The sequence below is a fragment of the Rutidosis leptorrhynchoides genome, chromosome 1 (genome assembly GCF_046630445.1).
Source record: "Rutidosis leptorrhynchoides isolate AG116_Rl617_1_P2 chromosome 1, CSIRO_AGI_Rlap_v1, whole genome shotgun sequence".
Taxonomy (NCBI): Eukaryota; Viridiplantae; Streptophyta; class Magnoliopsida; order Asterales; family Asteraceae; genus Rutidosis; species Rutidosis leptorrhynchoides.
The window spans coordinates 85,052,565-85,110,187 of NC_092333.1; the positions used below are offsets into that span (position 1 = coordinate 85,052,565).

The 57,623-nt window shown below is 33.7% G+C and overlaps 1 long non-coding RNA gene and 1 pseudogene across 1 annotated transcript; both read right to left on the bottom strand.

Annotated features, from left to right (window-relative positions):
* Positions 1-3,394: 3,394 nt before the first annotated feature.
* LOC139886313 (uncharacterized) lies at positions 3,395-45,529 on the bottom strand (annotated as a pseudogene).
* Positions 45,530-52,052: 6,523 nt separating this feature from the next.
* LOC139862336 (uncharacterized) lies at positions 52,053-52,779 on the bottom strand. Its single transcript, XR_011764136.1, has 2 exons — positions 52,612-52,779; positions 52,053-52,454 (listed from the first exon to the last, which is right to left on the bottom strand). It is a non-coding gene; the product is annotated as an uncharacterized lncRNA (long non-coding RNA).
* Between the last annotated feature and the right edge of the window lie 4,844 nt (positions 52,780-57,623).

The window sequence follows — 57,623 nt, forward strand, 5'->3', positions numbered from 1 at the left end:
TTTGTGCCTCGCCCATCGGACACGAACGTAGTTCGCTCCATGTGGTTATTTAAGCATAAGTTTAATGCAGATGGTAACTTAAGCAGGTATAAGGCGCGGTTTGTTGCTAATGGTCGTAGCGAGCATATTGGTGTTGATTGTGATGAGACATTCAGTCTGGTGGTCAAATCGGAAACTATACGCACAGAGTTCAGCTTAGCGATTGCTCGACACTGGCATGTTCATCAGCTAGATGTAAAGAACGCATTTTTTCATGGTCATCTGTCTGAGATGGTCTACATTCATCAGCCTCCGGGCTTTCGTGATCCTAGATATCCCGACCATGTCTGGTTACTGTAGAAATCTTTATATGGCCTCAAACAGGCCCTACGCGCATGGTTTCAGTGCTTTGCAGGATATGCTCAGCGCCTTGGATTCCACCACAATCGATGTAACACCTCTTTATTTATTTATTTATCAACAAAGATCCGATATTTCTTACCTCCTCTTGTATGTGGATGACATTGTGTTGACAACATCTTCCACTAGCTTGCTTCAGCGGATTATTTAAGCTTTACATAAGGAATTTGTCATGACTTACTTGGGACCCTTGAATTATTTTCTTGGCATCTCAGCATCGCGTAATGCCACTAGTATGTTCTTGTCTCAGAAGTAGTATGCCATAGAGATTTTTGAGCGAGCCGGTATGACTTCTTGTCAACCATGCAGGACCCCTGTTGAGCCAGGCACCAAGCTCACTGCCCACGGTCCTTATGTGCAGGACCCGACTTTATATCGTAGCCTTGCAGGTGCATTATAGTATCTCACCTTCACTCGTCCAGACATCTGATATTGCTCCAATTATACACGTTTTATCTCCAAATATCTCCCTCATTTCATTCATTTTTGAGGATCGTTGGGCCCGAAAGTTGTTTTTCTGCACTAAAGTGTCGATTCAAGGCTAAAAGCCTGATTTGGTGTAAAATTGACCAAATCCTAATCAAAAGTTGCAAAGAAAATTACAAGTGCAGGAAACTGCTCCAAAAGCGCCGCTCCTAGTAAAGGAGCGCCGCTCCTGATGATCCAAAGCGCCACTACTCAGTGAAAAGCGGCCCTATCATGCCCGTTTTGGCTCCAATTTCCACCAGTGGCCAGAAGCGTCGTTCTTAATTTCCAAAAGCGCCGCTCTTGCCAAGAAAAGCGTCGCACCAGAATACAAAAGCGCCGCTCCTCATTTTTAGCCAAAAGCGCCTCTCCTGAGTCAAAAGCGACGCTCCTGATGCAGATTCAGCCCAAAAATTTAGCACTATAAAAGAAAAGAGAAGAGGTCACATCAAAGGAGAACTGCAGTTTTTAGTCCGAACTTCACACACAAAACCCTAATTTCATCATCCATTAGAGTTTTAAGGTGGTTTGAAGGAAGCAAGCTCAAGTTTCATCATTATTAGCTCTAGATCTTCTTCTCTTTATCATTTTGGGTTGTAATATTCACTTTGCTTTATCTATTTTGCACTAATTAGTTGTAATCTTTACTTTACTTCATGTAGCTTTGAACTAATTACTTGTAATCACTCAAGATGGTGTTTATTTGTGTTTATATGCTTATTATTAGTGTAATCTTAGCCATGCTTGACTAATTTGTTTGTGTTTGCTTATCTATGAATCTCTAATACATAGGATTAACCCTTAATCAATTGAATAAAGTTGTTTTGAATGAAAATACATGAGCAAGTGTTATTGTGTTAGCTATGAGGTCCATTGCTATGATTTGATATAGGTTTTACTTTGATTACATAGATTGAGTAGCTCTCTTAGTGATTTGAGAAGTGAATTAATTTATGCTTCAACACCTTAGGTGATCTAGACAACTAGAATAGGGATTTCAAGTGATTGTGTTTCTAATCTAAGTTGGTTTTCAATTGACCTTTGTTCAACATAGTGGTGTTTGACTAACTTAAGTGATTTTGATAGTTGAAGGGTTTTAGGTGATTTCAACCCAAGCATAATCTCAATAACCAACTCATACTTAACTTGTTCTTAGGATACCTTGCTTATGTGAATTTGCTAAAGTATAATTTGATTAAGGTTTAGTAGTAATACTAAACAATCACTAGTTCAAGCAACTAGTGCGATATCAAATTGGGTAAAATAAGGCAATCCAAGCATAGAGAGGATTAGGTAAGTGTGTTTATTGAATTAAATCGCAATTCTTAGTTACTTGTTGCTAGTTTTAATTGTTAAGTTTAACTTTGTTTATTTGAGAAAGTTTAGTTGATAGTTAAAATGAATCACAAAACCCCCAATCAAACAAACTCTAGGATAACTAATAGTTTCAATTATTCAACTTATACCGCTCTCTTGGGACGAACTTGATAAGAATACTTACATTAAGTGCTATAATAACCGGGTTCTAAGTGCTCGATATTTTTGCGTGCTTATTTGTAATATTTGAATCTTGTATAAATTGTGAGGTTAAATGATGTGTTGTTCCATACGCATCAACATCTCCTATGCAGTTCAGCATATTTGTCTTTTCATGCACGACCCTCGGGAGCGACACTTACATGCTCTCAAGTGGATTATTCGTTATGTTCAGGGGACTCTTGACATGGGATTACAGTTATATGCATCATCCCCTACCACTTTGGTTGCTTACTCTGACACTGACTAGGCCAGTTGTCCTACCACCAGACACACCACTTCTGGGTATTGTGTCTTCCTTGACAACAATCTACTCTCTTGGTCTTTGAAGCGACAACTTACTCCTTCTCGCTCCAGTGCTGAGGCAGAATATCGAGGAGTTGCCAATGCTGTTGCTGAGACATGTTGGATACGTAATATTCTTCATGAGCTTCACTGCCCTCTCACATCTGCTACACTAGTTTATTGTGATAATGTTAGCTCCGTCTACATTTCATCTAATCCAGTCCAACATCAGCGCACCAAACATATTTATATATACATTCATTTTGTTAGAGATTTAATTGTTAAGGGACAAGTTCGGGTTCTTCATGTTCCGTCACGATATCAGTTTGCAGACATCTTCACAAAAGGCCTTCCATATGCACCATTTGATGACTTTCAATCCAGTTTGAGCATCCGCCACACTCCCGCTTAAACTGCGGGGGAATGTTAGTAGATATTATTAGCCCACATTTATGTAATCCATATATTGTGTCTATTGGGCTGAGCCCTTTTGCCTTAGCTAGAGTTTTACTTTATATATTGATGTATGTTCGTATGAGATAGGGCAAGCAATAAACAATACATTTCAATTAAGTTTAACAGTTATCTTCATCCTAAAATTAACAAGTCTTCTTCCTCCTAAAAATAAGCTGCAACTCTTCCATTAAAGTGAAAAAATAAACTGGTTGCACTTTCATATATTAAAGAAAACCTTAAAAAAATTTACACTTCATCTACTATATTGACTGGTTGCACGTGCTATCGCTGAAGATACAGTGGATCCGCCTCTGAATCTAATGTCATAAGTTTCAAACAACAATTCTTAAAAGCTAGAACCATAAGAATATAAGATACAAACTCTAGGACAAGTATATATACGCCATACAACCTGTAATTTTGACACAAATAATCGAAGTGTGCACTAACATAATGGCTCACATGACCTCTTCGATTATAACCTTCCCCTATTTTCCACCTCCTTTTCGTCTCCACAAGCATCCTTTCTATTGCCCGCATAAAACATCGCCGCATTCTTTTCGGCCATCACCAAATCCGGCAATGATGACCAAGCCTCCGGTGGTTGTTCATGCACCCAACACATAAAAAAAACTTTTCTCTCACAGAAATTAATTTCCCTTCGTTTCCATCTTTTTCACACTGCGCACTTTTTCCATCTTCACTTCTTTTAACCCCGCTTTCATCATCCTGTACAGATCACAAAGACTGCAAATCAAAGCATCCATTTCAAGAGATAACAAGCTCACAACATCATCAAGAGCTCCCAGACCGAATTGTGATCCGCCCATGTGTCGAAAATCAGGCGAACAAGTTTGTTCCAAACAGTAAGCTAGACACAGTTTCTGAAACAGTCTCGGGTTGACCACTTTGATCCAAAACGTTTGATATGCTTAAAACCATTATGGTTGAACCCATTGGGTCTGATTCCCAACCTCTATAATTGTATAGTCTAAGAGTGTAACAGTAGCTATATAAGATGTCAACTAGATGAACTGCTAAAAGTGGGGATGGTTCAGTTTCTAGGATAGTTTTTCAGATCCACCACCATGTACAACATATAAGCTCATGAGTTCCACATTACTCTTAAACTAATTGGTGATAGAGGGAGGTTCCCATAAGCTTATATATGCACATGTGTTTCTTTCACTTTTCGATGTGGCACACAATGAACCGACTAGCTCCAACAATCACCCCCTTAGTCGGTTCATTCCATGCTACTCCCACGGACGCGTTAAATACCATCTCGACTCCCCCGGATGAAATATCCCGTTCTTATTGATTAAAAACGTTCCATATTAATTGATTTCGTTGCGAGGTTTTGACCTCTATATGAGACGTTTTTTCAAAGACTGCATTCATTTTTAAAACAAACCATAACCTTTATTTCATAAATAAAGGTTTAAAAAGCTTTACGTAGATTATCAAATAATGATAATCTAAAATATCCTGTTTACACACGACCATTACATAATGGTTTACAATACAAATATGTTACATCGAAATCAGTTTCTTGAATGCAGTTTTTACACAATATCGTACAAACATGGACTCCAAATCTTGTCCTTATTTTAGTATGCAACAGCGGAAGCTCTTAGTATTCACCTGAGAATAAACATGCTTTAAACGTCAACAAAAATGTTGGTGAGTTATAGGTTTAACCTATATATATCAAATCGTAACAATAGACCACAAGATTTCATATTTCAATACACATCCCATACATAGAGATAAAAATCATTCATATGGTGAACACCTGGTAACCGACATTAACAAGATGCATATATAAGAATATCCCCATCATTCCGGGACACCCTTCGGATATGATATAAATTTCGAAGTACTAAAGCATCCGGTACTTTGGATGGGGTTTGTTAGGCCCAATAGATCTATCTTTAGGATTCGCGTCAATTAGGGTGTTTGTTCCCTAATTCTTAGATTACCAGACTTAATAAAAAGGGGCATATTCAATTTCGATAATTCAACCATAGAATGTAGTTTCACGTACTTGTGTCTATTTTGTAAATCATTTATAAAACCTGCATGTATTCTCATCCCAAAAATATTAGATTTTAAAAGTGGGACTATAAATCACTTTCACAGATTTTTACTTCGTTGGGAAGTAAGACTTGGCCACTGGTTGATTCACGAACCTATAATAATATATACATATATATCAAAGTATGTTCAAAATATATTTACAATACTTTTAATACATTTTGATGTTTTATGTTTATTAAGTCAGCTGTCCTCGTTAGTAACCTACAACTAGTTATCCACAGTTAGATGTACAGAAATAAATCGATAAATATTATCTTGAATCAATCCACGACCCAGTGTATACGTATCTCAGTATTGATCACAACTCAAACTATATATATATTTTGGAATCAACCTCAACCCTGTATAGCTAACTCCAACATTCACATATAGAGTGTCTATGGTTGTTCCGCAATATATATATATAGATGGGTCGACATGATAGGTCGAAACATTGTATACGTGTCTATGGTATCTCAAGATTACATAATATACATTATAAGTTGATTAGGTCATGGTTGGAATAGATTTATTACTAACTTTCACGTAGGTAAAATGAGTAGTTTTTATCAATCTTGTTTTACTCGCCATTTCTTCGTTTCTAATCCGTTTTGAGTGATTCCAGTGGCCACGGTTTCGTATAGAACTTAACTTTATGAATCTAAGTAGAAAAAGTATAAGTTTATAGTCGGAAATACAAGTTACAAGTTGTTTTTGAAAGAGGTAGTCATTTCCGTCGAAAGAACGACATCTTGATGACCATTTTGAAAAACATAATTTCACTTTGAGTTTAACCATGATTTTTGGATATAGTTTCATGTTCATAAGAAAAATCATTTTTCCAGAAGTATAGCTTTTAAATCAAAGTTCTTCTTAGCTTTTAATTATCCCAACCAAAACAGCCCCCGGTTTTACTACGACGGCGTATATCCAGTTTTATGGTGTTTATCATGTTTTCGGGTTTTAAATCATTTAAGTTAGCATATCATATAGATATAGAATATGTGTTTAGTTGATTTTAAAAGTCTAGTTAGAAGGATTAACTTTATTTGCGAACAAGTTTAGAATTAACTAAACTATGTTCTAGTGATTACAAGTTTATAACGTTGAATAAGACAGCTTTTTATGTATGAATCGAATGATGTTATGAACATCATTACTACCTCAAGTTCCTTGGATAAACCTACTGGAAATGAGAAAAATGGATCTAGCTTCAAAGGATCCTTGGATGGCTTGAAAGTTCTTGAAGCAGAATCATGACACGAAAACAATTTCAAGTAAGATTTCCACTCGAAATAAGATTGTTATAGTTATAGAAATTGAATTAAAGTTTAAATATGATTATTACCTTGTATTAGAAAGATAACCTACTGTAATTAACAAAGGTTTCTTGATCTTGGATGATTACTTGGAATGGATTTAGAAAACTTGGAAGTAAACTTGCAATCTTGGAAGTATTCTTGATTTTATGAAACTAGAACTTTTGGAATTTATGAAGAACACTTAGAACTTGAAGATAGAACTTGAGAGAGATCAATTAGATGAAGAAAATTGAAGAATGAAAGTGTTTGTAGGTGTTTTTGGTCGTTGGTGTATGGATTAGATATAAAGGATATGTAATTTTGTTTTCATGTAAATAAGTCATGAATGATTACTCATATTTTTGTAATTTTATGAGATATTTCATGCTAGTTGCCAAATGATGGTTCCCAAATGTGTTAGGTGACTCACATGGGCTGCTAAGAGCTGATCATTGGAGTGTATATACCAATAGTACATACATCTAAAAGCTGTGTATTGTACGAGTACGAATACGGGTGCATACGAGTAGATTTGTTGATGAAACTGAACGAGGATGTAATTGTAAGCATTTTTATTAAGTAGAAGTATTTTGATAAGTGTCTTGAATTCTTTCAAAAGTGTATGAATACATATTAAAATACTACATGTATATACATTTTAACTGAGTCGTTAAGTCATCGTTAGTCGTTACATGTAAATGTTGTTTTGAAACCTTTAGGTTAACGATCTTGTTAAATGTTGTTAACCCAATGTTTATAATATCAAATGAGATTTTAAATTATTATATTATCATGATATTATGATGTACGAATATCTCTTAATATGATCTACATACATTAAATGTCGTTACAACGATAATCGTTACATATATGTCTCGTTTCAAAATCATTAAGTTAGTAGTCTTATTTTTACATATGTAGTTCATTGTTAATACACTTAATGATATATTTACTTATCATTTAACATAATTAACCAAGTGTGTCAATATCTTAATATGATTCATATGTACCTAGTAAGACATTATAACGATAATCGTTATATATATCGTTTTCGAGTTTCTTAATTTAATAGTCTCATTTTTATGTATATAACTCATTGTTAAAATACCTAATGAGATACATACTTATAATGTTAACTATATATAACCATATATATGTCACCGTATAGTTTTTAGAAGTTTTAACGTTCGTGAATCACCGGTCAACTTGGGTGGTCATTTGTCTATATGAAACCTATTCCAATTAATCAAGACTTAATAAGTTTGCTTGCTTAACATGTTGGAAACAATTAATCATGTAAATATCAATTTCATTTAATATATATAAACATGGAAAAGTTCGGGTCACTACAGTACCTACCCGTTAAATAAATTTCATCCCGAAATTTTAAGCTGTTGAAAGTGTTGACGAATCTTCTAGAAATAGATGCGGGTATTTCTTCTTCATCTGATCTTCACGCTCCCCGGTGAACTCGGGTCCTCTACGAGCATTCCATCAAACCTTAACAATCGGTATCTTGTTTTGTTTAAGTCTCTTAACCTCACGATCCATTATTTCGACGGGTTCTTTAATGAATTGAAGTTTTTCATTGATTTGGATTTCGTCCAACGGAATAGTGAGATCTTCTTTAGCAAAACATTTCTTCAAATTTGAGACGTGGAAAGTGTTATGTACAGCCGTGAGTTGTTGAGGTAGCTCCAGTTGATAAGCTACTGGTCCGACACGATCTATAATCTTGAATGGTCCAATGTACCTTGGATTTAGTTTCCCCCGTTTACCAAATCGAACAACGCCTTTCCAAGGTGAAACCTTAAGCATGACCATTTCTCTAATTTCAAACTCTATATCTTTTCTTTTACTGTCCGCGTAGCTCTTTTGTAGACTCTGGGCGGTTTTCAATCTTTGTTGAATTTGGATGATTTTCTCGGTAGTTTCTTGTATTATCTCCGGACCCGTAATCTGTCTATCCCCTACTTCATTCCAACAAATCAGAGACCTGCACTTTCTACCATAAAGTGCCTCAAATAGCGCCATCTCAATACTAGAATGATAACTGTTGTTGTAGGAAAATTCTGCTAACGGTAGGTGTCGATCCCAACTGTTTCTGAAATCAATAACACATGCTCGTAGCATGTCTTCAAGCGTTTGTATCGTCCTTTCGCTCTGCCCATCAGTTTGTGGATGATAGGCAGTACTCATGTCTAGACGAGTTCCTAATGCTTGATGTAATGTCTGCCAGAATCTTGAAATAAATCTGCCATCCCTATCAGAGATAATAGAGATTGATATTCCATGTCTGGAGATGACTTCCTTCAAATACAGCTGTGCTAACTTATCCATCTTGTCATCTTCTCTTATTGGTAGGAAGTGTGCTGATTTGGTGAGACGATCAACTATTACCCAAATAGTATCAAAACCACTTGCAGTCCTTGGTAATTTAGTGATGAAATCCATGGTAATGTTTTCCCATTTCCATTCCGGGATTTCGGGTTGTTGAAGTAGACCTGATGGTTTCTGATGCTCAGCTTTGACCTTAGAACACGTCAAACATTCTCCTACGTATTTAGCAACATCGGTTTTCATACCCGGCCACCAAAAATGTTTCTTGAGATCCTTGTACATCTTCCCCGTTCCAGGATGTATTGAGTATCTGGTTTTACGAGCTTCTCTAAGTACCATTTCTCTCATATCTCCAAATTTTGGTACCCAAATCCTTTCAGCCCTATACCGGGTTCCGTCTTCCCGAATATTAAGATGCTTCTCCGATCCTTTGGGTATTTTATCCTTTAAGTTTCCCTCTTTTAAAACTCCTTGTTGCGCCTCCTTTATTTGAGTAGTAAGGTTATTGTGAATCATTATATTCATAGATTTTACTCGAATGGGTTCTCTGTCCTTCCTGCTCAAGGCGTCGGCTACCACATTTGCCTTCCCCGGGTGGTAACGAATCTCAAAGTCGTAATCATTCAACAATTCAATCCACCTACGCTACCTCATATTCAGTTGTTTCTGATTAAATATGTGTTGAAGACTTTTGTGGTCGGTATATATAATACTTTTGACCCCATATAAGTAGTGCCTCCAAGTCTTTAATGCAAAAACAACCGCGCCTAATTTCAAATCATGCGTCGTATAATTTTGTTCGTGAATTTTCAATTGTCTAGACGCATAAGCAATCACCTTCGTTCGTTGCATTAATACACAACCGAGACCTTGCTTTGATGCGTCACAATAAATCACAAAATCATCATTCCCTTCAGGCAATGACAATATAGGTGCCGTAGTTAGCTTTTTCTTCAATAACTGAAACGCTTTCTCTTGTTCATCATTTCATTCAAATTTCTTCCCTTTATGCGTTAATGCAGTCAAGGGTTTTGCTATTCTGGAAAAGTCTTGGATGAACCTTCTGTAGTAACCAGCTAGTCCTAAAAACTGGCGTATGTGTTTCGGAGTTTTCGGGGTTTCCCACTTTTCAACAGTTTCTATCTTTGCCGGATCCACCTTAATACCTTCTTTGTTCACTATGTGACCGAGGAATTGAACTTCTTCCAACCAAAATGCACACTTTGAAAAATTAGCGTACAATTCTTCCTCCCTCAATACTTCTAACACCTTTCTCAAATGTTCACCGTGTTCTTGGTCATTCTTTGAGTAAATAAGTATGTCATCAATGAAAACAATGACAAACTTGTCAAGGTATGGTCCACACACTCGGTTCATAAGGTCCATGAACACAGCTGGTGCATTAGTTAAACCAAACGGCATGACCATAAATTCGTAATGACCGTAACGTGTTCTGAAAGCAGTCTTTGGAATATCATCTTCTTTCACCCGCATTTGATGATACCCGGAACGTAAGTCAATCTTTGAATAAACAGACGAGCCTTGTAGTTGATCAAATAAGTCGTCGATTCTCGGTAGTGGGTAGCGGTTCTTGATGGTAAGTTTGTTCAACTCTCGTTAGTCGATACACAACCTGAATGTACCATCTTTCTTCTTGACAAACAAAACAGGAGCTCCCCACGGTGATGTGCTCGGTTGAATGAAACCACGCTCTAAAAGTTCTTGTAATTGGCTTTGCAGTTCTTTCATCTCGCTGGGTGCGAGTCTGTAAGGAGCACGAGCTATTGGTGCAGCTCCAGGTACAAGATCTATTTGAAATTCAACGGATCGATGTGGGGGTAATCCCGGTAATTCTTTCGAAAATACATCGGGAAATTCTTTTGCGACGGGAACATCATTGATGCTCTTTTCTTCAGTTTGTACTTTCTCGACGTGTGATAGAACAGCATAGCAACCTTTTCTTATTAGTTTTTGTGCCTTCAAATTACTAATAAGATGTAGCTTCGTGCTGCCCTTTTCTCCGTACACCATTAAGGGTTTTCCTTTTTCTCGTATAATGCGAATTGCATTTTTGTAACAAACGATCTCTGCTTTCACTTCTTTCAACCAGTCCATACCGATTATCACATCAAAACTCCCTAACTCTACTGGTATCAAGTCAATCTTAAATGTTTCGCTAAACAGTTTAATTTCTCGATTCCGACATATATTATCTGCTGAAATTAATTTACCATTTGCTAATTTGAGTAAAAATTTACTATCCAAAGGCGTCAATGGACAACTTAATTTAGCACAAAAATCTCTACTCATATAGCTTCTATCCGCACCCGAATCAAATAAAACGTAAGCAGATTTATTGTCAATAAGAAACGTACCCATAACAAGCTCCGGGTCTTCCTGTGCCTCTGCCGCATTAATATTGAAAACTCTTCTGCGGCCTTGTCCATTCGTGTTCTCCTGGTTCGGGCAATTTCTAATAATGTGGCCCGGTTTTCCACATTTATAACAAACTACATTGGCATAACTTGCTCCGCCATTACTCGTTCCGACACCATTTGTTCCTTTCGTTCTGTTAACCCCTGGTCCGTAGACCTCACACTTCCGCGCTATGACCATTTCTTTTACACTTGTTGCAAAATTTGGTGCAGAACCCCGAGTGATACTTTTCACACCTTTGGCATAGCTGCTTCTGATTGTTGTTGTTGTTGCGGTTATTATTGTTGTTAAGATGATTGTTGTAGTTGCTGTTGTTGTTGTTGTTGTTGTTGTTGTTGTTGTTGGGTCGTTTGTTGTAGTTGCGATTGATGTTGCGATTGTTAGGATAGTTGATGCGATTATTGTTGTAATTGCTGTTGTTGTTGTATTGGTGATTCTTATCACCGTTTTCCTCCCACTTTCTTTTGACTTGCTTCACATTGGCCTCTTCAGCAGTCTGTTCTTTAATTCTTTCTTCAATCTGGTTCACTAGTTTGTGAGCCATTCTACATGCCTGTTGTATGGAGGCGGGCTCGTGTGAAATTATATCTTCTTGGATTCTTTCCGGTAATCCTTTCACAAACGCGTCGATCTTCTCTTCCTCATCTTCGAACGCTCCAGGACACAATAGGCATAATTCTGTGAATCGTCTTTCGTACGTGGTAATATCAAATCCTTGGGTTCGTAACCCTCTAAGTTCTGTCTTGAGCTTATTGACCTCGGTTCTGGGACGGTACTTCTCGTTCATCAAGTGCTTGAATGCTGACCACGGTAGTGCGTAAGCATCATCTTGTCCCACTTGCTCTAGATAGGTATTCCACCATGTTAACGCAGAACCTGTGAAGGTATGAGTAGCGTACTTCACTTTGTCCTCTTTAGTACACTTACTTATGGCAAACACCGATTCGACCTTCTCGGTCCACCGTTTCAATCCGATCGGTCCTCCGGTTCCATCAAATTCTAAAGGTTTGCAGGCAGTGAATTCTTTGTAGGTGCATCCTACACGATTTCCTGTACTGCTAGATCCAAGGTTATTGTTGGTATGTAGCGCAGCCTGTACTGCGGCTATGTTTGAAACAAGAAAGGCACGAAATTCCTCTTCAATCATATTCAAGGTGTGTCGAGTAGTCGGTGCCATTTCCTTCAAAATAGTCAAATGAAACGAGTTAATCATATAGAATATCAAGAGTAGTCAATAGTATTTCTTAGCGTATTATGAACTTATTTATAAAAGCTCTTTCTTCATATTAGCATTTTATACTCTTTAATTTGGGTAGTACCTACCCGTTAAGTTCATACTTAGTAGCTAACATACCATTTCAACTACTACAATTCTATATGAAAAACTAATCACAAAAAAATATATATCATATTCAAACCTTTATACAATAACTTGCAAACTTACAATACCGCTATTTTACATATAGCATGAAATATAGCACATAAAAATTTGATACAAAGTAGTTGCGAAGATAATTCTAGTTAATAAATAAGGCGTTCGGCAAAGACAACAAAGACACGTAATTTATACGTCTAGAAACAAGTCATGCATTCTGGTTTTACTAATACCAATTCCCATCCTTAGTCTTGTGGAACGTAACCGTTGTGACCGATAGTATGACAACGTGTTGTAACGTCTTCAAAAGGACGAAGGTTACGTAATGACCAACAGTCTCGTAATAACCTAAAAACCTCATTTCTTACCCCAATTACCGACTCCGTCACTTGTGGGAACGTTTTGTTTAATAGTTGTAGCCCGATGTTCTTTTTCTCACTTTGGTGAGAAGGAACATTACTAACCCGTAAGCATAACATGCTTCTTTATGTTGCATGTTAGCCGCTTTTTCTAAATCATGAAGTCCTATATTCGGATACATTGAGTCAAAATAATTTCTTAACCCGTTGCGTAAAATAGCATTTGGGTTCCCCGCAATATATGCGTCAAAGTAAACACATCGTAACTTATGGGTTTCCCAATGTGATATCCCCCATCTTTCAAACGAAAGCCTTTTATAAACCAAGGCATTCTTGGAACGTTCTTCGAATGTCTTACAAACTGATTTTGCCATAAATAGTTGTGCCGAGGAATTCTGACCGACTCTAGACAAGATTTCATCAATCATGTCTCCGGGTAAGTCTTCTAAAATATTAGGTTGTCTATCCATTTTGTGTTTTTATACTGTAAAATAGACAAGAGTTAGATTCATAAAAGATACTTATTAATACAAGCAATTTTTACATATATCGTAAAGCATAAGCACACTATATTACGTATATTACACCGCACAAATACAACTATCTTATTCCGACTCACTCGTTTCTTCTTTTTCGAACTTGGTTCTTTTTGCTAAGTTTTTAGGGATATATGATGTTCCCCTAATACGAGCCGTCGTTTTCCACATTGGTCTAGAAAAACCTGGTGGTTTAGAGGTTCCCGGGTTATTGTTACAACTTAAGAAATACGGGTGTTGACGATACATATAAAGTTCATCGGGGTTGGAATCAGATTTCTCTATTTTTATGCGCTTTCCCTTATTGTTCTCTTTTGCCTTTTTAAATTCAGTTGGGGTAATTTCTATAACATCATCGGAATCCTCGTCGGGATCCGATTCATCGGAGAATTGGTAATCCTCCCAATATTTTGCTTCCTTGGCGGAAACACCGTTGACCATAATTAACCTTGGTCGGTTGGTTGAGGATTTTCTTTTACTTAACCATTTTATTATTTCCCCCACCGGTTCTATTTCTTCTTCCGGTTCCTCCTCCTCCGGTTCCGATTCTTCTTCCGGTTCCGATTCTTCTTCCGGTTCCACTTCGGGAACTTGTGAATCAGTCCACGAATCATTCCAAATTACATTTAACTCTTCATTATTATTAGGTGAGTCAATGGGACTTGTATTAGAGGTAGACATCTATCACATAATATCAAACACGTTAAGAGATTAATATATCACATAATATTCACATGTTAAAAATATATAGTTTCCAACAAAATTTGTTAAGCAATCATTTTTCAAGTAAACACGGTCGAAGTCCAGACTCACTAATGCATCCTAACAAACTCGATAAGACACATTAATGCAAAATTCTGGTTCTCTAAGACCAACGCTCTGATACCAACTGAAATGTCCCGTTCTTATTGATTAAAAACGTTCCATATTAATTGATTTCATTGCGAGGTTTTGACCTCTATATGAGACGTTTTTTCAAAGACTGCATTCATTTTTAAAACAAACCATAACCTTTATTTCATAAATAAAGGTTTAAAAAGCTTTACGTAGATTATCAAATAATGATAATCTAAAATATCCTGTTTACACACGACCATTACATAATAGTTTACAATACAAATATGTTACATCGAAATCAGTTTCTTGAATGCAGTTTTTACACAATATCATACAAACATGGACTCCAAATCTTGTCCTTATTTTAGTATGCAACAGCAGAAGCTCTTAGTATTCACCTAAGGATAAACATGCTTTAAACGTCAACAAAAATGTTGGTGAGTTATAGGTTTAACCTGTATATATCAAATCGTAACAATAGACCACAAGATTTCATATTTCAATACACATCCCATATATAGAGATAAAAATCATTCATATGGTGAACACCTGATAACCGACATTAACAAGATGCATATATAAGAATATCCCCATCATTCCGGGACACCCTTCGGATATGATATAAATTTCGAAGTACTAAAGCATCTGGTACTTTGGATGGGGTTTGTTAGGCCCAATAGATCTATCTTTAGGATTCGCGTCAATTAGGGTGTCTGTTCCCTAATTCTTAGATTACCAGACTTAATAAAAAGGGGAATATTCAATTTCGATAATTCAACCATAGAATGTAGTTTCACGTACTTGTGTCTATTTTGTAAATCATTTATAAAACCTGCATGTATTCTCATCCCAAAAATATTAGATTTTAAAAGTGGGACTATAACTCACTTTCACAGATTTTTACTTCGTCGGGAAGTAAGACTTGGCCACTGGTTGATTCACGAACCTATAACAATATATACATATATATCAAAGTATGTTCAAAATATATTTACAATACTTTTAATACATTTTGATGTTTTAAGTTTATTAAGTCAGCTGTCCTCGTTAGTAACCTACAACTAGTTGTCCACAGTTAGATGTACAGAAATAAATCGATAAATATTATCTTGAATCAATCCACGACCCAGTGTATACGTATCTCAGTATTGATCACAACTCAAACTATATATATATTTTGGAATCAACCTCAACCCTGTATAGCTAACTCCAACATTCACATATAGAGTGTCTATGGTTGTTCCGCAATATATATATATATATATATATATATATATATATGGGTCGACATGATAGGTCGAAACATTGTATACGTGTCTATGGTATCTCAAGATTACATAATATACAATATAAGTTGATTAGGTTATGGTTGGAATAGATTTATTACTAACTTTCACGTAGGTAAAATGAGTAGTTTTTATCAATCTTGTTTTACTCGCCATTTCTTCGTTTCTAATCCGTTTTGAGTGATTCCAGTGGCCACGGTTTTGTATTGAACTTAACTTTATGAATCTAAATAGAAAAAGTATAAGTTTATAGTCGGAAATACAAGTTACAAGTCGTTTTTGAAAGAGGTAGTCATTTCCGTCGAAAGAACGACATCTTGATGACCATTTTGAAAAACATACTTTCACTTTGAGTTTAACCATGATTTTTGGATATAGTTTCATGTTCATAAGAAAAATCATTTTTCCAAAAGTATAGCTTTTAAATCAAAGTTCTTCTTAGCTTTTAATTATCCCAACCAAAACAGCCCCCGGTTTTACTACGACGGCGTATATCCAGTTTTATGGTGTTTATCATGTTTCCGGGTTTTAAATCATTTAAATTTGAAATGTCCCGTTCTTATTGATTAAAAATGTTCCATATTAATTGATTTCGTTGCGAGGTTTTGACCTCTATATGAGACGTTTTTCAAAGACTGCATTCATTTTTAAACAAACCATAACCTTTATTTCATCAATAAAGGTTTAAAAAGCTTTACGTAGATTATCAAATAATGATAATCTAAAATATCCTGTTTACACACGACCATTACATAATGGTTTACAATACAAATATGTTACAACAAAATAAGTTTCTTGAATGCAGTTTTTACACAATATCATACAAGCATGGACTCCAAATCTTGTCCTTATTTAAGTATGCGACAGCGGAAGCTCTTAATAATCACCTGAGAATAAACATGCTTAAAACGTCAACAAAAATGTTGGTGAGTTATAGGTTTAACCTATATATATCAAATCGTAACAATAGACCACAAGATTTCATATTTCAATACACATCCCATACATAGAGATAAAAATCATTCATATGGTGAACACCTGGTAACCGACAATAACAAGATGCATATATAAGAATATCCCCATCATTCCGGGACACCCTTCGGATATGATATAAATTTCGAAGTACTAAAGCATCCGGTACTTTGGATGGGGTTTGTTAGGCCCAATAGATCTATCTTTAGGATTCGCGTCAATTAGGGTGTCTGTTCCCTAATTCTTAGATTACCAGACTTAATAAAAAGGGGCATATTCGATTTCGATAATTCAACCATAGAATGTAGTTTCACGTACTTGTGTCTATTTTGTAAATCATTTATAAAACCTGCATGTATTCTCATCCCAAAAATATTAGATTTTAAAAGTGGGACTATAACTCACTTTCACAGATTTTTACTTCGTCGGGAAGTAAGACTTGGCCACTGTTGATTCACGAACCTATAACAATATATACATATATATTAAAGTATGTTCAAAATATATTTACAACACTTTTAATATATTTTGATGTTTTAAGTTTATTAAGTCAGCTGTCCTCGTTAGTAACCTATAACTAGTTGTCCACAGTTAGATGTACAGAAATAAATCGATAAATATTATCTTGAATCAATCCACGACCCAGTGTATACGTATCTCAGTATTGATCACAACTCAAACTATATATATTTTGGAATCAACCTCAACCCTGTATAGCTAACTCCAACATTCACATATAGAGTGTCTATGGTTGTTCCGAAATATATATAGATGTGTCGACATGATAGGTCGAAACATTGTATACGTGTCTATGGTATCTCAAGATTACATAATATACAATACAAGTTGATTAAGTTATGGTTGGAATAGATTTGTTACCAATTTTCACGTAGCTAAAATGAGAAAAATTATCCAATCTTGTTTTACCCATAACTTCTTCATTTTAAATCCGTTTTGAGTGAATCAAATTGCTATGGTTTCATATTGAACTCTATTTTATGAATCTAAACAGAAAAAGTATAGGTTTATAGTCGGAAAAATAAGTTACAAGTCATTTTTGTAAAGGTAGTCATTTCAGTCGAAAGAACGACGTCTAGATGACCATTTTAGAAAACATACTTCCACTTTGAGTTTAACCATAATTTTTGGATATAGTTTCATGTTCATAATAAAAATCATTTTCTCAGAATAACAACTTTTAAATCAAAGTTTATCATAGTTTTTAATTAACTAACCCAAAACAGCCCGCGGTGTTACTACGACGGCGTAAATCCGGTTTTACGGTGTTTTTCGTGTTTCCAGGTTTTAAATCATTAAGTTAGCATATCATATAGATATAGAACATGTGTTTAGTTGATTTTAAAAGTCAAGTTAGAAGGATTAACTTTTGTTTGCGAACAAGTTTAGAATTAACTAAACTATGTTCTAGTGATTACAAGTTTAAACCTTCGAATAAGATAGCTTTATATGTATGAATCGAATGATGTTATGAACATCATTACTACCTTAATTTCCTTGGATAAACCTACTGGAAAAGAGAAAAATGGATCTAGCTTCAATGGATCCTTGGATGGCTCGAAGTTCTTGAAGCAGAATCATGACACGAAAACAAGTTCAAGTAAGATCATCACTTGAAATAAGATTGTTATAGTTATAGAAATTGAACCAAAGTTTGAATATGATTATTACCTTGTATTAGAATGATAACCTACTGTAAGAAATAAAGATTTCTTGAGGTTGGATGATCACCTTACAAGATTGGAAGTGAGCTAGCAAACTTGAAAGTATTCTTGATTTTATGAAACTAGAACTTTTGGAATTTATGAAGAACACTTAGAACTTGAAGATAGAACTTGAGAGAGATCAATTAGATGAAGAAAATTGAAGAATGAAAGTGTTTTTAGGTGTTTTTGGTCGTTGGTGTATGGATTAGATATAAAGGATATGTAATTTTGTTTTCATGTAAATAAGTCATGAATGATTACTCATATTTTTGTAATTTTATGAGATATTTCATGCTAGTTGCCAAATGATGGTTCCCACATGTGTTAGGTGACTCACATGGGCTACTAAGAGCTGATCATTGGAGTGTATATACCAATAGTACATACATCTAAAAGCTGTGTATTGTACGAGTACGAATACGGGTGCATACGAGTAGAATTGTTGATGAAACTGAACGAGGATGTAATTGTAAGCATTTTTGTTAAGTAGAAGTATTTTGATAAGTGTATTGAAGTCTTTCAAAAGTGTATAAATACATATTAAAACACTACATGTATATACATTTTAACTGAGTCGTTAAGTCATCGTTAGTCGTTACATGTAAGTGTTGTTTTGAAACCTTTAGGTTAACGATCTTGTTAAATGTTGTTAACCCAATGTTTATAATATCAAATGAGATTTTAAATTATTATATTATCATGATATTATCATGTATGAATATCTCTTAATATGATATATATACATTAAATGTCTTTACAACGATAATCGTTACATATATGTCTCGTTTAAAAATCATTAAGTTAGTAGTCTTGTTTTTACATATGTAGTTCATTGTTAATATACTTTATGATATGTTTTCTTATCATAGTATCATGTTAACTATATATATATATCCATATATATGTCATCATATAGTTTTTACAAGTTTTAACGTTCGTGAATCACCGATCAACTTGGGTAGTCAATTGTCTATATGAAACATATTTCAATTAATCAAGTCTTAACAAGTTTGATTGCTTAACATGTTGGAAACATTTAATCACGTAAATATCAATCTCAATTAATATATATAAACATGGAAAAGTTCGGGTCACTACAGTACCTACCCGTTAAATAAATTTCGTCCCGAAATTTTAAGCTGTTGAAGGTGTTGTCGAATCTTCTGGAAATAGATGCGGGTATTTCTTCTTCATCTGATCTTCACGCTCCCAGGTGAACTCGGGTCCTCTACGAGCATTCCATCGAACCTTAACAATTGGTATCTTGTTTTGCTTAAGTCTTTTAACCTCACGATCCATTATTTCGACGGGTTCTTCGATGAATTGAAGTTTTTCGTTGATTTGGATTTCATCTAACGGAATAGTGAGATCTTCTTTAGCAAAACATTTCTTTAAATTCGAGACGTGGAAAGTGTTATGTACAGCCGCGAGTTGTTGAGGTAACTCTAGTCGGTAAGCTACTGGTCCGACACGATCAATAATCTTGAATGGTCCAATATACCTTGGATTTAATTTCCCTCGTTTACCAAATCGAACAACGCCTTTCCAAGGTGCAACTTTAAGCATGACCATCTCTCCAATTTCAAATTCTATATCTTTTCTTTTAATGTCAGCGTAGCTCTTTTGTCGACTTTGGGCGGTTTTCAACCGTTGTTGAATTTGGATGATCTTCTCGGTAGTTTCTTGTATAATCTCCGGACCCGTAATTTGTCTATCCCCCACTTCACTCCAACAAATCGGAGACCTGCACTTTCTACCATAAAGTGCTTCAAATGGCGCCATCTCAATGCTTGAATGGTAGCTGTTGTTGTAGGAAAATTCTGCTAACGGTAGATGTCGATCCCAACTGTTTCCGAAATCAATAACACATGCTCGTAGCATGTCTTCAAGCGTTTGTATCGTCCTTTCGCTCTGCCCATCAGTTTGTGGATGATAGGCAGTACTCATGTCTAGACGAGTTCCTAATGCTTGCTGTAATGTCTGCCAGAATCTTGAAATAAATCTGCCATCCCTATCAGAGATAATAGAGATTGGTATTCCATGTCTGGAGATGACTTCCTTCAAATACAGTCGTGCTAACTTCTCCATCTTGTCATCTTCTCTTATTGGCAAGAAGTGTGCTGATTTGGTGAGACGGTCAACTATTACCCAAATAGTATCAAAACCACTTGCAGTCCTTGGCAATTTAGTGATGAAATCCATGGTAATGTTTTCCCATTTCCATTCCGGGATTTCGGGTTGTTGAAGTAGACCTGATGGTTTCTGATGCTCAGCTTTGACCTTAGAACACGTCAAACATTCTCCTACGTATTTAGCAACATCGGCTTTCATACCCGGCCACCAAAAATGTTTCTTGAGATCCTTGTACATCTTCCCCGTTCCAGGATGTATTGAGTATCTGGTTTTATGAGCTTCTCTAAGTACCATTTCTCTCATATCTCCAAATTTTGGTACCCAAATCCTTTCAGCCCTATACCGGGTTCCGTCTTCCCGAATATTAAGATGCTTCTCCGATCCTTTGGGTATTTCATCCTTTAAATTTCCCTCTTTTAAAACTCCTTGTTGCGCCTCCTTTATTTGAGTAGTAATGTTATTATGAATCATTATATTCATAGATTTTACTCGAATGGGTTCTCTGTCCTTCCTGCTCAAGGCATCGGCTACCACATTTGCCTTCCCCGGGTGGTAACGAATCTCAAAGTCGTAATCATTCAATAATTCAATCCACCTACGCTGCCTCATATTCAGTTGTTTCTGATTAAATATGTGTTGAAGACTTTTGTGGTCGGTATATATAATACTTTTGACCCCATATAAGTAGTGCCTCCAAGTCTTTAATGCAAAAACAACCGCGCCTAATTCCAAATCATGCGTTGTATAATTTTGTTCGTGAATCTTCAATTGTCTAAACGCATAAGCAATCACCTTCGTTCGTTGCATTAATACACAACCAAGACCTTGCTTTGATGCATCACAATAAATCACAAAATCATCATTCCCTTCAGGCAATGACAATATAGGTGCCGTAGTTAGCTTTTTCTTCAATAACTGAAACGCTTTCTCTTGTTCATCATTCCATTCAAATTTCTTCCCTTTATGCGTTAATGCAGTCAAGGGTTTTGCTATTCTGGAAAAGTCTTGGATGAACCTTCTGTAGTAACCAGCTAGTCCTAAAAACTGGCGTATGTGTTTCGGAGTTTTCGGGGTTTCCCACTTTTCAACAGTTTCTATCTTTGCAGGATCCACCTTAATACCTTCTTTGTTCACTATGTGACCGAGGAATTGAACTTCTTCCAACCAAAATGCACACTTTGAAAACTTAGCGTACAATTCTTCCTTCCTCAATACTTCTAACACCTTTCTCAAATGTTCACCGTGTTCTTGGTCATTCTTTGAGTAAATAAGTATGTCATCAATGAAAACAATGACAAACTTGTCAAGGTATGATCCACACACTCGGTTCATAAGGTCCATGAACATAGCTGGTGCATTAGTTAAACCAAACGGCATGACCATAAACTCGTAATGACCGTAACGTGTTCTGAAAGCAGTCTTTGGAATATCATCTTCTTTCACCCGCATTTGATGATACCCGGAACGTAAGTCAATCTTTGAATAAACAGACGAGCCTTGTAGTTGATCAAATAAGTCATCGATTCTCGGTAGTGGGTAGCGGTTCTTGATGGTAAGTTTGTTCAACTCTCGGTAGTCGATACACAACCTGAATGTACCATCTTTCTTCTTGACAAACAAAACAGGAGCTCCCCACGGTGATGTGCTTGGTCGAATGAAACCACGCTCTAAAAGTTCTTGTAATTGGCTTTGTAGTTCTTTCATCTCGCTGGGTGCGAGTCTGTAAGGAGCACGAGCTATTGGTGCAGATCCTGGTACAAGATCTATTTGAAATTCAACGGATCGATGTGGGGGTAATCCCGGTAATTCTTTCGGAAATACATCAGGAAATTCTTTTGCGACGGGAACATCATTGATGCTCTTTTCTTCAGTTTGTACTTTCTCGACGTGTGCTAGAACAGCATAGCAACCTTTTCTTATTAGTTTTTGTGCCTTCAAATTACTAATAAGATGTAGCTTCGTGTTGCCCTTTTCTCCGTACACCATTAAGGGTTTTCCTTTTTCTCGTATAATGCGAATTGCATTTTTGTAACAAACGATCTCCGCTTTCACTTCTTTCAACCAGTCCATACCGATTATCACATCAAAACTCCCTAACTCTACTGGTATCAAATCAATCTTAAATGTTTCGCTAACCAGTTTAATTTCTCGATTCCGACATATATTATCTGCTGAAATTAATTTACCATTTGCTAATTCGAGTAAAAATTTACTATCCAAAGGCGTCAATGGACAACTTAATTTAGCACAAAAATCTCTACTCATATAGCTTCTATCCGCACCCGAATCAAATAAAACGTAAGCAGATTTATTGTCAATAAGAAACGTACCCGTAACAAGCTCCGGGTCTTCCTGTGCCTCTGCCGCATTAATATTGAAAACTCTTCCACGGCCTTGTCCATTCGTGTTCTCCTGGTTCGGGCAATTTCTAATAATGTGGCCTGGTTTTCCACATTTATAACAAACTACAGTGGCATAACTTGCTCCGACACTACTTGCTCCGCCATTACTCGTTCCGACACCATTTGTTCCTTTCGTTCTATTAACCCCTGGTCCGTAGACCTCACACTTCGCCGCGCTATGACCATTTCTTTTACACTTGTTGCAAAATTTGGTGCAGAACCCCGAGTGATTCTTTTCACACCTTTGGCATAGCTGCTTCTGATTGTTGTTGTTGTTGCGGTTATTATTGTTGTTGGGATGATTGTTGTAGTTGCTGTTGTTGTTGTTGTTGTTGTTGTTGTTGGGCCGTTTGTTGTAGTTGCGATTGATGTTGCGATTGTTGGGATAATTGTTGCGATTATTGTTGTAATTGCTGTTGTTGTTGTATTGGTGATTCTTATCACCGTTTTCCTCCCACTTTCTTTTGACTTGCTTCACATTGGCCTCTTCAGCAGTCTGTTCTTTAATTCTTTCTTCAATTTGGTTCACGAGTTTGTGAGCCATTCTACATGCCTGTTGTATGGAGGCGGGCTCGTGTGAACTTATATCTTCTTGGATTCTTTCCGGTAATCCTTTCACAAACGCGTCGATCTTCTCTTCCTCATCTTCGAATGCTCCCGGACACAATAGGCACAATTCTGTGAATCGTCTTTCGTACGTGGTAATATCAAATCCTTGGGTTCGTAACCCTCTAAGTTCTGTCTTGAGCTTATTGACCTCGGTTCTGGGACGGTACTTCTCGTTCATCAAGTGCTTGAATGCTGACCACGGTAGTGCGTACGCATCGTCTTGTCCCACTTACTCTAGATAGGTATTCCACCATGTTAACGCAGAACCTGTGAAGGTATGCGTAGCGTACTTCACTTTGTCCTCTTCAGTACACTTACTTATGGCAAACACCGATTCAACCTTCTCGGTCCACCGTTTCAATCCGATCGGTCCTTCGGTTCCATCAAATTCCAAAGGTTTGCAGGCAGTGAATTCTTTGTAGGTGCATCCTACACGATTTCCTGTACTGCTAGATCCAAGGTTATTGTTGGTATGTAGCGCAGCCTGTACTGCGGCTATGTTTGAAGCTAGAAAAGTACGGAATTCCTCTTCATTCATATTCACGGTGTGTCGAGTAGTCGGTGCCATTTCCTTCAAATCAGTTAAATGGAACAAGTTAATCATACAGAATATTAAGAGTAGTTAATAGTATTTCGTAGCATAATATGAACTCATTTATAAAAGCTTTTTCTTCATATTAGCGTTTTATAAGTTTAAATTCGGGTAGTACCAACCCGTTAAGTTCATACTTAGTAGCTAATATACAATTCAACTACTACAATTCTATATGAAAAACTGATTATAATAATATTTCGCGTTCAAACTTTTATACAATATTTTACAAACTTACAATACCGCTTATTTTACATAAAGCATGAAATATAGCACACAATAACTTTGATACAAGATAGTTGTGAAGACAATTCTAGCTAGTACACAAGTCGTTCAGCAAAGGCAATAAAGACACGTAATTCATACGTCCAGAAACAAGTCATGCATTCTGGTTTTACTAGGACTACTTCCCATCCTTGGTCTTGTGCAACATAACCGTTATGGCCGTTGATAAGACAGCGTGTTGTAACGTCATCAAAGGGACGAGGGTTACGTAATGTCCAATAGTCCCTTAATAATCTAAAAACCTCATTTCTTACCCCAATTACCGACTCCGTCACTTGTGGAAACGTTTTGTTTAATAGTTGTAGCCCGATGTTCTTGTTCTCACTTTGGTGAGAAGCGAACATTACTAATCCGTAAGCATAACATGCTTCTTTATGTTGCATGTTAGCCGCTTTTTCTAAATCACGAAGTCCAATATTCGGATATATTGAGTCAAAATAATTTCTTAACCCGTTGCGTAAAATAGCATTTGGGTTCCCCGCAATATATGCGTCAAAGTAAACACATCGTAACTTATGGGTTTCCCAATGTGATATCCCCCATCTTTCAAACGAAAGTCTCTTATAAACCAAGACATTCTTGGAACGTTCTTCGAATATCTTACAAACTGATCTCGCCTTAAATAGTTGTGCCGAAGAATTCTGGCCGACTCTAGACAAGATTTCATCAATCATGTCTCCGGGTAGGTCTCTTAAAATATTGGGTTGTCTATCCATTTTGTGTTTTTAAACTGTAAAATAGACAAGAGTTAGATTCATAAAAAAATACTTATTAATACAAGCAATTTTTACATATATCATAAAGCATAAGAACACTATATTACATATATTACACCACACGAATACAACTATCTTATTCCGACTCGCTCATTTCTTCTTCTTCGGTTTTGGTTCGTTTTGCCAAGTTTCTAGGGATATATGATGTTCCCCTAATACGAGCCGTCGTTGTCCACATTGGTTTAGAAAAACTTGGTGGTTTAGAGGTTCCCGGGTCATTGTTACAACTTAAGGACTTCGGGGGTTGACGATACATATAAAGTTCATCGGGATTGGAATTAGATTTCTCTATTTTTATGCCCTTTCCCTTATTATTTTCTTTTGCCTTTTTAAATTCAGTTGGGGTAATTTCTATAACATCATCGGAATTCTCGTCGGAATCCGATTCATCGGAGAATTGGTAATCCTCCCAATATTTTGCTTCCTTAGCGGAAACACCATTGACCATAATTAACTTTGGTCGGTTGGTTGAGGATTTTCTTTTACTTAACCGTTTTATTATTTCCCCCACCGGTTCTATTTCTTCATCCGGTTCCGATTCTTCTTCCGGTTCCGATTCTTCTTCCGGTTCCGACTCTTCTTCCGGTTCCTCTTCGGGAACTTGTGAATCAGTCCACAAATCATTCCAATTTACATTTGACTCTTCATTATTATTAGGTGAGTCAATGGGACTTGTTCTAGAGGTAGACATCTATCACATAATATCAAACACGTTAAGAGATTAATATATCACATAATATTCATATGTTAAAAATATATAGTTTCCAACAAAAATGTTAAGCAATCATTTTTAAAGAAAACACGGTCGAAGTCCAGACTCACTAATGCATCCTAACAAACTCGATAAGACACACTAATGCAAATTTTCTGGTTCTCTAAGACCAACGCTCGGATACCAACTGAAATGTCCCGTTCTTATTGATTAAAAACGTTCCATATTAATTGATTTCGTTGCGAGGTTTTGACCTCTATATGAGACGTTTTTCAAAGACTGCATTCATTTTTAAACAAACCATAACCTTTATTTCATCAATAAAGGTTTAAAAAGCTTTACGTAGATTATCAAATAATAATAATCTAAAATATCCTGTTTACACACGACCATTACATAATGGTTTACAATACAAATATGTTACAACAAAATAAGTTTCTTGAATGCAGTTTTTACACAATATCATACAAGCATGGACTCCAAATCTTGTCCTTATTTAAGTATGCGACAGCGGAAGCTCTTAATAATCACCTGAGAATAAACATGCTTAAAACGTCAACAAAAATGTTGGTGAGTTATAGGTTTAACCTATATATATCAAATCGTAACAATAGACCACAAGATTTCATATTTCAATACACATCCCATACATAGAGATAAAAATCATTCATATGGTGAACACCTGGTAACCGACAATAACAAGATGCATATATAAGAATATCCCCATCATTCCGGGACACCCTTCGGATATGATATAAATTTCGAAGTACTAAAGCATCCGGTACTTTGGATGGGGTTTGTTAGGCCCAATAGATCTATCTTTAGGATTCGCGTCAATTAGGGTGTCTGTTCCCTAATTCTTAGATTACCAGACTTAATAAAAAGGGGCATATTCGATTTCGATAATTCAACCATAGAATGTAGTTTCACGTACTTGTGTCTATTTTGTAAATCATTTATAAAACCTGCATGTATTCTCATCCCAAAAATATTAGATTTTAAAAGTGGGACTATAACTCACTTTCACAGATTTTTACTTCGTCGGGAAGTAAGACTTGGCCACTGTTGATTCACGAACCTATAACAATATATACATATATATTAAAGTATGTTCAAAATATATTTACAACACTTTTAATATATTTTGATGTTTTAAGTTTATTAAGTCAGCTGTCCTCGTTAGTAACCTATAACTAGTTGTCCACAGTTAGATGTACAGAAATAAATCGATAAATATTATCTTGAATCAATCCACGACCCAGTGTATACGTATCTCAGTATTGATCACAACTCAAACTATATATATTTTGGAATCAACCTCAACCCTGTATAGCTAACTCCAACATTCACATATAGAGTGTCTATGGTTGTTCCGAAATATATATAGATGTGTCGACATGATAGGTCGAAACATTGTATACGTGTCTATGGTATCTCAAGATTACATAATATACAATACAAGTTGATTAAGTTATGGTTGGAATAGATTTGTTACCAATTTTCACGTAGCTAAAATGAGAAAAATTATCCAATCTTGTTTTACCCATAACTTCTTCATTTTAAATCCGTTTTGAGTGAATCAAATTGCTATGGTTTCATATTGAACTCTATTTTATGAATCTAAACAGAAAAAGTATAGGTTTATAGTCGGAAAAATAAGTTACAAGTCGTTTTTGTAAAGGTAGTCATTTCAGTCGAAAGAACGACGTCTAGATGACCATTTTAGAAAACATACTTCCACTTTGAGTTTAACCATAATTTTTGGATATAGTTTCATGTTCATAATAAAAATCATTTTCTCAGAATAACAACTTTTAAATCAAAGTTTATCATAGTTTTTAATTAACTAACCCAAAACAGCCCGCGGTGTTACTACGACGGCGTAAATCCGGTTTTACGGTGTTTTTCGTGTTTCCAGGTTTTAAATCATTAAGTTAGCATATCATATAGATATAGAACATGTGTTTAGTTGATTTTAAAAGTCAAGTTAGAAGGATTAACTTTTGTTTGCGAACAAGTTTAGAATTAACTAAACTATGTTCTAGTGATTACAAGTTTAAACCTTCGAATAAGATAGCTTTATATGTATGAATCGAATGATGTTATGAACATCATTACTACCTTAATTTCCTTGGATAAACCTACTGGAAAAGAGAAAAATGGATCTAGCTTCAATGGATCCTTGGATGGCTCGAAGTTCTTGAAGCAGAATCATGACACGAAAACAAGTTCAAGTAAGATCATCACTTGAAATAAGATTGTTATAGTTATAGAAATTGAACCAAAGTTTGAATATGATTATTACCTTGTATTAGAATGATAACCTACTGTAAGAAACAAAGATTTCTTGAGGTTGGATGATCACCTTACAAGATTGGAAGTGAGCTAGCAAACTTGAAAGTATTCTTGATTTTATGAAACTAGAACTTTTGGAATTTATTAAGAACACTTAGAACTTGAAGATAGAACTTGAGAGAGATCAATTAGATGAAGAAAATTGAAGAATGAAAGTGTTTGTAGGTGTTTTTGGTCGTTGGTGTATGGATTAGATATAAAGGATATGTAATTTTGTTTTCATGTAAATAAGTCATGAATGATTACTCATATTTTTGTAATTTTATGAGATATTTCATGCTAGTTGCCAAATGATGGTTCCCACATGTGTTAGGTGACTCACATGGGCTGCTAAGAGCTGATCATTGGAGTGTATATACCAATAGTACATACATCTAAAAGCTGTGTATTGTACGAGTACGAATACGGGTGCATACGAGTAGAATTGTTGATGAAACTGAACGAGGATGTAATTGTAAGCATTTTTGTTAAGTAGAAGTATTTTGATAAGTGTATTGAAGTCTTTCAAAAGTGTATAAATACATATTAAAACACTACATGTATATACATTTTAACTGAGTCGTTAAGTCATCGTTAGTCGTTACATGTAAGTGTTGTTTTGAAACCTTTAGGTTAACGATCTTGTTAAATGTTGTTAACCCAATGTTTATAATATCAAATGAGATTTTAAATTATTATATTATCATGATATTATCATGTATGAATATCTCTTAATATGATATATATACATTAAATGTCTTTACAACGATAATCGTTACATATATGTCTCGTTTAAAAATCATTAAGTTAGTAGTCTTGTTTTTACATATGTAGTTCATTGTTAATATACTTTATGATATGTTTTCTTATCATAGTATCATGTTAACTATATATATATATCCATATATATGTCATCATATAGTTTTTACAAGTTTTAACGTTCGTGAATCACCGATCAACTTGGGTGGTCAATTGTCTATATGAAACATATTTCAATTAATCAAGTCTTAACAAGTTTGATTGCTTAACATGTTGGAAACATTTAATCATGTAAATATCAATCTCAATTAATATATATAAACATGGAAAAGTTCGGGTCACTACAAAATTAGCATATCATATAGATATAGAACATGTGTTTAGTTGATTTTAAAAGTCTAGTTAGAAGGATTAACTTTATTTGCGAACAAGTTTAGAATTAACTAAACTATGTTCTAGTGATTACAAGTTTATAACGTTGAATAAGACAGCTTTTTATGTATGAATCGGATGATGTTATGAACATCATTAATACCTCAAGTTCCTTGGATAAACCTACTGGAAATGAGAAAAATGGATCTAGCTTCAAAGGATCCTTGGATGGCTTGAAAGTTCTTGAAGCAGAATCATGACACGAAAACAATTTCAAGTAAGATTTCCACTCGAAATAAGATTGTTATAGTTATAGAAATTGAATTAAAGTTTGAATATGATTATTACCTTGTATTAGAAAGATAACCTACTGTAAGTAACAAAGGTTTCTTGATCTTGGATGATTACTTGGAATGGATTTAGAAAACTTGGAAGTAAACTTGCAATCTTGGAAGTATTCTTGATTTTATGAAACTAGAACTTTTGGAATTTATGAAGAACACTTAGAACTTGAAGATAGAACTTGAGAGAGATCAATTAGATGAAGAAAATTGAAGAATGAAAGTGTTTGTAGGTGTTTTTGGTCGTTGGTGTATGGATTAGATGTAGAGACCCGAACTTTTCCATGTTTATATATATTAATTGAGATTGATATTTACATGATTAAATGTTTCCAACATGTTAAGCAATCAAACTTGTTAAGACTTGATTAATTGAAATATGTTTCATATAGACAATTGACCACCCAAGTTGACCGGTGATTCACGAACGTTAAAACTTGTAAAAACTATATGATGACATATATATGGATATATATATATAGTTAACATGATACTATGATAAGTAAACATATCATTAAGTATATTAACAATGAACTACATATGTAAAAACGAGACATATATGTAACGATTATCGTTGTAAAGACAAAATGTATATATATCATATTAAGAGATATTCATACATGATAATATCATGATAATATAATAATTTAAAATCTCATTTGATATTATAAACATTGGTTTAACAACATTTAACAAGATCGTTAACCTAAAGGTTTCAAAACAACACTTACATGTAACGACTAACGATGGCTTAACGACTCAGTTAAAATGTATATACATGTAGTGTTTTAATATGTATTTATACACTTTTGAAAGACTTCAATACACTTATCAAAATACTTCTACTTAACAAAAATGCTTACAATTACATCCTCGTTCAGTTTCATCAACAATTCTACTCGTATGCACCCGTATTCGTACTCGTACAATACACAGCTTTTAGATGTATGTACTATTGGTATATACACTCCAATGATCAGCTCTTAGCAGCCCATGTGAGTCACCTAACACATTTGGGAACCATCATTTGGCAACTAGCATGAAATATCTCATAAAATTACAAAAATATGAGTAATCATTCATGACTTATTTACATGAAAACAAAATTACATATCCTTTATATCTAATCCATCCACCAACGACCAAAAACACCTACAAACACTTTCATTCTTCAATTTTCTTCATCTAATTGATCTCTCTCAAGTTCTATCTTCAAGTTCTAAGTGTTCTTCATAAATTCTACATGTTCTAGTTACATAAAATCAAGAATACTTTCAAGTTTGCTAGCTCACTTCCAATCTTGTAAGGTGATCATTCAACCTCAAGAAATCTTTGTTTCTTACAGTAGGTTATCATTCTAATACAAGAACTTTGAGCCATCCAAGGATCTGTTGAAGCTAGATCCATTTTCCTCTTTTCCAATAGGTTTATCCAAGGAACTTAAGGTTCGTGAATCAACCAGTGGCCAAGTCTTACTTCCCGACGAAGTAAAAATCTGTGAATGTGAGTTATAGTCCCACTTTTAAAATCTAATATTTTTGGGATGAGAATACATGCAGGTTTTATAAATGATTTACAAAATAGACACAAGTACGTGAAACTACATTCTATGGTTGAATTATCGAAATCGAATATGCCCCTTTTTATTAAGTCTGGTAATCTAAGAATTAGGGAACAGACACCCTAATTGACGCGAATCCTAAAGATAGATCTATTGGGCCTAACAAACCTCATCCAAAGTACCGGATGCTTTAGTACTTCAAAATTTATATCATATCCGAAGGGTGTCCCGGAATGATGGAGATATTCTTATATATGCATCTTGTTAATGTCGATTACCAGGTGTTCACCATATGAATGATTTTTATCTCTATGTATGGGATGTGTATTGAAATATGAAATCTTGTAGTCTATTGTTACGATTTGATATATATAGGTTAAACCTATAACTCACCAACATTTTTGTTGACTTTTAAAGCATGTTTATTCTCAGGTGAATACTAAGAGCTTCCGCTGTTGCATACTAAAATAAGGACAAGATTTGGAGTCCATGTTTGTATGATATTGTGTAAAAACTGCATTAAAAAAAAACTGATTTCGATGTAACATATTTGTATTGTAAACCATTATGTAATGGTCGTGTGTAAACAGGATATTTTAGATTATCATTATTTGATAATCTACATAAAGCTTTTTAAACCTTTATTTATGAAATAAAGGTTATGGTTTGTTTTAAAATGAATGCAGTCTTTGAAAAACGTCTCATATAGAGGTCAAAACCTCGCAACGAAATCAATTAATATGGAACGTTTTTAATCAATAAGAACGGGACATTTCAGTTGGTATCCGAGCGTTGGTCTTAGAGAACCAGAATTTTGCATTAGTGTGTCTTATCGAGTTTGTTAGGATGCATTAGTGAGTCTGGACTTCGACCGTGTTTACTTGAAAAATGATTGCTTAACAAATTTTGTTGAAAACTATATATTTTTAACATGTGAATATTATGTGATATATTAATCTCTTAACGCGTTTGATATTATGTGATAGATGTCTACCTCTAGAACAAGTCCCATTGACTCACCTAATAATAATGAAGAGTCAAATGTAAATTGAAATAATTCGTGGACTGATTCACAAGTTCCCGAAGAGGAACCGGAAGAAGAGTCGAAACCGAAAGAAGTGTCGGAACCGGAAGAAGAATCGGAACCGGAAGAAGAATCGGAACCGGATGAAGAAATAGAACCGGTGGGGGAAATAATAAAACGGTTAAGTAAAAGAAAATTCTCAACCAACCGACCAAGGTTAATTAGGGTCAATGGTGTTTCCGCCAAGGAAGCAAAATATTGGGAGGATTACCAATTCTCCGATGAATCGGATTCCGACGAGAATTTCGATGATGTTATAGAAATTACCCCAACTGAATTTAAAAAGGCAAAAGAAAATAATAAGGGAAAGGGCATAAAAATAGAGAAATCTAATTCCAACCCCAATGAACTTTATATGTATCGTCAACCCCCGAAGTCCTTAAGTTGTAACAATGACCCGGGAACCTCTAAACCACCAGGTTTTTCTAAACCAATGTGGAAAACGACGGCTCGTATTAGGGGAACATCATATATCCCTAGAAACTTGGCAAAACGAACCAAAACCGAAGAAGAAGAAACAAGCGAGTCGGAATAAGATAGTTGTATTCGTGTGGTGTAATATATGTAATATAGTGTGCTTATGCTTTATGATATATGTAAAAATTGCTTGTATTAATAAGTATTTTTTTTTATGAATCTAACTCTTGTCTATTTTACAGTATAAAAACACAAAATGGATAGACAACCCAATATTTTAAGAGACCTACCCGGAGACATGATTGATGAAATCTTGTCTAGAGTCGGTCAGAATTCTTCGGCACAACTATTTAAGGCGAGATCAGTTTGTAAGACATTCAAAGAACATTCCAAGAATGCCTTGGTTTATAAAAGGCTTTCGTTCGAAAGATGGGGGATATCACATTGGGAAATACATAAGTTACGATGTGTTTACTTTGACGCATATATTGCGGAGAACCCAAATGCTATTTTATGCAATGGGTTAAGAAATTATTTTGACTCAATATATTCGAATATTGGACTTCGTGATTTAGAAAAAGCGGCTAACATGCAACATAAAGAAGCATGTTATGCTTACGGATTAGTAATGTTCGCTTCTCACCAAAGTGAGAACAAGAACATCGGGCTACAACTATTAAACAAAACGTTCCCACAAGTGACGGAGTCGGTAATTGGGGTAAGAAATGAGGTTTTTAGATTGTTACGGGACTGTTGGACATTACGAAACCCTCGTCCCTTTGACGACGTTACAACACGCTGTCTTATCAACGGCCATAACGGTTATGTTCCACAAGACCAAGGATGGGAAGTAATCCTAGTAAAACCAGAATGCATGACTTGTTTCTGGACGTATGGATTACGTGTCTTTATTGCCTTTGCTGAACGACTTGTGTACTAGCTAGAATTATCTTCACAACCATCTTGTATCAAATTTATTGTGTGCTATATTTCATGCTATATGTAAAATAAGCGGTATTGTAAGTTTGTAAAATATTGTGTAAAAGTTTGAATGCGAAATATTATTATAATCAGTTTTTCATATAGAATTGTAGTAGTTGAATTATATATTAGCTACTAAGTATGAACTTAACGGGTAGGTACTACCCGAATTTAAACTTATAAAACGCTAATATGAAGAAAAAGCTTTTATAAATGAGTTCATATTATGCTACGAAATACTATTAACTACTCTTAATATTCTGTATGATTAACTTGTTCCATTTGACTATTTTGAAGGAAATGGCACCGACTACTCGACACACCGTGAATATGAATGAAGAGAAATTCCGTACTTTTCTAGCTTCAAACATAGCCGCAGTACAGGCTGCGCTACATACCAACAATAACCTTGGATCTAGCAGTACAGGAAATCGTGTAGGATGCACCTACAAAGAATTCACTGCCTGCAAACCTTTGGAATTTGATGGAACCGAAGGACCGACCGGATTGAAACGGTGGACCGAGAAGGTCGAATCGGTGTTTGCCATAAGTAAGTGTACTGAAGAAAAAAAGTGAAGTACGCTACGCATACCTTCACAGGTTCTGCGTTAACATGGTGGAATACCTATCTAGAGCAAGTGGGACAAGATGATGCTTACGCACTACCGTGGTCAGCATTCAAGCACTTGATGAACGAGAAGTACCGTCCCAGAACCGAGGTCAATAAGCTCAAGACAGAACTTAGAGGGTTACGAACCCAAGGATTTGATATTACCACGTACGAAAGACGATTCACAGAATTATGCCTATTGTGTCCGGGAGCGTTCGAAGATGAGGAAGAGAAGATCGACGCGTTTGTGAAAGGATTACCGGAAAGAATCCAAGAAGATATAAGTTCACACGAGCCCGCCTCCATACAACAGGCATGTAGAATGTCTCACAAACTAGTGAACCAGATTGAAGAAAGAATTAAAGAACAGACTGCTGAAGAGGCCAATGTGAAGCAAGTCAAAAGAAAGTGGGAGGAAAACGGTGATAAGAATCACCAATACAACAACAACAGCAATTACAACAATAATCGCAACAATTATCCCAACAATCGCAACATCAATCGCAACTACAACAAACGGCCCAACAACAACAACAACAACAACAACAACAATCAGAAGCAGCTATGCCAAAGGTGTGAAAAGTATCACACGGGGTTCTGCACCAAATTTTGCAACAAGTGTAAAAGAAATGGTCATAGCGCGGTGAAGTGTGAGGTCTACGGACCAGGGGTTAACAGAACGAAAGGAACAAATGGTGTCGGAACTAGTAATGGCGGAGCAAGTAGTGTCGGAGCAAGTTATGCCAATGTAGTTTGTTATAAATGTGGAAAACCGGGCCACATTATTAGAAATTGCCCGAACCAGGAGAACACGAATGGACAAGGCCGCGGAAGAGTTTTCAATATTAATGCGGCAGAGGCACAGGAAGACCCGGAGCTTGTTACGGGTACGTTTCTTATTGACAATAAATCTGCTTACGTTTTATTTGATTCGGGTGCGGATAGAAGCTATATGAGTAGAGATTTTTGTGCTAAATTAAGTTGTCCATTGACGCCTTTGGATAGTAAATTTTTACTCGAATTAGCAAATGGTAAATTAATTTCAGCAGATAATATATGTCGGAATCGAGAAATTAAACTGGTTAGCGAAACATTTAAGATTGATTTGATACCAGTAGAGTTAGGGAGTTTTGATGTGATAATCGGTATGGACTGGTTGAAAGAAGTGAAAGCAGAGATCGTTTGTTACAAAAATGCAATTCGCATTATACGAGAAAAAGGAAAACCCTTAATGGTGTACGGAGAAAAGGGCAGCACGAAGCTACATATTATTAGTAATTTGAAGGCACAAAAACTAATAAGAAATGGTTGCTATGCTGTTCTAGCACACGTCGAGAAAGTACAAACTGAAGAAAAGAGCATCAATGATGTTCCCATTGCAAAAGAATTTCCCGATGTATTTTCGAAAGAATTACCGGGATTACCCCCACAGCGATCCGTTGAATTTCAAATAGATCTTGTACCAGGAGCTGCACCAATAGCTCGTGCTCCTTACAGACTCGCACCCAGCGAGATGAAAGAACTGCAAAGCCAATTACAAGAACTTTTAGAGCGTGGTTTCATTCGACCAAGCACATCACCGTGGGGAGCTCCTAATTTTTTTTTCGCAAGAAGAAAGATGGTACATTCAGGTTATGTATCGACTACCGAGAGTTGAACAAACTTACCATCAAGAACCGCTACCCACTACCGAGAATCGACGACTTATTTGATCAACTACAAGGCTCGTCTGTTTATTCAAAGATTGACTTACGTTCCGGGTATCATCAAATGCGGGTGAAAGAAGATGATATTCCAAAGACTGCTTTCAAAACACGTTACGGTCATTACGAGTTTATGGTCATGCCGTTTGGTTTAACTAATGCACCAGCTATGTTCATGGACCTTATGAACCGAGTGTGTGGACCATACCTTGACAAGTTTGTCATTGTTTTCATTGATGACATACTTATTTACTCAAAGAATGACCAAGAACACGGTGAACATTTGAGAAAGGTGTTAGAAGTATTGAGGAAGGAAGAATTGTACGCTAAGTTTTCAAAGTGTGCATTTTGGTTGGAAGAAGTTCAATTCCTCAGTCACATAGTGAACAAAGAAGGTATTAAGGTGGATCCGGCAAAGATAGAAACTGTTGAAAAGTGGGAAACCCCGAAAACTCCGAAACACATACGCCAGTTTTTAGGACTAGCTGGTTACTACAGAAGGTTCATCCAAGACTTTTCCAGAATAGCAAAACCCTTGACTGCATTAACGCATAAAGGGAAGAAATTTGAATGGAATGATGAACAAGAGAAAGCGTTTCAGTTATTGAAGAAAAAGCTAACTACGGCCCCTATATTGTCATTGCCTGAAGGGAATGATGATTTTGTGATTTATTGTGACGCATCAAAGCAAGGTCTCGGTTGTGTATTAATGCAACGAACGAAGGTGATTGCTTATGCGTCTAGACAATTGAAGATTCACGAACAAAATTATACGACGCATGATTTGGAATTAGGCGCGGTTGTTTTTGCATTAAAGACTTGGAGGCACTACATATATGGGGTCAAAGGTATTATATATACCGACCACAAAAGTCTTCAACACATATTTAATCAGAAACAACTGAATATGAGGCAGCGTAGGTGGATTGAATTATTGAATGATTACGACTTTGAGATTCGTTACCACCCGGGGAAGGCAAATGTGATAGCCGATGCCTTGAGCAGGAAGGACAGAGAACCCATTCGAGTAAAATCTATGAATATAATGATTCATAATAACCTTACTACTCAAATAAAGGAGGCGCAACAAGGAGTTTTAAAAGAGGGAAATTTAAAGGATGAAATACCCAAAGGATCGGAGAAGCATCTTAATATTCGGGAAGACGGAACCCGGTATAGGGCTGAAAGGATTTGGGTACCAAAATTTGGAGATATGAGAGAAATGGTACTTAGAGAAGCTCATAAAACCAGATACTCAATACATCCTGGAACGGGGAAGATGTACAAGGATCTCAAGAAACATTTTTGGTGGCCGGGTATGAAAGCCGATGTTGCTAAATACGTAGGAGAATGTTTGACGTGTTCTAAGGTCAAAGCTGAGCATCAGAAACCATCAGGTCTACTTCAACAACCCGAAATCCCGGAATGGAAATGGGAAAACATTACCATGGATTTCATCACTAAATTGCCAAGGACTGCAAGTGGTTTTGATACTATTTGGGTTATAGTTGATCGTCTCACCAAATCAGCACACTTCCTGCCAATAAGAGAAGATGACAAGATGGAGAAGTTAGCACGACTATATTTGAAGGAAGTCGTCTCCAGACATGGAATACCAATCTCTATTATCTCTGATAGGGATGGCAGATTTATTTCAAGATTCTGGCAGACATTACAGCAAGCATTAGGAACTCGTCTAGACATGAGTACTGCCTATCATCCACAAACTGATGGGCAGAGCGAAAGGACGATACAAACGCTTGAAGACATGCTACGAGCATGTGTTATTGATTTCGGAAACAGTTGGGATCGACATCTACCGTTAGCAGAATTTTTCTACAACAACAGCTACCATTCAAGCATTGAGATGGCGCCGTTTGAAGCACTTTATGGTAGAAAGTGCAGGTCTCCGATTTGTTGGAGTGAAGTGGGGGATAGACAGATTACGGTTCCAGAGATTATACAAGAAACTATCGAGAAGATCATCCAAATTCAACAACGGTTGAAAACCGCCCAAAGTCGACAAAAGAGCTACACTGACATTAAAAGAAAAGATATAGAATTTGAAATTGGAGAGATGGTCATGCTTAAAGTCGCACCTTGGAAAGGCGTTGTTCGATTTGGTAAACGAGGGAAATTAAATCCAAGGTATATTGGACCATTCAAGATTATTGATCGTGTCGGACCAGTAGCTTACCGACTTGAGTTACCTCAACAACTCGCGGCTGTACATAACACTTTCCACGTCTCGAATTTGAAGAAATGTTTTGCTAAAGAAGATCTCACTATTCCGTTAGATGAAATCCAAATCAACGAAAAACTTCAATTCATCGAAGAACCCGTCGAAATAATGGATCGTGAGGTTAAAAGACTTAAGCAAAACAAGATACCAATTGTTAAGGTTCGATGGAATGCTCGTAGAGGACCCGAGTTCACCTGGGAGCGTGAAGATCAGATGAAGAAGAAATACCCGCATCTATTTCCAGAAGATTCGTCAACACCTTCAACAGCTTAAAATTTCGGGACGAAATTTATTTAACGGGTAGGTACTGTAGTGACCCGAACTTTTCCATGTTTATATATATTAATTGAGATTGATATTTACATGATTAAATGTTTCCAACATGTTAAGCAATCAAACTTGTTAAGACTTGATTAATTGAAATATGTTTCATATAGACAATTGACCACCCAAGTTGACCGGTGATTCACGAACGTTAAAACTTGTAAAAACTATATGATGACATATATATGGATATATATATATATAGTTAACATGATACTATGATAAGTAAACATATCATTAAGTATATTAACAATGAACTACATATGTAAAAACGAGACATATATGTAACGATTATCGTTGTAAAGACATTTAATGTATATATATCATATTAAGAGATATTTATACATGATAATATCATGATAATATAATAATTTAAAATCTCATTTGATATTATAAACATTGGGTTAACAACATTTAACAAGATCGTTAACCTAAAGGTTTCAAAACAACACTTACATGTAACGACTAACGATGGCTTAACGACTCAGTTAAAATGTATATACATGTAGTGTTTTAATATGTATTTATACACTTTTGAAAGACTTCAATACACTTATCAAAATACTTCTACTTAACAAAAATGCTTACAATTACATCCTCGTTCAGTTTCATCAACAATTCTACTCGTATGCACCCGTATTCGTACTCGTACAATACACAGCTTTTAGATGTATGTACTATTGGTATATACACTCCAATGATCAGCTCTTAGCAGCCCATGTGAGTCACCTAACACATGTGGGAACCATCATTTGGCAACTAGCATGAAATATCTCATAAAATTACAAAAATATGAGTAATCATTCATGACTTATTTACATGAAAACAAAATTACATATCCTTTATATCTAATCCATCCACCAACGATCAAAAACACCTACAAACACTTTCATTCTTCAATTTTCTTCATCTAATTGATCTCTCTCAAGTTCTATCTTCAAGTTCTAAGTGTTCTTCATAAATTCTACAAGTTCTAGTTACATAAAATCAAGAATACTTTCAAGTTTGCTAGCTCACTTCCAATCTTGTAAGGTGATCATCCAACCTCAAGAAATCTTTGTTTCTTACAGTAGGTTATTATTCTAATACAAGAAATTCGAGCCATCCAAGGATCTGTTGAAGCTAGATCCATTTTCCTCTTTTCCAGTAGGTTTATCCAAGGAACTTAAGGTTCGTGAATCAACCAGTGGCCAAGTCTTACTTCCCGACGAAGTAAAAATCTGTGATTGTGAGTTATAGTCCCACTTTTAAAATCTAATATTTTTGGGATGAGAATACATGCAGGTTTTATAAATGATTTACAAAATAGACACAAGTACGTGAAACTACATTCTATGGTTGAATTATCGAAATCGAATATGCCCCTTTTTATTAAGTCTGGTAATCTAAGAATTAGGGAACAGACACCCTAATTGACGCGAATCCTAAAGATAGATCTATTGGGCCTAACAAACCCCATCCAAAGTACCGGATGCTTTAGTACTTCGAAATTTATATCATATCCGAAGGGTGTCCCGGAATGATGGGGATATTCTTATATATGCATCTTGTTAATGTCGATTACCAGGTGTTCACCATATGAATGATTTTTATCTCTATGTATGGGATGTGTATTGAAATATGAAATCTTGTGGTCTATTGTTACGATTTGATATATATAGGTTAAACCTATAACTCACCAACATTTTTGTTGACTTTTAAAGCATGTTTATTCTCAGGTGAATACTAAGAGCTTCCGCTGTTGCATACTAAAATAAGGACAAGATTTGGAGTCCATGTTTGTATGATATTGTGTAAAAACTGCAATAAAAAAAAAACTGATTTCGATGTAACATATTTGTATTGTAAACCATTATGTAATGGTCGTGTGTAAACAGGATATTTTAGATTATCATTATTTGATAATCTACATAAAGCTTTTTAAACCTTTATTTATGAAATAAAGGTTATGGTTTGTTTTAAAATGAATGCAGTCTTTGAAAAACGTCTCATATAGAGGTCAAAACCTCGCAACGAAATCAATTAATATGGAACGTTTTTAATCAATAAGAACGGGACATTTCATTAGATATAAAGGATATGTAATTTTGTTTTCATATAAATAAGTCATGAATGATTACTCATATTTTTGTAATTTTATGAGATATTTCATGCTAGTTGCCAAATGATGGTTCCCACATGTGTTAGGTAACTCACATGGGCTGCTAAGAGCTGATCATTGGAGTGTATATACCAATAGTACATACATCTAAAAGCTGTGTATTGTACGAGTACGAATACGGGTGCATACGAGTAGATTTGTTGATGAAACTGAACGAGGATGTAATTGTAAGTATTTTTGTTAAGTAGAAGTATTTTTATAAGTGTCTTGAAGTCTTTCAAAAGTGTATGAATACATATTAAAATACTACATGTATATACATTTTAACTGAGTCGTTAAGTCATCGTTAGTCGTTACATGTAAATGTTGTTTTGAAACCTTTAGGTTAACGATCTTGTTAAATGTTGTTAACCCAATGTTTATAATATCAAATGAGATTTTAAATTATTATATTATCATGATATTATGATGTACGAATATCTCTTAATATGATCTATATACATTAAATGTCGTAACAACGATAATCGTTACATATATGTCTCGTTTCAAAATCATTAAGTTAGTAGTCTTATTTTTACATATGTAGTTCATTGTTAATACACTTAATGATATATTTACTTATCATTTAACATAATTAACCAAGTGTGTCAATATCTTAATATGATTCATATGTACCTAGTAAGACGTTATAACGATAATCGTTATATATATCGTTTTCGATTTTCTTAATTTAATAGTCTCATTTTTATGTATATAACTCATTGTTAAAATACCTAATGAGATACATACTTATAATAAAATCATGTTAACTATATATATAACCATATATATGTCACCGTATAGTTTTTAAAAGTTTTAACGTTCGTGAATCACCGGTCAACTTGGGTGGTCATTTGTCTATATGAAACCTATTCCAATTAATCAAGTTTTAATAAGTTTGATTGCTTAACATGTTGGAAACACTTAATCATGTAAATATCAATTTCATTTAATATATATAAACATGGAAAAGTTCGGGTCACTACACCGGACCCCGGACCTCTTCTCTGGTCACGTCCATACATCTCGGTTTGAACCTCCGCTACCATTCTGCATCGTCCACACATCCAGGCTATCCCACGGACGCGTTCAATACCATCTCGACTCACCCGGACCCCCGACCTCTTCCCCGGTCACGTCCATTGTCATCTCGGTTTGAACTTCCATAGCCACAATGTATACACTGTGTGTTCTCCTCTCTTTTTTCAGCCTTCCTTTCACTCTTTGACAACTCTAACTTTCTTGATCAAGTTGCTCAAGAAGGTCTTCCACCACCCAAGAAAACAAACCCACCTGGTTACCGATTCCTTGTACTCTGGTGGTTTAGCTTCTTCTCGTGAAACTCTTCCACCACCCAAGAAAACAAACCCATTTTTCAGGTCCACCACCATGTACAACATATAAGCTCATGAGTTCCACATTACTCTAAAACCAATTGGTGATAGAGGGAGGTTTCCATAAGCTTATATATGCACATTTGTTTCTTTCACTTTCCGATGTGGGACACAATTGAACCGATTAGCTCCAACATAGTTAAGGTATGACTAATGACAAAAGTTAATACGGTTTCAGGGCCTAGCGGTACATCACGTGATTGATCTGATGAGGAGTCTAGTTTTTGTTGTGTTATGGGTTAAACAAGTTGGGTTCCTTCTGAGCTGAGAGTTATAGTTTTTGCAGTGGGCTTTAACCACCATGGCTCTAGGGATGACAATGGATACCCGATCCAGTAGATATCCACCTGATCCACCCGATTATTCATGGATATGGATGATCCGAATGAATGTTGATACGGATGTGGATGAACCGAAATGGATATTGATGAAAAGTTTCATTCATGGATGAACCCGTTTTCACCCGAAATAACTAAAGATATAAATTTATTACTCAAACTAATATCATTTATGTAGTGATATTTCATTAATTATATTCATCTTTCTTTATATTTTCTTTAAAAATATAATCTTTTTCTTATATTTTGTTTTGTTTAAATCATTAAATGTATTTATCGTACTTTGGTGGTTTAAATGTGTTTCCATGTAACTAAAAAGTAAGCAACTTACAGGTAATCGATATCTTTGCACGTTTAATAGGCTATTTGTTGACTATTTGTTATATAGATTAGTAAAAATGTAACTTTCGGTCGCATAAACTACTAAGAAATAAGACTTTTGATCGTATACAGTGAATCACCGCTTATAATTGCTAAAAATAAAATAAACTTAAATGGATATGGATGATTATCCATTATCCCGCTACACCCGACGGATATGGATATGGATATGAATGGATGAAATTTTTATAAATAGATATGGATATGGATATGAATATGGATTAAAAAGTAAATGAATATGAATATGGATACGGCCTCACCCGATCCATTGACATCCCTACATGGCTCCCATGGTTCAATTAATTTGCTTAGCTCTCCAGATGCCACTGCTCGTTGAAAACTTTTTTTTCGTTGGTGGATAAATTTTCAAAGCTGATTTGAACTCCTGTAGAGGTAAATAAGTTAAACGAAATACTCAGTTACAAAGGAGTGTATGTTAGTTTGGTAGTGAAAGGAAGATAATCACCAAACATACCTGACATGATCTTTTGAATGGTCTCCTCTGATAAGGATGAATCTGCGAAGCCTGAAAAACATATAGTTCAACAAATTAAAAAATTAATAACAGCGATACACTTCAATATATCAAGTAAGAATCTAACAACGATGCAAATTTATTTTCAACAAATTCTTTGCCTCTTCACCTCTTCTTCCTCTGAATGAAAGCGTTTATGTATATCAAACATTTTCTACTTAGTTTCAACACCATGTTCCAACTGATGCATCTCTCTCATTACATTATCTCTCATAAACGACTCCGTACACCTTAGACTATGTGACTGCAACCATTATCATCATCAAACATAAACTATAGAAACATAAATTACAACACCACAATTCAAACAAACCATGTATTATACAGCATGTATTACCTTGTAACATGGAAGAGAACAATATCTTGTGTTACATCGCGGAAATGTATATTGCGAAAATTGTTTCTGACATCTACACATTTAATGTTAACAATTGATATGCGAAAATATCTAAATTGAAAGGAAGTAAACTGATATGATTTTTATTGATAAACTCAGTTTATGACTTTGGCTTGAATGCTTAAGTAAGTACTTTTTGGTTAAGCAGATAAATTTACACGCAATCAGACTACAAATCGATCTACTTTCTGTGAAACTCTAAACCATATCTTCTTCAGAAGTCCGCGAAATCTAATCATAATCTTCATCACAGAAACTGAGCATGTAATTTCCGGTAGCCAATTTGAACCTATCACCAATTTTCTTATAAATGATAGCAAAAGTTGCTTTTGACAAAAGGATATCAAACCTAATCATGTAACGTGAATACTATGCCTTTATGGTCAAAGGAGATTTACTCTTTTGAATCATATTTGTTCCACCTTCCACTTCATTTGTGTCAATTTGAGTACCATAAGTATTTGTGTGACGACCCGAAAATTTTCAATCAAATTTAAACTTAGTCTTTATATGTTTCCGACACGATAAGCAATGTCTTTAATGTTGAAATCTTAAAAACTTTGAACTGTGTTTAATATATTCATTTGACCTTTGACTATTCCTGACGATTCACGAACATCTGTGTGTAAATAAGTATGTAAATATATATATATATATATATATATATATATATATATATATATATATATATATATATATATATATATATATATACATATATAAATATAAGAGTACATATTAAATTGAATCAATAAAATGCAAAATAATCATTTGAATTGAAAATGTAAAGTAAGGCGCAAAGTAATTAAGCTGTTATTTAAATGAATCTATATATATATATATATATATATATATATATATATATATATATATATATATATATATATATATATATATATATATGAAATCTATAAATAATGGATATTATATGTTTATTGTAATAGATATATATATATAAAACATATAAATATTCAAATAGGTTATTATATAAAATAAGTATTAAATAATTAAAGAAATGTAAGGATAACGTATTAAATCTTATATCAAGTTAAAATATAGTTATTGTATTAACACTAGTATTGTTGTTACTACTTGCATTATTATTAATATTAAAATCAATATTGGAAATTATTAGCATTATTATTATTATTATTATTGATATAATTATAAATAAATACCATTATAAGAAGGATTAAAATTATAATGCAGTTGTAATATAAAAATTATTAGTTAATATAGTTTTCATCATTATTATTACTTATTATTATTGTTAATATTATTACTGTTATTATTAATATTATTACTTTTATTAACAATACAAATTATTATTATAATTATAGTTATTATAAAAATTTATTATCATTAATAATATTATTAGTATCATTTCTTTTTATTATCATTATTAGTCATTGTTATTATTAATATAATTATTATTATTAGAATTTTCATTATTATTATTATTAGTAATAATAACATATTACTATATTTAATAAATTTATCAATTATTATGATTATTATGTTTATTAATTATTATTATTAAACTTTATATATATATATAATATATATATATATATATATATATATATATATATATATATATATATATATATATATATATATATATGGAAACAGATTTACGCGTAGGTATCTTTCACTATCTGTTTTTTTTCTCTTCCTACGTACCTGCTGATCCGTGATTCCTTGTCGAGCCACATCATCATATATCAATATATTACATCAAGATGGTGAGAAATTAATCGTGGCTGCAGTTGGTAATTAAACAGAATTATAATTTTTTTTTATTTTCTTTCTTTCTTCTTCAGCGATAGTTCTCTGTTATATTTTTATTTTATTTTACCAAATCACGAAAACAAAATAATTGTTAAAATCTAAAATTTAAGAGTTATTAGGAATCATATATTGAAACACTCTGTAAATTTTCAAGTCCTAAATCATCATATTGATTGTTAATTTACGAGTCAATGTCTTTGAAAAATAAAGTCAACCCTTTTGTTCATAACGAAATTCGAAGTCAGGTTCATGTTTCTGTTTCAATTGAGTACTTAGAAACTTTCTAGTGATGATTTAAAATATAGTTTGTGTTTAAACATTTGTCTGATACGTTCATATGATGGGAATCAAATTTTTTTTTTTATATACAGCGACGAGCACGGCTCTTTTTTTTTATATATTTTTTTTAATTTTGTTTTCAACTTATACAAGAATTGATATAGATGATTATTTATTTTTTTTGTGAGTCCTAAATTATTATTGTAATTCGCGATTTGGATTTTGGGTAGTTCTGATTCGATTAACCATGAAGAAGAAGAGGAGATAGGTAACAGATAGAAAAGAGTTAACTAAAAACGGTTGAGAGATTAATCAGATAAATGAGAACAGAGGGATGGTGAAGAGTGTTAGCGGGTGAGCGGGAGGTCGCGGGTTCGAGTCCCGTCTTTGGCTTTTTTTTTAAAGCTTTCTTCAAAGGTTGTTACCCTTCAATATTTATTATTATCATTATTATTATTACCGTTATTGTTGCTAGTATTATTATTAATTATTAATATTATGATGTTAACTAATATTATTATTAATAATAATAACATAATTAGTATTATTGATAACAAAGACTTATATTATTATCATTATTATTACTAGTATTATCATTAAAAATTATTAGTATTATCATTATGGCATTATTGTTATTATTATATGAACATGTTAATAACAGTGATATTTTGAGTTTAACCATAAAAGTTGATATAGTAAAAATTATGAAAAATGGTTATAATAATATGAATATTTGTACAACTGTGAATATGATTATGAATTTAAGATATAGGAACTAAAATTATAAGTCTATGAAATTTAACACAAAGTCTATGATAAATCTAATTATTATTAACCCTATTATTATTATTACCAGTATATCATTAAAGTAAATTATCATTACTAATAATATTAAAATTTTTATTACTATCACTTCTATTAAAAGTATCATTATACCAAAAATTATCAAAGTATCGTTAAAATTATCATTTGCACTAAGAGTAAAATTATTATTATTTTTACTATTATTACTATCATTATTAATATCATTATAAGTATTATTACAAATAGATATTTTTTTAATAATAATTAATAATACATATCATTATATCTTTATTACTAAAATGATAATAATTAAGTCATATGTAAAATATATAAATTAATATATAAATATATATTTTTATCATACAAATTTTGATATAAATGATAAATAATAGATATATAAAATATATAACTTAAATATAATAAATTTGTCTATATAATATATAATATATAATATAACAAGTGTATTATTAATATTATATATATAAACTTATTCGATTACAATTATGTATAATAATAAGTACACAAATGATATAGGTTCGTGAATCCGAGGCCAACCCTGCATTGTTCAATGTTGTCATATGTATTTTTACTACAAAATACATTATGGTGAGTTTCATTTGCTCCATTTTTAAATGCTTTTGCAATATATATTTTTGAGACTGAGAATACATGCGCTGTTTTATAAATGTTTGACGAAATAGACACAAGTACTTAAAACTTCATTCTATGGTTGGATTATTAAACCGAATATTGCCCCTTCAAGTATGGTAACCTAAGAATTAGGGAAATGGCCCCTAATTGACGCGAATCCTAAAGATAGATCTATGGGCCTAACAAACCCCATTCTGGAATTTAGAATGCTTTAGTACTTCGATTTAAATGGTGATTGCGATTGCCAATATTTATGGCATACTTGCGAGTATGCGGGGGATATTCTATATGCATTACGTTAATGTCGGTTACCAGGTGTTCAATCCATATGAATGATTTTTGTCTCTATGCATGAGACGTATATTTATGAGAAATGAAAATGAAAATCTTGTGGTCTATTAAAATGATGGAAATGATTATTTATGTTAAACTAGTGAACTCACCAACCTTTTGGTTGACACTTTAAAGCATGTTTATTCTCAGGTATTAAAGAAATCTTCCGCTGTGCATTAGCTCATTTTAAGGATATTAGTTGGAGTCATTCATGGCATATTTCGAAAGACGTTGCATTCGAGTCGTTGAGTTCAGTAAAGATTATGATTAAGTAAATGACAGATTAGATCATTTATAGATGGATATTATGAAATTGTATGCATGCCTGTTAACTTTCGATGTAATGAAAGTTTGTCTTTTAAAACGAATGCAATGTTTGTAAAATGTATCATATAGAGGTCAAATACCTCGCGATGTAATCATATGTTATTGTATTCGTTCTTATGGATTAGGACGGGTCTTCACAATTTGCCCTTCTCTTAGTTGGTCTTTGCCACTTGTTAATGCCAACTTCGTTACACTTTCGTTTTAGTGTGGAAGATGACACTACAACACATATAAAAAATGGTATTTTTCTCATATTTATTCAAATTAACTGGAGTCATCCAAATAATAAAAATATAAAAGCTACCTTTAAGGTTGTCAGCAACATTTTTCATAATAAGTCCATAATTTTTTTAATGTTTTCTTGGAATTATATGTATTGGAGCTCTCTTGTTTTTCAGCACCTTCAAAGATGCCCTGTCATTCACAACCACTACTGGCAGAAGTAAAGGATCCGGTGAACATAGCATCTTTAGATCTGGTGGTGGTTGTGAATAATAGGGCATCTTTGATGGTGGTGAAAAACAAGACAGCTCCGATACATATAATCCGAGAAGACATCGAAAATAATTATGGACTTACTATGAAAAATGTTGTTGACAAACTTAACGGTAGCTTTTATACTTTTATTATTTGAATAACTTTAGTTAATTTGAAAAAATTATGATAAAAATATTATTTTTTATATGTGTTGTAATGTCATCATCCACATTAAAACGAATGTGCAAGAAAAGTAGTATTAACAAATGGCAAGAACTTACCAAGAGAAAAGCAAATACTTCTGGACTCAAATTGACATAAATGAATTAAAAGGTGGAACAAATATAGTTCAGAATAGTAAATCTCATCTGACCATAAAGATAGGATATTCAGGTTACATGATCATGTTTGATATCTCTATGCCCGAAGCAACTTTTGCTTACGTTTATAAGGAATTGGTGATAGGTTCAAATTGGCTACTAGAAGTTACAAACTCACCTACTGTGATGGAGATGATGATTGGATTTCGTTGACTTCTGAAGAAGATATGGTTTACTGTATCAGAGTTTAACAAAAGGTAGATCGAATTGTATCCCGATAGCGTGTAAATTCGTCTGCTTAACCAATATGTGTTCTTAGTACTTGATTGATGTGGTATGAACTTTTCGTGTGTTTTTTTAGAGATGTTACTGTTTGAGATGCAATATTGGCAAAAAAAACAATTAAGTAGTCGATTAAGTTGTGACTGTAAGTGTTTTTACGTGCTATTATTTCAACCAATTGCTATATGTATATGTTACCATACATGAATGTGTACATGCTTGGTAGCTTAAGATAATTATACCATACATATATCTAATAGACAAAATTCGAAAGGTCTGAGACCAGAGTCTATCTGGGTGATGACTGAAGAAGCGAGAGAGATTTTAGTTATGAATAGTAACTAGAAGTATTTTCGACTTTTCACTTTTTTTTTAAAATATTTTAACTGAATTTCATTTAACCAACAAAGCCCCCACACTTTTTTCAAAAATTCAAATCGACCTCTCAAACAGGGGGTAAAGTGTCAAATAACCATTTTCATAAAAAAAATCTTAAATAAACTCCACCAAAATTTTCAACGGGTCATATCTTTTCGCTCGCAACGAGTAAAATTTTTCCGACACCATCGTTAAACTCGAAATAATTTTAGGAACACAATGTCACTATTATACATATATCTAATAGACAAAAGTTATGGATATTAACTAGGGGTATTTTCGACTTTTCACTTTTTTTTTAACTTTAACTAAATTTCATTTAACCAACAAAGCCCCCCACACTTTTTTCAAAAATTCAAATCGACCCCTTAAACAGGGGGTAAAGTGTCAAATAACCATTTTAATAAAAAAATCTTAAATAAACTTCACCCAAATTTTCAACGAGTCATATCTTCTCGCTCGCAACGAATTAAATTTTTTTGACACCATCATTAAACTCGAAATAATTTTAGGAAACACAATGTCACTAATTATACGCAAAATGGACGCTTTATAAATAACGCTAAATATTTGGGGTACTTTTCATACACGCTGATTTTTCGTTAAATTTTTAAAAGTCGACAATTCCATAGCGAAACGCTGAGATGCACATATATTGTTAATTTAAAATAACATTTAAATCTTTCACGGGTTATACCTTTTAGTTCGACTCGAGTTGCGCTTCAACGACACCATCGTCAGCCACAAAATAATTTTATAAACTAAATGCAATAAAATTCATTGAAAACCGAACCCCCGGCGTGAAGCGAGAGTTCGAAAACTAGTTCATACTATTTGCATATTAATAGACATGGCAAAGTAGTTGTCTAATTTTTGTGATTAATTAATTTTATGATGATATGAGATACTATCGGAGATAATTTTATAAATAGAGATCCAAAACACTATGGCTGATACCAAGATTGTGAATAAAGAAGAAAAGATGAAAGTCCTCCAAATAGATATCTGAAATATGTTATCGATTACTTCCTTAAAGGAACTTTTAGGAATCTTTAAAGTTTGTAAGTTTGTGGATTGATGTATTGTGAACATACATATTACGCATACATATGTAATCTATGCATTAAGAAAACAACAGATCCTACAATATGTTCGTTACATTACATCTATATGCATTAAGCAGAATTGCAGATAAACAAGGCACCAATTGTTTAGGTCACCTTAGTCAACTTACAAACGGACAAGCCAATTTATATAACCAAATTCATCAGGCCATGAAGTGCATATATATAACGAACATTGGGTTATGATATAGGTAGTCAGAAGTCGAGAGATAAATTGTTATATACCTGCTGAAGCAAAGCAATCCTCTGATTAGTAGCTCTGCCATAACAACACAAGATGGAAACCTAGAAGCTTTCAAACTATTAATCATCTTAAACCCTTCACTAGACCTAATACTCCCACCCCAAGCAACAAAATTCTCATTCAAAAACTCAAGACAAAACCTCATAACACAAACTCTCTTCACAAAGTCCCAGTGTATCTTGATGATCAGGCGAATGCAGATACACAAACAACAACTTAAACTCATGTCTAGACCGCTGTAATGCATCCATAAAACATTCCGACACAAATCTCGGATGCCTATCCCCAAATTCCCTCTCAAATTCCGACACGAAATCCACAGCTTCCATCACGGCATTCGACACTGACACTAATGGCGCAGATGACGATCTATCAGAATTGGTTAAACCGATCATACTAACTAAATGAATACGATAACAAACCGCCAACGAGCCATAATTCGAGCCCTGCAACGCCGACAACTAACCCTAGGCTAGCCGAAGCGATTGAAAATGGTAAAAGTGTTTTTAAACTTTTTCGAGTTTATTATATGGAAGAAAAAACCTAACGTTGATAAGATGAGTATTGACATATTGAATCATGAGGTTCATGTATGTGAAAATGAAATGTAGTATTTATAGAAAATAAGCACACGATATTCATTATACATGTGAAAAAGATGATCATTATAATGTAATTTTTCATTTAATATGCATGTGTTATGAGTTGTTTTTATATTCTTAGATGCAATTGAAAAACATTTGAAGTTTCTAATTTTTTATTAGAAAAACTTTTGAAGTTTCTAAACTTTTGAAGTTGTTTTTATATTCTTATATTTTGGACTCAATTTTAGAAGTATTGAATTGAATTGAGTTGTATATTTTAAGTCCTACCAATTATATATATATATATATATATATATATATATATATATATATATATATATATATATATATATATATATATATATATCACGTAAGTGAAATCTAATAGGGCCCCACCACGTACCCCACTTTTACTGTTATACTGTATCAACTTTTTTTTTCAACTAAAAATACATTGTACACTAATGCCCCTAGTATTATTGTTAACACTTAATTTACCAAAGAGGCCTGCCAACCACCACATCCATCCACTTCCAACCGGCAACCACCACCGACCGCCACCACCGACCAACTTCCGGCAACCATCATAGGGGGATTGAAAATCTAAAATTCGTAAATATAACTATAACTAACAACCATTAACACACAAATTTTGAACAAAAAAAACATCCACTACCAGTTCTGAAAATAATTAAATGTTGTTAACACATGAAAAACATAATTAGCACACAGTTCTGAAATATTAAAAATAGAAAACATGAAAAATTATATATAAACATAAAAAACAACAAATCTTAAGAAAAATGAACGAGGTTATAAAAAAAATGAACCTAAATCCGCCGCCGACCACGACAACGCTGTCACCATCACGTCAACACCACCACCGAAGACTATCACCGAAGACTATCAGATCTTGCAAACCTACAACGATAACCACCGTCGACCACTTTTCTATGTTTAAACCACTATCACAATCCATAAACAACCAACCACTTCCGGCCACCACCAATCCCTCTCATCAACCATCAACCACCATCCTTTCAAGTAGAGACCTGGAGATAAAAATAAACAAAAGATATATAAAGTACACAGATCTGAAATAAAGAAAAATAAACAAACAAAAGAAACAGATCGTTGAAATGCAGCAAAAACCGAGAGGCGACGGTGGTGTAGAAAATGGCCGGAAAATAACAAAACCGGCGGACTCACGTCGTCACCTCGGAAGACAGAGGCCGGAAAGAAAGGAATGGTTTTGATCGTAAAAATATAAGGATTTTAATGGATGAGGTGGTGAGTTCTAACACAACCGGGATAGGGAGATGAGGATGATAAAAGTTTGTGTGGGTTTTAAGTTTGTGAAAAAGGTTTGGGGTGAGATATTTAGGGTGTGTTTGGCGCGTAGCTTATTGAAGCTTATGAAAGCTTATTGGAGCTTGAACTTATGATTTTAATAAACTCCAAGTCATAAGCTTCGTTTGGTAGATATAAAAAGTAGAGCTTATGAAAATCATAAGCTCTGAAAAAATAAGTTACTTGTAGTAGCTTATGAAAAAAAGTAGAGCTTATTATAACAATCCTCATATTTCCATACCTGAATTGACTAATTTGACTATAGGGTTGTTATCCATACGTAATATATAATTAAATTTGACATTGATCAAATATTTATTTTTAGTCGACACTTTTTGTTAACTAAAGTTTACACTAATTATATAAAATAACTTTAGTTAATATTAATATTAATGCGTATTATATTTAAAACTATATGAAACATAATTATTAATTAAATGATAAGTTATTTTAATCATTATATATATATATATATATATATATATATATATTTTTAGCTTATAAAAAAAAGAGATTTTTTTTATAAATTAAATAATGAGCCCATGAATTTTGACTAAATATTTTCAAAAACAAAAACTTATTAAAAATATTTTTAACATGTTTTTATTTTTTGTCAAAATTGGCACCTTTATTTTATTTATATTTTTTATTTTCACCAACCATTTTTTTCCTATAAATACCCACTTCCATTTCATAAAAACTTGTATCAAATCTTTGAAAAAACTCTCTCACAAACTTGAGAAAGTACTTGAGGTATTTTCTATATTTTTTATCGAATTGCTTTTATTTTTTTGTATATTCTTTAAAAATTCAAATTTAATATATATAAATTATTTTTACATGTTATAATTAGTATTATAAGTATTATGATGTATAAAAATAATTTTGATAATTTATGGAATATTATTTATAATTAAATACGAATTATGTAGTATTTAAACATAAAAACAATATAAAATTTGTAATAAAATATTAAACAGTAATAAAAATAATTATAATTTTTTTTTGAGATTATTATACTTTTATAAACAAGTGAAAATTATAAAAATTAAATAAATGGGATGATTAGTATTTAAAAAGAATTTACTTTTGCATTATTCTAAACCGAGAGAAATAATAAAGAAAATACAAAATAAATACAAACGTGTATTAAATATTTTTATAAAATTTTTATATGATTAGTAGCATCACTAGATACTTTAAAAAAATATAAAAATTATTTTTAAATTATTTTTCCTATTTATTTAATTATAGGCCGATTACAATGGTTAAATAATTAGAAAACATTAAATAAATAATATTTTGATATAAAATTTGATTTAATAATTTTTATAACATTTTTACATAATATAGAACCTGTAAAAAATATAAAATTATTTATTTAGGTCGATTTAATAATTATTACCTAATTAAATTTGATTAATATAAACAGAGTATATATATAAAGAAAAGTGGGAAATAAATACAAAAACTTGATAAAATTATTTTTATAAAATATCCTACTGAATTGTATAATTAACTAAGTTTATAAAAATTATAAAAATTATAAAAATAATATTTAATGAATTAATATTCGAATTAACATATATTAGTATGATTTTCGATTAACATAAGTATATTACATATACTAAATTAATATTATTATTATAACTTACGGTTAATAACTAAGTATACTATATAATAAAGTATAATGCTTATAATGTAAGTTAATAACAATACATTATTAATAAACACTTATTTTATAACTATACTAATTTAATAATAATAACTTATAGTATATAATATAAGATAATCAAATTTTTAATACATTAATAAATATAATATAACATATATAATAACATATAAACCTAAAGTGAAGGTTAATCAAAGATAATGTACAATTCATGTGAACTTCATCGCTACTCACGGTCGTAAGTGAATGATGTCTAGGTTGCCATTTATGGGTAAGCTTGTGGATCTCGAATGCCATGACTTAGATTCTGGTCAAGAGTCCTGGGCCCCCGGTTACATCTGGTCATTCCTGACTTATTTGATAGCAACGAAGTTTGAGTAAAGTTATACAACGTCTTGCTAAAGATTAACCCGAACTTTCTAAAATTGAAAAATTACTATAAGTGGAAACTTTCCATAAATAGTAACCTTCCGAAAATGGAAATTCTTTAGTGAACCATTACTATCAATATAGTACTATATACTATTGTCTGTTAGGCAATGTCTGATCATACGTTCTATCTCTAGGTTGAGATCTCGGTCACGTCCTTCCGTTCAATTCTTTCGTGGAATACTCTTTTGTGCTACTAAGGTGAACTTCATAGCCCCACTTTTTACTATTTCATAACTGTTTTACAACTTTGGGGTGAGACACATGCTTGCTTTTAAACTATTTTACGCTTAGACACAAGTACTCAACTGTTAACTATGTTGTCTTGCTTTGATTCATGCTAAATCCCTACTGTAATATCGTTAATTGCTACGTATAAATGCAAACTTAATTATTGTGAGTAGGCCTATTGAGAGTAACGTCTCTAACCATTCGACGGTTGGTCTTTGGTTACATAATAATGATTCCACGACACTGACAGTACAAGGTGTCATAGGGTAAACTTGTTTAGTAGCGATATTACAAAATGCAGCAACACTTTTAGATTGATATTTCTATATCAATCAACTTTAAACTAAATCTTGTGGTCTAAAACTTTGGATATTATTTATAAACCTGTGAATTTCACTCAACCTTTTTGATTGACACTTTAAGCATGTTTTGTCTCAGGTGATGATTGAGCTAGCTGTTTGCAACTTTGTGATGATAGATTTGATGCTTGCATGGAGTCCACATCGCATATTATATTTTAGTTCATAAACATTTATTTTACGTTTTAATAATAATATAAACATGTATTACTGCTTCCGCTGTTTTATTAACAAAGGTTTTATTTAAAAAGTCTCATATAGAGTCGTTCTCGTTTATACAACTATGTTATGATATGATTGGTCACAATTACCCCTGGTCCATTTTGGGGGGTGTGACAGATTGGTATCAGAGCAGTGCTGTTGTAGAGAACCAGGATTGCATTTTAAGTGTGCCTTATACAATTAGGTACCTTAGCAATGTAGGACTACAACTTTCTTTGACTATAGTGCCTTTAATTGTTAAATGCTACACTATACTTTAGAAACTTTACTTATCTTAGAATGCCAAGTCAATCTAAGAACTCTGTTCACTTTTCTAAGTACTATCCAATTACGCCACCGCGTTTAAATGCGACACTACGATTTCTGAAATTCTTGACATTCCTAAGTCATCTATCATGGTTTTTGTATTACATATGTATTACATGAAATATTATCCATGAATTTTGAAACTCCTATATTTGTTACTATTCATACTCAAACGTATATAACTCCCTGTTATATCACGTACCTATATGCCTTATGCCTTTATGCATCGGTTTGCGAACCAGAAAATGTTATTGAGTTATCGAGAATCTCAAAGACATTATAATGTCATCACTATTCATATTCATTACTTTCTTTGCTTTCTTGTTGTTTTGATCATTGAATTTTCCTGGCGGATGACGTCTACGAAACTATAGAATAGAAAGCGTTTGGATTACTGATTTAAAAGATCTTATAGCTCAAGCCCCTGGACCTGAATAGGACATTACGAATTGAAAATCTTTAATCAAAAGATTATCAGATTACATACTTATCATCTAGACACGTCATACTACCATTATTAGAGTATAGACACATCATATCTTATTATATCTTATCGTATCTATCTCAATAATCTTTGTCTAACACTTTTCCTAAATTTCCTCCGTAAATTATGGAAATCTTTTTGCTACATATACATATTCAAGGAGATGAATATATCATCTAGTATTCAACACTAATCTTATATCAAACCCTAATTCAAATCACATAATATGGATTTCTCAACCGATTCCTCGAGCTCCAATGGCAGCGTAACCGGAACAAACGAACCAATCAGCCATCATCTATTTTGGATGAATTGGGGATGGGTTCATAGTAAAATTAATCAATGGAGACAAGAAGAAGGTAATCCCTTCCACCAACCGAATTCACCTCTTGGTGAAGAACCTGAAGCACTTACCGGCGAACCCGTTCGGAACACTATTTTTACCCTCATTTCCAGGATATCCAGTCACGAATATATAATATCTAAAATTCTAGATCTTATTCATCCACTTGTACGAACCGCCAATCATCCTGGAATAATAGAAGAAGTCAATGAGCTTCGCGCTCGAGTGGTGGCTCTGGAGAATATGGTGCGAAACCTACGAACACCAGCAGCAGCACCAGCAGCATAACCAGTACCATCAGCATCACCACCAACAGCATCAATTTCACCAACAACAACATCCGCATCCCACGCCTCAACATCACACTCAGTACCTCGAACATCAACATCATACGCCCCATAGATACCAAGGAATATTAGTAATAATGAGTTAAGATGTATTGACTCATTCTTCCTGAAGAACTATATATGTATACTTTATATATATGGATTGGAACAATAATAAATCTTTTCGTACTAAGCTATTACGTGTGAATCTTAACTAGTATGTACTACTTGGTTAATTCATATCACAATATGCTATGATGTATATCCTTTGTTAACGACTTAACAATCGTTAATCACTGCTTCAACACAATAAACTCCGTTTCATAATAAACCAAGTGTATTACTCAAATACAAGATTGATTGTATACTTCCATTTTTTATATACTCGAAACTTTTTAGAAAAACATTATTCGTGTCTTGTGAATTTCACAAGGATTACACAAGCACCAACATCATACACCAAGGTATATCTATAACAATGAACGATGAACTATTGAAT